This window comes from Myotis lucifugus, unplaced genomic scaffold, assembly GCF_000147115.1.
Source record: "Myotis lucifugus unplaced genomic scaffold, Myoluc2.0 scaffold_160, whole genome shotgun sequence".
NCBI lineage: Eukaryota > Metazoa > Chordata > Mammalia > Chiroptera > Vespertilionidae > Myotis > Myotis lucifugus.
The window spans coordinates 1,178,968-1,247,978 of record NW_005871208.1 but is presented as its reverse complement, the minus strand read 5'-3'; the positions used below and the strand labels follow the sequence as shown (position 1 = coordinate 1,247,978).

Below are 69,011 nucleotides of genomic sequence, written 5' to 3'. Positions count from 1 at the left end.
TCTCACATCCTCCAGGAAGTCGGGGTGACAGAGATAAAACAGGCAAAAATGAGAATGTGCTCCGCTGAAGATCACGTGCCATCACTCTCCTACTTCTCAAAGCGTGCCACTGTCCCTGCCTCCACTGATCTTCTGTCACTTGGGGCATTTCCTCAGGTCTTGGTCAGAAATCCTTAGGGATGGATGTGGGGAGGCCTCAAAACCTTTCTACTGACTCTATGACAATCTGGCTTCAAGCCTCAGCCTGTTGGCCAAGCATCTGTGGGCTGTGGTGTCCTTAGTGTCTCTTGTGTGGTGTCCAGCTTGTTTCCTCTCCACCTTTTCTACTTCTAACCAGTTCAGGTGACAGACATGTGGGCTGTTTTCTACTTGGGCTGCTTCAAACCCACTCAGCAGTTTCTAGGTGTGGTGTTGGATCCTCTGGGCTGGTGAGGTCCATTTTTATACGTTTTGGAGAATGCAGCTGCATCTGTTTTTGGAGGGTTTGGGGGCTCCCCTGCTGGGATAGGGCTATCACCTTGGCACTTTCCTCTGCTCACAAAAGACATTTCATGCCTCCTTGTTTCCCATACAGGAGATTGCTCAGATCCAATCCCACATCAGTGACACATCTGTCATCCTATCCATGGACAACAACCGGAATCTGGACCTAGACAGCATCATCAATGAGGTCCGCGCTCAGTATGAGGAGATCGCCCTGAAGAGCAAGGCTGAGGCTGAGGCCCTGTACCAGACCAAGGTGAGGCTGCACACCTTCCAGAGTCAAGGGTTCTAAGACCTCTGGTCCAGTCCCATGACCCACCATGGCCCACACACTAGTTGGGATCAAGACACTCTCCCTGACACTGGTGGAAGCCCAAAGGGAGGGGAAGACGAAGCTCTGCCCTTAGGATCAACTTAGAACATGACAGCCATGGGAGGACACACACAGCTGAGTGCAAACAAATGTGGCACAGAGTCATGAATGCAGGGGAGACAGAGGTTAGGGAACTAGAATCAGATGGGGCAAGTCAGGAACAACTTCTGCAGGCAGAGTTTTGAACTGCGTCTGGGAAGGAAGAAAACATGGGCAGTTAGCATCTCAAATCCCTTGTTAATTATAATAAATTAGGGGGTCTCTTTAGTGTGATCTGAGATTAGGTAACTCCTACCTTTTCATTCAATTCCAAGTCCAAGAATAAAGGGGGTGCTTGAGTCCCTTAGATCTTAACTCCTCTAATGGGTTGTGGGTGGGAAGATAATTCTTTAGATAATGTGGTTTCTCAGATCTAAATGGCAATTTCCTAATTGCTCCTTGCTATTTATCAGGCTCCTTCTCAAGGGAAATCCGAACTCTCTTTATCTTGTTTATCCCTCCTCCCACCCACTCCTTGCTACCCTGGGGACAGAAAGATTTGGCCTGCAGGGGTGGGAGGAAGGGAGGCTTTCAAAGACTGGTAGACACCACAGTCCAGGGCTTCTTGATAAAGGTTCCAACTCAGGTCCCTAGGCCCCAAATCCCTCTACTTTTCTGCTGCAAGCTAGGGTCAGGGGTGGCTGTGTGGTTTAATCACTCAGGAGACTGCATGGGTCAGAACTGGGGGAGTCAGTGCCTCTCTCCCAGCCAGAGTGTGGGAGGTTGTGCTCACATAGCCTTGCAGAGAAGCAAGAGAAGGCCACCTGTTCTGCCATAGTGTTTTTTTGTCCAAAGATTATCCCCAAAAATAAAACACAGGATCATAGAGAGAAGACCCTTGCCTTCCAGAGTCTCAGAAGAGGAATCCTGAATCTAGGGCCATGCTGGGGCCAGATATGAGAGAACTGGCAAGGCCAAGCACCCAGGGACAGAAACAAGCAATGCATAGACACTAGAGGTCTGAATGTCATATGTTTTTGTGTTTCCCTTCAGCCAAATTATGGGGTAGAAATGGAATACCCTCTGTTGACTATCCAATCGATGACATCAAATCCAGGAATAATCCCCAAAGAGTAGATGATCCAAAATTCATGACTAGTGTTAGATACAGTCATTCTATCGCCACCACTCATATACAAAATGTTCCTCCATGCCCAGCAAGATTGCCAGTAGCTTGGGGCCCAGCTGAACTGTGAAGGGAAGGAAGTCACAGGAAATATAGATGGGCAGCTCTTCAGCTCCCTCTTTGGTTCATTTACTCATTCATTCTTCCATCCATCAGACCTCTTTGAACACTAGCTAGGCTCTGTGCTAGGTACTAGGAATTCAGAAATAAATAATTTAAAAACAGGTGCCTGCCCTCTAGTCATTCTGAGTCTGATGGTAAAGATTTAGAAACTTGTGATCACAGTACTGTGTGGTAAGAGCTATGGACTGGTGTGGCAGGGACTATGGTGCACCCAACTAGGGATCAGGGAAGGCATCTGGGGGAAGTGATTCTGTGCTGACTGAGTTGGAGCCAGCTAGGGAACAAGAGAGAATGGATAGGAAAGGGTTTTCCAGGTGGAGGGAGAAGTTCATGCAAAGACTTAGAGCAGGGGTGGGCAAACTTTTTGACTCGAGGGCCACAATGGGTTCTTAAACTGGACCGGAGGGCCGGAACAAAAGCATGGATGGAGTGTTTGTGTGAACTAATATAAATTCAAAGTAAACATCATTACATAAAAGGGTACGGTCTTTTTTTTTTTTAGTTTTATTCATTTCAAACGGGCCAGATCCGGCCCGCGGGCCGTAGTTTGCCCACGGCTGACTTAGAGACTTGAGAGTATGTGGCATATTGAGGGAACATGGAACTATTTGGCACATGTGGAAAGCTAGGTAGGTGATGGGCAGAGGCTGTGAGAAATGAGTATGGAGAAGCTGGTGGATGCCAGATCTCAAAGCACCTTGATGCCATACTAGGAGTTTGAATATGACCTTGACTTTGAAGGGCTATAGGCAGAAGAGTACCATAATTGGAGTTGTGTGTTATAAAATTTCAGTGTGGAGAGTATGAGACTTCCAACAGTCCTTATGGCCAAATCTAACCATCAGTGAGAGCAACTGTGCTTAAGGAAAATAAACAAATCCAATTATTGAGTGGGAGGCTGATAGGCCTGGTGAAATTGGAGACCCCTACCCATTCCTGAGTCAAAATCCCTGCTTTGGCCCATCTCCCCCTAGTTCCAGGAGCTTCAGATGGCGGCTGGTCGGCATGGGGATGACCTCAAACACACCAAGAATGAGATCTCAGAGCTGACCCGGCTTATCCAAAGGCTGCGCTCGGAGATCGAGAGTGTGAAGAAGCAGGTGAAGGGGCCTTAGGGGCTCCTGGCTCACTCCCAAGGGAGGGGTGGACTACCCATCACATACACTCCCCCTTGCTTCCTCTCCTTCTCTTGGTTCTCCACCTCAGGACCCCACTCCTCAAATAGAACCCCTGTTCTCAACCCCCACACTTAGCTCCCAAATGAAGTCTGGGAACAATTGGAAGCATCTTTTCAGAAAGCCAAGAGTCTGAGGATACCACCTCTCACAGTCCCAGGTTGACAAGCCCCAACACCATGGGTGCAGCTTTGCTCTAGGATGTGGGCAAGGACAGAGGAGGGTCCAACCACTGTGAACAGATTGGGGGGGGCGTGAAGTGAGGCTCAGGGTGCCTTAGAACTCAGGGGGATGCTACCTCCTGGCCCTCAGTGCTCCAACCTGGAGACAGCCATCGCTGATGCCGAGCAGCGGGGTGACTGTGCCCTGAAGGATGCCCGGGTCAAGCTGGATGAGCTGGAGGCTGCCCTGCACCAGGCCAAGGAGGAGCTGGCCCGCATGCTGAGGGAGTACCAGGAGCTGATGAGCACAAAGCTGGCCTTGGACATAGAGATCGCCACCTACCGCAAGCTGCTGGAGGGCGAGGAGTGCAGGTGGGTGATGGGAGGGATCTTAGAGTGTTAGAGGGGGAAGAACTTTTGTAATCCTCTGACTCAGTTTCCCAGAGTGTGGGGTCAGGCTGATGGAGTGGCTGGAGATGCTTTTTAGGTTACCCACATATCCTCCAATAGCACAGGATCCGATGAGACAGAGATTTCATTTACAGTTTTTCTCATTCTAGTCTTCGGACTGGAGAAAATCTCTGCATGGTGCTATTACATCTCTGCCACTGCCCTGCCACTTGTAAATACCCCTATTAATAAAGAGAATAGACCCAGGGTCAGTCTCTGGGCAGACAACACACCTAGCCACAAATTTTTTAAAAATTGTTTAATTTTTATTATTTTGATTTTATTGCTACTGCTTTGTTCTTGTTTGGTCAGGTAGTAGGTACTGGTTGTCTATTTATCCTGGTGATATAACACTTCCTTTTAAGAGAAATGCATTTTTGTATAAAAAGCAGAGTCAGTGAAAATACTAGCTATATAACAGTATGAGTTGTACATGGTCATAGCAATACTTGGGAGGGTGGTACCTGAAGCACTGACATTTAAAAAACCCTGTTCTACCTCAGCACCATTTTACACAAAAGACTCAGAGAGGACAGGTTACTGGTCCTGAAATTATACAGTTAGTCCACCAGTGGCAAATCCTGATGCTATTTCCACATGTACTTATCCAGGCCTCCCAGGAATGAAAAAGTGGGCTAAGGAGAAACTTGGCAGGAGGGTCCCTGGAGCTGGTGTTGCTATGGGGGCTCCAAGGCTGCAAGTTCATAGTCTCTGAAGTGGGGAGAGTAGACTGAGGATGGAGAGGGAGGTGCTTAGAGATACGCAGGTGCAATGTGTGCCTGGACATGAGCTAGTCTGGCCGAGGCTTTCAGGCTGCGGTGAGGGTAGCACGGATTCCATGTGAGGGAGTCACCTGTGTTTTTCTCCCCGTGCAGGATGTCTGGAGAATACACCAACTCTGTGAGCATCTGTGAGTATTTCATGACTATGGGGGAATGCTTTTAGTCCATTAACAAGCACAAACTAAGTGGGTGCCTGTGACCGGGACCCCCATGGAACAGCCCAAGCTCCACTGTCATAATCACCTCCCAGCGGAGACCTGCTCCTTCTGTTCCCATCACTTCCTGACCTTTCACATTGGTCCCTGACCCCTCCCTCGACCCCAAAATCTCTCCCATGCTGGGATGAAACTCTCAGCATTTGCACATGATGGAAGCCTGGAAGCCTGGAAGCCGGGGGCAGAAAGAATCACACCTACTCACTGAGAGTGGAGATCAGGCATAGACACACTGTGCACACCAGCTCTAATGCTGGCCCTACAGGCTTCAGCTCCATCTCCTTCTAAGACAGGCCAGCAACACTCCCCTATATGAACCAATCAGGATATTCTTTGAAAAAATAAGACTGGATTCTAAAGTTAGATGTAAGACTTGCTTGGGCATCATCTGTCCTTCAGGGGAAGTCCTTGCTATTTCTGTTTGTTCAGAGAAGGAGAAGTTTCCTGATTTGGGGGTACTATGGGATCTGGGCTGCTTCTCCTGGTGCTTGAGCTGCTCGGGAATTGAGTGTGTGTCACTCAACTCAAGTCCACAGTTGATGTGAAGTATTTGCTTAAAGAGGAGACTGGGACTGTTAGTTGGGACCGGGAAGTTGGAGGGGACTCAGGGCCACTCCTGCCCTGGGACACACACTTATCACTTGTCCCTCCATCCTCCTCAGCAGTCATCAGCAGCTCCACGGCCGGGACCCCGGGCACAGGAGCCGGCTTCGGGTTCAGCGGGGCGGGTACCTATGGCTACCGACCCAGCTCTGTTGGCTACGGCATGCTGTCTGGAGGCTGTGTCACTGGCAGTGGGAACTGCAGCCCTCGAGGGGAGGCCAAAACCAGGCTGGGGAGTGCAAGTGAATTCAAGGATCCCTCTGGGAAGACCTCAGCTCTGAGTTCACCTACTAAGAAAACTACAAGATAAAGAGAAAGACAGTTGTCTGCCTCGCCCTGGTTTCCTCTGGACTCCCTTCTCCAGGAAACTCCTCTGTCACATTTTCTTTGCCACTGACATCTCCTCTCTTCCATCTCTCTGCCTTAGTCTTTCTTAATGTAGAATCGGGATTCTAGAATCTAGCCCATCCTCTGCCTCTGTACCAAGAGACCTCTTAACTGGGCCTCCCTTCCCTGAATCCTTCTCCTTGCAGTGGAAGGATTTTTTCTCAAAGGTAACCCCCATCCTCATACTGCCCCTTCCATGCCCTGGTTTAGGGAGTTATTTGGCCATGTGCTCCATGGGTACATATGATTGAAGGCCCACTGAGAGACCTGTCTCCTGTGAGAGCAACTCCAGCTCAGGGGAAACATCTGGTTATACATTGTACCTTGCATGGTCCCTGCAGATTTTACAGCTAGGAGTACCCCTGCAGGCTTCTCCCATCAAGGAAGGCATTTGTGCTGTTAATATGTGAGCTCTTGTCCTTGTTCAGACCTCGCCTCCATGTTTCCCGTGTCTCACCAATAAACTTATAAAACTCATGCAGGAACAGGATGCTTCTCTCTCCTAAGGGAATCCTCATCTCAGGCCTCATGGAGGTCAATGACCTGGAGCCTGGGGCATCTGAGGTCCAGTGTGTTCCAAAGAGTCCCAAAGTATCTTTAGATCTGAGTGAGAGAGATCCTTGCACAACTGCCAGATCTCACCATCACCTCTACTGAATTTTGTGATGCTCAGGATTCATCTCTGTTCCCCATCACCCCAGCAGATGCACCTTCTAAGTCATGCTTTCCTCAGACCAACGCTCCAGTGAATGGGTAATCTTTAAGACCATTTAGATTGTCAGCAAGGATAGGGAGCCAATACTTGTGGCAAGATTTCAAACTGGTCAAGAGGTAGCAGAAGGCCAGTTTCAGAAGCCTGGGCTCCAGTTATGTCATTCCAGAAAAGGCCAAAGGTAGATTTTCTTTAATGTAATAACCAATGTTCTCTTGGTCCTTGTTGCCGTTTCAGTGGGTTGAGTATGGATGTGAATGTATAAGTGTCTGAGTTGTGTTTAAACATAGGGCCATCTCTGTTACACACACCACTCAGCTTCTAAAACATTCTGTGCTCAGTACACTTCTCATGGGTCCCGGGCCATGCTGCTGCTGCTGCTGCCAGGATGCAACATGAACAAAAGGCAAGTGAGAGGCTGGACCACGTTCAGGCTGTGCTCACAGAGGCATCTGAACAGGATCACGGTGGGTCCAGAGGGAGTCCTAAACTTCAAGTCAATAGCTTTGAATTCAGATTCAGATTCTGCAAGTAACTGGGGATCATGAGCACAGCTTGCAATCAGTTGGAGCCTCATTTCTTTAGCTATAAAAATGGCGGAATAGTACCCCCAGATCATTGTAAGGCTAAAGTAAGACAATATGAGGATGTCTTGTGCAATGCCTGGTACAAAGTTCATGATTAATAAAGGTTAGTGGAAACAGAATCTTGTCCTCAATCTTTTTGGTTCAAAGACTTGACTTCAGAAAAGGGAACCTTGGAACACTGTTGGTGGGATTGTATATTGGTAAAATTAAAAACAGAGTTGCCATATGATCCAGCAATTCCACTTCTGGGTATTTATCCAAAGAAAACAAAAACACTAATTCGAAAAGATATATGCACACTTATGCTCATTGCAGCTGTACTAGTAATAGCCAAGACATGAAAACAACCTAGATGTCCATCAATGGTGAATGGATAAAGAAGATATGGTTGCCCTAACCGGTTTGGCTCAGTGGATAGAGCGTCGGCCTGAGGACTCAAAGGTCCCAGGTTCAATTCCTGTCAAGGGCATGTACCTTGGTTGCGCGCACATCCCCAGTGGGGAGTGTGCAGGAGGCAGCTGATCGGTGTTTCTCTCTCATTGATGTTTCTAACTCTCTATCCTTCTCCCTTCCTCTCTGTAAAAAATCAATAAAATATATTTTAAAAAAATAAAAATAAATAAAAAAAGAAGATATGGCACGTGCACATGTGCACACACACACAATGGAATATTATTCAGCAATAAAAAAGAATGAAATCTTGCCATTTGCAATAATATGGATGGACCTAGAGGGTATTATGCTGAATGAAATAAGTCAGAGAAAGACAAATACCATTATGACCTCACTTACATGTGAAACCTAACAAAATAAAACAATGAATAAACAAGACAGAAACAGACTCATAAAGAACAAGCTGATGGTTGCCAAAGGGGAGGGGTGGGGGGGGTGTGGGTATTAAAAAAAAAACACATGAGGGGAAGAAAGAACATGAATCAGCCACAAGCTGCATTGTAGATGTGCTACAGGTAAAAAAACAACAAAAAGCAAAATTTAACTTCATTAGCTCACTGAAAGAGGTATTTAGCTGCTAGCAAAGCAATTCATAAAATTCAAACTTTAAAGAGAACATATTATAAACTAGAGGCCCGGTGCACGAAATTCGTGCATAGGTAGGGTCCCTAGGCCTGGCCGACGATCAGGGCCAATTGGGGCCTTCCTTTCCCTGACTGCGGCTGCTGGCCAGGGCTTTCCTTCATTCTGCACTGCCCCCTGGTCAGTGCATGTCATAGTGAGCGGTCGAACACTCGGTCAGTCGAATTCCCAAGGAGACAATTTGCATATTAAGCTTTTATTATATAGGATAATATGCCAGTTGACTTATTGCCCAAAGGAGAACTGGTTGGCAGAATAACTAGTCTCAGGGAATACACTCTTGGAGCCAATGAAGAAATTGTGGTCAACTCAATGAATGTTACTGTCATCTATCATGTACATGGCATGAGTTAGTGCCGGGGATACAGTGATATATAAACTTGGTCCATGCCCTTAATGGAGACATAACTATAAGAAATGTAACTGTCACAGTGAGATATTGGCAACAAAAGAAGATACTGAAGCAGAGGAGAGTGGGGCTCTTCAGGGAGGTCCTGGACAGAGGAGGTCCATGTGCAGCGTTTTCAGAGGATAAAGTTTATTGTCTAGACCAGTGGTCAGCAAACTGCGGCTTGGCAAACCGTGGCTCACGAGCCACATGCAGCTCTTTGGCCCCTTCAGTGTGGCTCTTCCACAAAATACCGGCTCTTCCACAAAATACCAACTTCTGCGCATGGGCCACGAAGTTTCAATCGCACTGTACGTGCACGCCCGCACATGGTATTTTGTGGAAGAGCCACACTCAAGGGGCCAAAGAGATGCATGTGGCTCGCGAGCCATGGTTTGCTGACCACGGGCCTAGACTAAAGGAGGGAGTGGGCATTGTAGCCAAAAGCACTAGCATAGTGACAATAGGTCAGATTGCCGGGGTGTAAGGTGGAAGGTGAGGAGGGTTGGCAGGTGGAGAGGGAGGGTAGCACCTGGAGCTGGCTCCCCAGGAAGCAGCCACATAAGAGAGGCCCTTTCAAGTCTGCTGAGGAGCTGGGATCTTGTGTTGTAGAGCTTGTGGGAGAAGCTAACATCTTGGGTATCAGATGGACCCAGGTTTCAGTCCTCCTCTGCCACTTATGAACTGTGATTTAGGCAAGATATTTCTGCTTCACAAGCCTCAGTTTTCCCATCTATAAAAAGGGGTTAATAATAGTAGTTCGTCATAAAGTTGTCATGAGAATTAAATTTAATGAAAGAATATATGAAAATTATTTAATTCAGTGAATGGCACATAGTATACTATTAAACCACTAGAGGCCCGATGCATGAAGATTCGTGCAAGAATAGGCCTTCCTTCCCCTGGCTGCCAGCACCACCTTCTCTCCGGCCCGGAGCCACCTTTCCACCTTTGCTCCGGTTCGGAGCTGCCTTCTGCCTTCGTGCACTGCCCAGAGGCCCGGAGTGACTGGGCAGGGCGGAATGCCTGCGTCATCGCCATGGTGACGATGCAAGCATCCCAGCCCAACTGCCGCCATCTTTGTCATGAAGTGATGGTCAATTTGCATATTCCATCTTTATTAGATAGGATTGTTATTATCATCACTCTTCGTATTACTAGGATAGAGTATTCTTTCAACAGCTAAGTGAGAAGGGAAGTAGATAAGATCTAATAGTGATCAGAAGATTATGTGATGGACATGTATTAAGGATAAAAAGCATTGGCTACTAAGAGATATTTCTACCCTCCAACTTCTATGCTTCGATTCAGATGATTAACATTGACTGCCTCAATGACAAACCCTGAAATCTCATGGCTTAACTTGATATTTCTCACTCATAGTCCAAGGCAGGTTGGGGCAGCTCTCCTACATGGTTCTCCCAGTGGGTGTCTCAGGAACCTGGCTCTTCTCTCTTGTAGCCCCACTACATGGCCCACATGGCCTGCAAAGCTACAGCAACAGGGGAAAGAATAGAGGAGGCACATGGGCTAACTGCCTCACCCTAGAAGTTTCCTATATTTAAACACACAACATCTAAAAATATGAAGATCTAAGTATAATAAATATACTGTGGCTCTAGCTGGTTTGGCTCAGTGGATAGAGCGTCAGCCTGTGGACTGAAAGCTCCCAGGTTCTATTCTGGTCAAGGACACATTCCTGGGTTGTGGGCTCGATCCCCAGTAGCAGGTGTGCAGGAGGCAGTCGATCAATGATTCTCTCTCATCATTGGTGTTTTTATCTCCCTCTCCCTTTCTCTCTGAAATCAATAAAGAAATATATTTTTAAAAATATACTGTGTAGTCTGATCAATACCACTCACATTTAACTGGACCAAATCCCCCACTGAACTTCAAAGGAGGCTGGGAAACAAGGAGGAGAACAAGGACACTTGGTGAGCACCAACAGTTTTGGGCACAACCTTTTCCTGGGAAGATACCAACATCAGTTACCAGCCTGAGAATTCTTTCTCTTTGAGCAGAGCTGGGACGATGCTGGCACATGCTCTCAAGTCCAGGCAAACACCCTCCCTTTGGTTTTGATAGGGTATCCCTGGGCATATTGCCATAAACCAGATCAGACTGCACAGTATATTTATTACACTTAGATCTTCATGTTTTTAGATGTTGTAAGTATGTTTAAATATAGGAAACTTAAATTGATTTAATGGTGAAATGGAGATAACTTGCTCAGTGTTTCTTAAAGTATATATTCCCCTCTTTCTGATACTAAAACAGCCTTCCTTTATTTTCTTCTCTAGTTTTTTTAAAAACATAATTGATTTATAAATATACAGTGTTATATACTCATATTAGAGAGTGCAAAACTATTAAAGGTAGAAAAAAATAACCCTTATTCACACTCCCACTTCCAGTCCCTGTGTGTGGAAAACACTGACTTTGGCAGCACCCTTTGCATAGCAGAAAGCACTAAGCATGTTAATGAATCTAAAAAGTCTTGCAATAAGTCACTGGTTTAATGTTTTTCAACCCATCATGGAATCCACCCGTACACATTTCCCAAGAGCTAGAGTTCCAGGGCAAAAAAACCCAATATAACAAGCAATGCATTTGCAAACCCTCACTGACAGGGGTTTTCTCCATCTTACATGGCTGAGCTGTGGTGTCAGAGGGTTGCTTTCACCCAGAACGAGTGCAGAGGCGGTCACCAGGCCGAGGTCACACAGCAAGCTGCTGTCAGAGGCAGGTGCAGTGCGGAGCCCTCCTCTCAGACTCCAGCCACCTTTTGATCTGCCCACACATCTGATGCCTCTGGAACCTGGATGTGTCACTTCTTTCTCCTCATAATCTGTGAGGAAGGTGAGCCCAGGTTGAGGGTAGTGAGGAATTCCTGATTCATGCAGCCAGTCAACCTTTCATGGGAAGATAAGAAAAGGTCATCTTACCTGTTCCCTAATCCTGGGCAGAAGTGGGGAGGTCCTAGGCAGATGGCTGTCTCAGCTCCTTAGAAAGTTTCCAGAAAAAAGGAGACTTCAGAGGCTCCCTTTGACAGCCAATCTTATGTAAGCTTCCCCTGTTCCAATTTTAATCCACTTCTTACTTTTGTATTATCAATGACCAGAATTAATAAACCCTTCCGGCTTGCAGAAAAAAAAACTGGCTAAAATTATGGGTCAAGGGGGAAAAAATCTTATGAAATAATGGAAAACATAACCTTCAGCTTCTTAAAGGGCCTGCTGGTCACCCAGGCTTACTGCCATTGCTCCTCCACTCCTCAGACAGCACAGAAAGCCCATCCTCTTCCCCATGCAGGACACCCTAGACTCCTCTATCTGCTCATCTGTGGCTGGTGCCAACTCCATTATTCACCGATGCCCCTACAGCCTTGTTCTCCATGAGGTAAACACCTTGGTGGTTATTATGCTCTGTGATTGGTTCAGTAGAGGCTGAGTCAGCCAATTACCCCCAGGTACCTTCTGACTACTCCATGAGGGCCCTGCAGAGAGCCCAGGCTCCAAGGTCTAACAGAGGGCACAGCAATGAGCCTCGTCCTAAGTACCAATCTCTTTCACACTCATCCTGAGTGTCCCTGGTGCCAAAGCCTGGGATGAGCATGGGGGGAGCAGGGGAAGGGAGGATTAATCTAGGGACCTGTCAATCTGATGGGGGAACTGGGACACATACCGAGGACCAGACTGAGAATAGAATGATGAAGTAGAAACCTACCTGGGGCTGTTTCTGAGAGAAGAATTGAAGGCAACTTAGGTTGGAGAAAAGGAAATTGGGCCAGAATCAAAGAAGGATACTCCTATGCTTATATGGAATGAAGTTCTAGAATCTGGTTCTTAATTTCAGATCTGAAGAGTCTTCCTCTGCCCTTCTTGGCCTTGTTCTTAATAGGTGGTCATATTTTGATCCATAATCAGAGACACAAGGGCAGGAAATGTCCTGATCAGAGGTTCCTTGGATTGGATAAATATCCCTCTCCTCTTATTAAAGAACTCAGAACTACCTCCCCCCGCCCCCCCCCCCCCAAAAAACCAACAACCTCAGGAAAGACCATCTTCCTAAGCTTTCCCAGGCCATCTTCTTCCCACCCCCCAGCTAGTATCTCCCCACTCTTATTCCAGAAATGTTTTTCTGGAGAAACATGTTAGCTCTGAACCCAAGTCACCCCAGCACTTGTGACCAAGGCTGTCAGTGACCTAAGTCTCTCACTGTGTCCTGCCCCCGTCCCCCCCCAAGCAGACTGAGAGTTCCTTGCAGATGGGACGGAAGTCTCAACTCTCCCGGCTTCCTTCCCATACTCAGGGCGGAGCCATCCTCCTCCAGACCCCAAAGAAAGCAGCAGGGGACAGGCTAAAGATGATTCGCTGGAATATTCTTGACCCGGGTCATGTCCTGAAGCAGAACCGGCCTGGACGCCTGCTTCCCTGATCCTCTCTCTTCCCCCCACACATCCAGAGCCGCCAGACCCGCTGGAAGCTTCCACAGGAGATGTTGGCTGTGATAACCCCAGTAATTGGATGGCAGCAAGTGGCGATAAGGCAGCTAAATTATTATAATGCAGGAGGTGAGCAAAGCAAATGCAGGGTTCTGGGGCATTTTATGGGGGGTTTATGGGGGGTTCAGGGAGGAAGAGACAAAAATCTCAGATAGGGGATGGTAATTTCCTAAATGAAGAACCCAAGAGGCCCCCAATGACCTAAATAATGTTTCAGACCTACAAATTAGGCTGACTCCATCCAGCAGGCCCGCGCTATTTAAGGGGTGAGCCAGGATAGAAGGTCCAGTGCCCTCTGCTCCCTCTCCTGCCTCCTGCCGCCCCGCGCCCCACAGCACATCCTGCAACCATGAGCCGGCAGCTGCACTCTTTCCCCGGCAGCGAGCGCCTGGGCTTCAGTGGCTGCTCAGCAGTCATCTCAGGCAGGATGAGCAGCAGCTCCGCCTCCTTCAGGGCTGGCGTCAAGGGCACCACCGCCTTCGGCAGCAGGAGCCTCTTCAGCCTGGGGGGCGGCAGGCGCCTGGCTCTGAGCGCCTCCGCGGGGCGGAGCGGCGCCTTCGCGCTGAGCCACTGTTCGGGCACTGGCGGCCGCCTGGGGGGCTTTGTGGGCACGGTCTTTGGCAGCGCCGGGCTGGGCCCTGCGTGTCCCTCTGTGTGCCCGCCAGGTGGCATCCCCCAGGTCACCGTCAACAAGAGCCTCCTGGCCCCCCTCAACGTGGAGCTGGACCCCAAGATTCAGAAAGTGCGTGTCCAGGAGCGGGAGCAGATCAAGGCGCTGAACAACAAGTTCGCCTCTTTCATTGACAAGGTGGGTCCTGGGACACGTTCCTGCGTTGGTAACCGCTGTACACAGGGACGCTCCCTCTGCCACTGACAGCTGCGTGGGAACTTGGGCAAGTTAGCTAGTCCTCTGAGCCTCCCTTTCCTTATCTGTGAAGTGGGCACAGGAGTGGCTCTTACCCAGTAGGGTTGTGATGAGGATGATTGGTTGTCTTTCGAACAGTGGCAGGCATTCACTCCCCATAAACCAAAGCTTCATTCCTTCTTTGCGGGAGAAGACCCTGGGAAGGGGGTTGGTGTCTGGGGCAGGAGGAGAGTGGAATGGCCATCTGAGGGCTCTCAATGTCAGACAAGAGGGTGGGGACACACATTCAGGACAGGGTCACTAGTGGGACAGAGGCCAGTGGGTGTCACAGGACATGATGCTTGGTGAGTGGGGAAGGACTTGGAAGGTAAGAAGTGGGATACAGTTGTAAGCTAGGATGGTTTTTAGAGGAGACGTTTGAAAAGGCCCAGAAATTTGAAGGGTGAGCCTGAGGGAGAATATTTAGAAAGAGGGCATGTCAAGTTATATGTGTGTGTTCTGTATGTGTGTGGAGGGTACCCAGAAATCCGGGTGATAGGAAAGATATCTCTGGAGATTCTGAGCTAGTGACCCGAATGAATGGGGAGGAGATGGGGAATGGGCTTCTCTTCTCTCCAACTGGAGCAGAAGGTCTAGGGCGTGAGTGATGGGGACATAATACTAACAATCGCTGACACGCCTCAGTGCCTGGTGCTGTCCCAAGTGGTTCTTGTTTATCAACGTGCAAACCATGATTCTGTTATCCTTCTGCCACGCAGATGAGGAAACTCAGACAGAGGAAGGCTAAGAAAGCGCCCCAGTTGCTAGAACAGGCAGCAGTAGAGCCTGTCCCTCACCACTATGCTCGGGAAGAGGAAAGAAGTAGTTAGAGGAGAGAAGACAGGAGTAGAAAACACAGAGCTACCATCCCATTTTCTTCCTCCAAGTGTGTTCTTCCCTAGCATATTTCCTTCTCTCCCCCAAGCTAAAGAGATAGGTGAGAAGAGGAATGCTGGTGAGGAGCGGAGTGCCTGAGCTTATTTAGCCCCCAAAATGTGAAACCTTTGGTCGAGTAGGAAAGAAGCTTGTAAAGATGTCATAGCCCACTCTGAAAACCAAAGAAACAAGCCAATCAAGAGCCATTTAGGCTGTACAAGAGACAGAACATACTAACCATGGGAGTGACTTTCCAATGCCATCCCCCCGTCATTGTTTCTCTCCTGCCTCCCATTTCCTTCCACTCTGAAAACACCAGCATTTATAGCAAAAGAAGCTCCCTCAATCACATGATAACCATGGTGGCAGTTACAGCATTGCTTAAGAACACTTCCTGATTTCTCTTAGACTGGATCTTATTTCTTGTCCTAGAGACCCAGATAGGCATGATCCCCCCCGGACTGAATCTACTCTCTAATGAGACTTGCTCTTTCCTGCCCCACCCCCACACTAGAATGACTGCATCTGATTTCTGGAGCCCTCTCCCCACTTTTGAGAGTCAACAGCATGGGGATTCTGGGTCATGACCATCTTTGGGTTCCAGGTGCGGTTCCTGGAGCAGCAGAACCAGGTGTTGGAGACCAAGTGGAGCCTGCTACAGCAGCTGGATGTGAACAGCTGCAGAAAGAACCTGGAGCCCGTGTACGAGGGCTACATCAGCAGCCTGCGGAAGCAGCTGGAGACGCTGTCGGGGGACAGGGTGAGGCTGGACTCGGAGCTGAGGAACATGCAGGATTTGGTGGAGGACTACAAGAACAGGTGAGTGGAAAGGCAGAGGTTATGCCCCTGGAGGGTCTTGATTACAGATGAGGTTTTGATTTGGACCTTTTGTTGATCCTATTGCAATTTTCTTTCTCGTAAGGGAGGGAGAGAGATTCAGACAGGAGGACAACTATTTCATAACATAAGTTGTTAAAAAGAAGTTTTCAATTATCTTTTGAATAACACACATGAAATCTGAGATAAATAATATAATTTGTTTTCTGTGTTTTATCCAGTGTAATTAGAAAAATCTGGCAGTTTTAGAAAATATCGCATTCCCATTCACTAACATTACTACTTCAGGCCTCCAACAAGACTTTTCTTCCTGGCAGTCAGTGATTTGCCTTAGCAAGTAATAAAAGCTGAAAAGATGTGCTCATGTTAAAGTGTATGAAAAAAGCCATATTCTAGCATTAATTATTTTCTCCAACATTCTATGTTGTTTGCTCTCACAATTGTCCTATCATATATTCTTTGACAATAGTAAAGGATGAGATAGTGAGAACTTTAAGTGGAATGATCAATACTCTTACCTCCCCAATCCACAATATATCTGTATTAAGAACATCTCACCCCATACAAACACCTGTTCCCAAGACCTTGCTGCACCTGGAACAGGGTATGTATAGGAAACAGGTGGGATAAGGTTTTGTTTGGTGTCTGTGAGGTTTTGCATGCTGGGCTAGTGCACATTACTAAGGTGCCAGATGGAGGAGGGTCCATCTTTCTGCTGTCTCAGGGAGGGGCAGCTATGAAAGGGAGGTGGGACAGTGGGACCTGCATGACATCTCCCTCATAGATCTCCCCGGCAGATCTATCTTAGGGCAGACGGCATATGAACTAAGGAGCTAGAAATTGATTCCTTTAGCCTGTCCTTGTCACATTCCCATGAGGAAGGCTATGCATGCCCCAGGGGTACATGACCTCAGTTTGAAGACCACTGCCCCGCAGCTCTCAGCACAGAGGTGATCACTAACTGCTTAGTGAGCATTTGCAGAACTGAATTATCCAGTGGCTGTGCTCTCTCCTTTCTCTTGCTCCACGCAGGTACGAGGTGGAGATTAACAGACGCACAACTGCTGAGAATGAGTTTGTGATGCTCAAGAAGGTAAGGGGAGCAGGAAGGGATGGAGGAAGCCTAGAGGGCTCTCTGAGGACTTGGCTGAGGAAAAGGAACCTTAGTCCCTTGGGCAGGGATGACTGGGATTCTAATTTTCCTGCTCTTTTCACCAAGTCTTTTATATGCTGCACCCAGAATCCATCCGTTTGAAACCCCAGCATTTGTTACCCTTCTGGTGCACCATTGCACTGCATATTAGTTGGCTTGCTCTTAGGGATGGGGCCTCCCTGAGAAGCATGGGGTAGGGGAGTGGAGAGAGTAGGGAACCTGAGGCTTCTTATGGCAGGAAGGGAGGAAGAAAGGGAGGGAAGATGAGAGGGAGGTGGGTCAGCTGGCTGCTCTCTGTGTTCCCCAGGACGTGGATGCTGCCTACATGAACAAGGTTGAGCTCCAGGCCAAGGTGGACTCCTTGACAGATGAGATAAAATTCTTCAAGTGCCTCTACGAAGGGGTAAGGACCTCACTGACCTCCTTTGCGTGGTCTGCTCCTCTTACAAGTGGCTTCTGGCCCTTGGCCCAGATTGTTGTGTGGACCAAAGGCTGGCAGAGAAGCCTTTCAACTCGGTGCAGCTGAGGTCCTACTATGTGCTGAACTATGAGATGGGTTTTGCGGAAACCATGATGGAGAAAAAATTATTCTTGTCTTCCAGGAATTTGCAGTCTCAGAGATCTGAGCTGTGCTAAAGCATGAGGGGCCTAGAGAAGGGAAGGTCATTGGCAACTCCCTAGAGCACTCTGAGTTTAGACTTGATTGCATGGGTGGAGGGTGGATGTTGCTGCAGAGTGTGAAATAGGGGTGGGAGCAGTCCTGAGTCCATGGTGGAGAGGATGGTCCCACACAGGCTGAAAGCCCAATGCGTGCATCTCACACCCCGCAGACACTGGCACTGCTGGGCTCTGCTAAGGAAGGGCAGAAAGGGACAGCGACAGTTTTACCAGGGAGGATCAGGAGACATGCTCCCCTCAGGGGGAGCCTTTAACTGGCTCCACTCCCCTAATTGTTCCCAGGAGATCGCTCAGATCCAGTCGCACATCAGTGACACATCTGTCATCCTGTCCATGGACAACAACCGGGACCTGAACCTGGACAGCATCATTGACGAGGTCCGTGCCCAGTACGAGGAGATTGCCTTGAAGAGCAAGGCGGAGGCTGAGGCCCTGTACCAGACCAAGGTGTGCCCAGTGACCACAGGTGCTGCCCTCTCATTATGTGTGCATGTATGTGCATGCATGTGTATTTAGGCTGGGTGGAGACCTCCTTTGTCTTGCAGTTGGGACTGTGGAAATGCCTCCCTTTGGATCAGGGAGGCCAACTGCAGTTAAAAAATTATTGATTCCAGAGAGGAAGAGAGAGGGAGAGAGAGAAACATCAATGATGAGAGAGAATCATTGATCGGCTGCCTCCTACATGCCCCGAACTAGGGATTGAGCCTGCAACCCAGGCATGTGCCCTTGACCAGAATCAAACCCAGGATCCTTCAGTCTGCAGGCAGATGCTCTATCCACTGAGCCAAACTGGCTAGAGCCCAACTGCAGCCTTGGCATGAGTTGGGGACATATATGGAGCTTAGCCCTCCCCCTGCCATGACCCTTACTGACAGCAGAGGCCACACCAGCCACAGTTCTGACATGACTCTGATACCATTTCTGTGGATAATCCAGATGCCTTGGCTTTTCTTCCTGTCCCTAACTTTGTCAAAATAAGGACAGGAAATTTGAACTCCACCAAGGCTCTCACATTTGCGAGCCCAAGGATTCTGCTGATGGGGCAGGACCTTTCTATCCAGAAGGAAAGAGCTGTCTTTCTCCTGCTCCTCTCCTTCCCTTCTGCCATCTCTCTCCCCTCCTCCCTCTTTCGATTCGATTGTGTCTATGATGCTTGGATAATGAGAATGGCATGTGGCCCTCCCTCTCCATGCTGAACACCCTAAAAGGTGGATGCTCAACTGTCCTGTGTTCCTCTTCTCTTGCTCCCAACTTCAGATCCAGGAGCTGCAGGTCACAGCGGGTCAGCATGGGGACGACCTCAACCTCACCAAGGCTGAGATCTCAGAGCTCAACCGCCTGATCCAGAGGATCCGCTCAGAGATAGCGAGTGTGAAGAAGCAGGTGGGTTCTATGCAATGAGTCAGCTACAGGGTTAACTGAACATCAATATCTATATAGGACCAAATATGGAAAAGGTCCTTCCTTCAGGCATTTGTAATTCATCAGGAGAGAATAGTCTGAGCCAATATGGAAGGAGGAAGCATCCACCCAGTGTGCTGCACACCCCCTAAGTCCTGTAGGAGTCCCCAGGGGCTGGAGCTGCCTGAGGGGGTGGGATTACACAGGGATGGGAGGCAGAAAGGAGAGGGGAAGAGGTGCCTTCAAAGCTGGGCAGTGGGGTTTAGACCCAGTGCAGTAGATAGAAGGAAGGCATTGGGAGGTTTCATGTGATGAATCTGCTGGAGGAAGGAGAATCGGGCAGTGGATGTTAGAGAAGAGCAGGGATTAAAAGCCTCCCACCCTCGCCTTGGCTTAGGGCTCTGCTCTGGGTTTGCCTGCCCCACTTCTGAGATGGGACATGTTTTTTTCTGGTCGGGCAGCTGGGTCCTAGGTGTCTCCGCTGTGGCTGTTAGCCACTCACCCAAAAAGCAATGGGTGTTTGCCTACCTGAATTGGGGGCCTACCTGATAGAGGAGAGTGACACCAGATGGACAGCAGGCCAGAATTCCACATGGCCTTAGGGTCAGCTGCTGTCCTTGGGGTGAAACAAATGTGATTCCAGAGAAAGGGACACACCAGAAAGAGGCCAGACACTTAGATCCCACCAAAACCTTAGCCAAGAGACCAGAACACACACTCTTGACTAAAGGCTCCAGAAGCTCCCCATCCCGTGCCACCCTCACCTCCCCAGCTTTCACATGGATGCCTCTGAGCCCCACCTACAGCTTCTTTCTGCAAGTTACATTTCCACCCAACCGCAGGTGTCTGTCAGCTTGTAAAACCTGCCAGTTATCGTTTAAGGCGTTGCCGTGTAGCATGATTGCCTGCAAAATTTTGGAGGCCAGACTCTCAGTGTTTATTGGACAGACATTTTATTAATAGGAACTCTATTAGTCCTCAATTTTTTTTTCATGATTTACAGGATCTCCCAAGACAGCCTTTACACTGTGAGGCAACATTGAGGTCAGCTACCCAGAGACTATTCTGGGTTGGCATTAGAATCATATAGCCCATGTTACAGACCAGGAGGGAGAGGGCAGGGGCCACGTGCCAGGTGCCCACCTTCTTGGTGCCCTTTCCCTCCTCCATCCTGTGGTAGAGATGCTCCACCTTCACATGCCACAGCATGAGTTAGGGTGCACTGTGCCTGAAGTCGGGGAAGGACAGATTCTCCTCTAGTGATGTGCAAAGGTGGAGGAACCAGGACAACCTCAAAGCATTTACTGTCAGTCAGGACCCAGTGAAGGGAGGTAGTCTGAGCAGGATCTCAGATGAATTCATCTGCCCCTCAGTGCTCCAACCTGGAGACGGCCATCGCTGATGCCGAGCAGCGGGGCGACTGTGCCTTGAAGGACGCCCGGGCCAAGCTGGATGAGCTGGAAGCTGCCCTGAACCAGGCCAAGGAGGAGCTGGCCCGGATGCTGCGCGAGTACCAGGAGCTGATGAGCACAAAGCTGGCCCTGGATGTGGAGATCGCCACCTACCGCAAGCTGCTGGAGGGCGAGGAGTGCCGGTGAGGGCCAGATATCTTTTGTCTGGACCAGTTATCGCTTTGCATTAGTAGGAAGATTGAAAGCAAACAGTTTGGTTTTGTTCAGGTCCTACTGAGGTAAAATCTTATAGAAAATGGGCTTTAACATGCTGCGTAGAAAAGACAGCAAGAAGTTAGACAGCAAGAAGAACTGAGTTATAAAATATCCCAAAGAAGTGGGAGCAGAGGAAGTACTGATTCAGCAACGTTTGAGAAACAGAGCATCACTTGGCCCTTCGTGGTGCAGGATGACCTCCAAGAGTCATTCACTTTCAAGGTCACTCTAGCAAAGTTGGGGCCCAGTGAGGATGTGCGCTCCTTCCTCTTATTTGTCTAAGACCAAGGGCATAACTAGAAGGCAGTGGGGGCACAATTATCTTACATATCAGGTAATCTCAAATCCACTTTGATGGAGTGCTGACTCCTTGTGGCAGATTTTTCATCTTGGTTCTCCATTTCTGAAGAGGCCCCGCTGGGGTGTATGGGAAGAAAAGTCTGGGATGGGGTAGAAGGTGGGATGTTCTGAGAGGAGAGGCTCATTCACAGGAGACTCCCTGGAACCTTGGGGTGATGGTTTACTGAGGGTTTATCTGTTTTTCTTCTTCCTCTTCAGGATGTCTGGTGAATATCCAAATTCTGTGAGCATCTGTAAGTACCTACAGGCCCAGTCCTGCCCTTGGTCACCTACCACAAGTCTAAGTTCCTTTAATTCCATGACACCAAAGAGAAGTCAGAATACTAGAGTGGGTCAGGGCCGACTTAGGGGCACAAAAAGGGAGCTGGCTTTAGTCACCAACGAGAAGCAGTGGATGGAGAAAAAGAATAATATCATGAAATACAAGTATAGCCTTAGAAAATCAAATAATACTCAACAGTGTATAATCCAAGAGTCTGTTGTAAGAATAATGCTTAATGGCTACATTATATTTCTACTGATGCCAGACCCAAAAAAAAGCCCTGAATGACAGCAAGAGGTTATTGAGGGAAACCTGAAAGGGAAATGATGAAAAAGAAAGCTAAAATCTCCTCCAGATTTAAAAACTAGAGAAAGCGAGGGGAGGTGCTGTCTTATGACAGGCAGAAACACCCTGGCAGTCCCAGGCCTCCAGGAAGGCCTTTCTTCCTATGGCCCTTCCTGTGGGCAAATTCACTGGTAGAACCTGCAGAAGCTTAAAGTCGGATAGTGACTGAGTGACACACCTAACAGGAAAAGGCCAAGTGCATCAAAAAGGACAGTGCTGATGAAAATCTTCCAGTTCACTAAAAATGTACACAGAGAGAATCTGTCTCAATGTGAAGCCACCATAGGGAAGAGAACTAAGGGAGGGCCCCGGATGATGGGGCTGGGTTCTCCTCTCGCCCATTGCAGCTGTCATCAGCAACACGGGAGCCGGAGCTGGAGGGGCTGGCTTCAGCATGGGCTTCGGCGCCTCCAGCAGTTACAGCTACAAACCTGGGGCCGAACTCAAAACCAAAGGCAGCTGTGGCAGCGAGTTCAAGGATCCCCTCACCAAAGCCTCCAGCAGCAGCTGTGCAACCAAAAAGAAGGCCTCCAGATGAAGGGCAGAAAGCTGCAGACCCCATCCATCTCTTCTCCCTCCGACCCTTCCCAAGTCAGGAAGTGCTGCCCCTGTAACCACAATCCCAGTCCCCTCCCCTCTCTCTGTGGTCCTGGGCTGGGTGACACGCCTGTGCGGGAAGTCCAGTCATGGGTGCGCTCAGCAACCTCCTCCTGGACCACCTCTCACTGGGTCGCTGCCCCAAATGCAGAGACAAGACGCAGACTCAGCACGCTTCCTTGTGGCCAGTTGCCAGCCCCTCTACCCCCATGTGCTTTCCTTGAGACTTCATTGCCCAGGGCCTCTTTGCCCTCTGGTTGGAGTCGTGTCCAGTTCTCTGCCTCCCCTGCAATAAACGCTCAATGCTGTTTGATTCTCAGTGTCAATCTGTTGTCCAGGATGCCAACATCTGCATGGCCCCTTCTAACTTCTCTTGGTCTAACTCTTGCTTTCCTGAGTCCCTGACACTGAAGCCTGGCTTCTCCATCGGGTTCTCAAAAGCACCCAGTGTTCCACACAACTGCCTCTCGTTGCTGGAGTGGTCAGTCCTTCTTTTCCTTCACCTCCTCGCTCTCTGGCCAACCTACCTGCCAATGCTCCCCCACAATGGCCCTTCTTCCTGCCAAGTCTTTCCACCCTACAGTTTGAGGCCTGCATGTATATATAATCGTATGGATGTGTCTGTATCTATTATGTACACATAGTAGTGGCTCACTGCACAAATCCTTAGTGAGGCAGGCATTGCTCAGGCACTGGGAATACTACAATGAACACACGGGCGCAGACCCTGTCCTCAGAGAGCTCACAGTCTGGCATGCAGAGTAAAAATAAGCAACTAACATGGGAATAAATAATATGTGTCAGTAGTGATAACAACTATGAAGGAAAACTAATGGGGTAAGAAGGGTGCTCTTTTAGGTATGTGTGTATGTTTCTGCAACAGTGTTTGTTTTCTCAGAATCAGCACAGGTGACTTGAGCAAGGTGCTAAGGAGCAGAATTCTTAAGGGTGAGACCACCTTCCAAGGATGAGAGTGGCATTCAAGGTGCCCATGACCCCTTCTTCTCCCACATCATTCCTGTCCTTTTACTTCAGTCTTTCTCCAAGCAGGCCAGGACTTTCCATGCCCATGGGCCTTTGCAAATATGATTTTTCAATCACAGAAATCATGTCCCATTTTATTGAAAGCCTGCTCATCCTCTGTGGCCCAGTTGAAATGCCACCTCCCATGTTCCTGCATTTTCTGGTCCCTCCAGGTGGGTTCTATTAAGTCATCAAGCTTAAATGCAAGGGAACATTAGAGCTGCTGGCTCAACAGTTCTCCCCTGTCCCTTCATTTTATGGGAGGCAAACAGAGGCCTGATGGCTAAGTGCTTTTCCCAGGTTCACAGCCCTGCATGCCCACAGCACTGTCCTCAACTGTGTTAAGTTGGTGTTTATTTTCCTAGTGTCATGTTAGCTACACTCATGTCTGTTTCCACTCCACTCCCCCTCTCAGCCCCTTGTTCCGGGGTCCTCAAGTCTGGTGCACAGTCAGCACTCAATATACCTTCTCCGGGGAGAGAGTTCAAGGTACACGCACGTCCCGATGATTTGGCATGCAAATGATAAAACAGATTTGGGTTAAAAAAATTTGTGTTTCCTATGCATACACATGTGTAGAGTTTATGTAATTTATCAGCCAAACTTTTGTTCTGGACACATGCTGACCTGGATCCTCAGACAACAGGCATAAGCCAGTACCATCTCAGGCAGGTGGCCCCCTGGACCTACCACTGGCTGAGGATCATGTACCTGGGTTCAGATCCTGGCTCTTCCAATGGCTGCATGTGGCCTAGTGCAGGATTCTGTTCTTGTGAAAGAGGATTGATGCAAGCTGGTTCTTATTGCCAGATACTGTCTCAGCACCAATTCTCCTAAGCACGCTATGTCTGGAAACTTAATTAACTCTTCCAATAACCTGGTAGGCATTATTGCTATTGTAATAATTCCATCTCACTACCGAGGATACTGAGGCTCAGAGAGCTTACCGAACCCACCCGATGTTACATGGTTAGTAAATAGCAGAGTTGGGACTTGAACCCCAGTCCAATTCCATAGTCCACACTTCCAGCCACTACACCTCATTACCTATCAAAGTTCTTACCTTAGAGGAGAGTTGAGAATGTGAAAAGGGATAATGGAAAAAATAGTGCCTGGAACACAGTTTGCAGCCAATACATGTTAGTTGTTATAATAATACTTGTCATTGAAGCGTGTTTGTGAAGCCCTCTGTGTTTGCCGGCCACGCACTGGTTCACGACCAGTCGATCCACAGCAGGACTGTGCCCAGAGCCCTGGCTGAGATGGGCTAAGTGCAGGGCAGAGGGCGCTGGGTCTGTTCATTGACACACATCCCCATCCAGTCACCAACTGCTTATTTCCAAGCAGGTAAAATACAGGGTGTCCCAAAAATATATACACACTTTAACAGCTGAAAGCTCAATTGATGTTTCTTTCTCTACAGATTTAACCCATTGGAATTAATAATTATTCAAAGTGTGCATACATTTTTTGGGACACCCTGTAACTCCTTGGTGTCTGTATTTTGTGCATACACTGCCCTCTGCCATCAGATCTAAGTACTGCACCTTCTATCTGTGTGGCCCAGGGGGAGACTTCCCCACAGTAGAGAAGGTGTTGGATGAGCTGTCAGCAGAAAGAGAAGCTGTTTTGCTCCCTAGCCTGTCCAGGCTAGTCCCAGCCTCCATACTGCCCAGGCCCTGGCTCCTGGCACCCCTTCCTCTCCTCTGTGACCCCTCCTCTACCAGGAGGTGGCGAGGTTGGGGGGGGGCTGGTGCTGCTGCCATCTGAACCTCCTCACCTCTAGTCAGAGAACTCGGTACCTTCAGACAGCTCTTCCTCAATGGGCGCCTGAGAATATTGATCTTGGTGCTGATCCAGAGGTCCTGGGATGAGAACCCCCTTCCCTTACCTCATAACGTCCCGCCACCCCCCTCCTCCCCCCGCCTCTCTGAGTGCAAACCCTGCCCTGGTTGTATTGGGGTGGGAGGGCTTTGAACTCTCTCTCTCTCTCTCTCTCTCTCTCTCCACACACACACACACACTCTCTCTCTCTCTCTCTCTCTCTCCCTTTCTCTCTTTCTCAACAGATAATCCAGACATGGAGACACTGGCAAGGTTTAGCCAAGGGGTTACAGAGGAAGGAAGGGATCAGAGTTGAACACTGACAATCTGGGAAGGCTTCCTGGAGGAGGTGAGAGGGACACAAAATCACACTGTGTAAGAGAACATGCTTTGCACTGGGCTAGTCAAGGGTCTGAATCCCACTGTTGGTTCATTTCTTTTGCCACTTATAACCATGACTTGGGCAACTCAGTCTCCTTGCTCCTGTGTTCTCTCATTTGTAAAGTGAGAAAAATAAGAGTGTTTTCCTCACTGGATTGGTGTGAGGATGAAACAAGCTAAAATGTACCAAGCAAGCTGTCAAAAAGTGTTCACTCCATTTCTACACCCGAGGCTCCCCTGCCCTACTAGCTTCCTGCTTGATTCCAATCCCAGGCTAGCAGCTCTTCCCCCATCTCGTTCTTCTTGGCCCTTGCAGCCACATTCATTTTCAGAAGGTTCCCCTCCATGTCCACTGGTTCCTCTTAGCCCTCTCCTTTGGCCCTCTGTTGTGACATGGAGCGTCTGTCCGTGCTCCAGGCTGCCCCGCTGTTCCTCTTCCTTCCCCATGTTCACCAGTGTGCCCCGTGTCCACCGGCTCACACCCACAGACCGCCTGCGTCCTGGTGTGCATCACTCTCTGATCTGCAGGTTCATGTCACAACCAGTCTCCTGAACTGATAGCTGCATGTCACACCTTGTAGCCAGGCCACAAAGTCCCACCTGCCTCAGTGGGGGCCCCTGACACTGTGGAGATGGGGCTGGGGTGGGGCTGGGGTCAGTTCAGCCCCTGCCTCCAGCCTCTGGGCTCATCCTCTACCCTCTCTGTGTCTTTAGCCCCTCCCCTCATGACAAACTCATCCCTCCTCACTCAGTCTTTCCTAGTTCCCCTTTCCTAACACATTCAGTTATTTTTTATATTTCTTTCTTGACATCCTACTTCACGTATTTTCCTCCCAGTTTTTACCTTGCTGTGGCCATCCAGGCCCTGAGTGCTTCTGCCCTGCCTGGGTGTTTAAGTCCCCCTCCTAACCCTGTCCCCAGGGTCTAGCGGGCTCAGTTATAAAGTGGGCCCAGGAGAGAGTGATGGCCACTCCCCCACACCTGAGGCAGGTGCTCCTCCACCCCAGGCCCTGCCCACCCCTCCAGCAGCTTCTCCAAGGGATAGGGTGGGGGCAGGGATGACCTTCTCCCTCCTGTTTGGATAGGGCTGTGCACGGTGCTCTGATGGGAGATAGAGAGCATGTCATTAGTGATGACTGGCTTAATTGCCACCTGTGCGCAGCCCGCATGTTTGCTTTGGAAATGGGTAAAGGAAGAGGCGGATAAAGCTTCAAACTTCATAGTCACGATCAAAAGATTAAGGCATTTCCCCCAGCTGCTCTATTCTCTTTCAAAAAAAAAAAAAGAGTCATGCAATAAAGGGGTTTGGGGGGACCAGAAAATAACTTATAAACTTCTTCCAGAAGTGGTTGGTAGTAGAAGGGACTGAGGTAAGGAGTTGGATGAAATAATACAGAAGTGGGGGCCTGGTAGTATTTTGAAACAAGCAAATGGAAGAAAACGTGTCCTTCCTAGAGCAAGACCGCACTTGTCCGACATACCTCTGTGCATCTAGCTGAGAGGAGAGCTCCCTGTGATGACGAGGCAGATGGTGGGGGTGGGGATTGCAAAGAGCCCAGAGAGCTTGTCTTTTAAAAAAGAGGGAAGAAAGAGAATTAAAGACTGCTTGATTGACACTAAAGGACTAGGGGCCTGTGCAGTCATAGAGCCTAAGAAGGCAGGGTGGGGGAGGGAGTGAAAGGAGAAAGGAGCTCATGAGACACGGGCCAGGGCAAAAGGACACTCAGGCTGGGAAAAATGAAAAAGAGTCTGCAGGTCCCTGAGCCAGAGGGAAGCAGAGTAGGGCAGTTAACAGTGGACAGAGCCCAGAGTGGACACAGGGAGGAGCAGGGAGGCCACCACTTCCCCAGGGCTCAGAGAAGGAAGAGACCCAGGGGACTGGAAGACAGCACTCAGCCAGCCCTGGAGGAGTAGGGAACAACTGGGGCGTGGGGGGAGCCTGGAGACACTGATGGCCCTCCCCTTGAGAGCATAGAATTCTGGCCACAGGCTCCAGCTCACCTGTATGTCTTGAGCCTATCCTTGAGATTCAGGCAAGACAACCAGGCTGCCCCAGGGCCCTGGGGGCTGTGCACATGAGGGGCAAGTGGGGCCTGAAATTCAGCTGTGCACTCAGGCTAAGGGCTCATCTTTCTAACCGGCACAAAGGTGCCCGAGGGCCCTGCAGCCACTTGGTTAAACCGCTGTGACAGTTAAACTCTCTTGTGGCAGGAAGGCCGGGACATGCCCCTCCTGAGCTAGGCTGCAGCGGGCAGAAGCAGGATCCGGGGTGCTAATGCTGAGGAGTTGACGGGAAGGCCCTAGACTCAGAAAGAGGTGTTTGTGGAGAGACGCCAAGGAGTGCTGCTAGAAAGTTCTACGACCAGCTGTGCTGAGGGAACCACCACTAGGTGTCAGATCACTAAGCATCCTCTGATAAGTTTGAACAAGCAGAGGCTCACTGCACAATGTCTTGACACTAAGGTGGCACCGGTGGGGATTCAGAGCTCCGACTGCCCTCTGGGATTTCACTCAGCACAGTGCCTGCGTTTGATAAGTGAGAGTGAAACTGAATTTAAGTGGATGAGATCCAGCTACCTGTTTTCTTAATAATCTGGAGGATTCACGTTAACATGTGTGTGTAAGGATGGGCATGGGGAAGAGGGCCTAGAGGGATGAAGAGAGATGTAACTTCAATGACCCCTACAAACTACTGGGGAATCTGGGACTCTGTACTCTGCAATATAAGGGGTGATAGGGTGATTGGCCGCCCAGGTGGTAGCACTGGACAAGTCGCCAATCCTGGGGAGTTGGGCCAGGTGGTCAGTCTAGAGCCCTGGACTGCAGCGATGGCTCTGCCCTACTGCTTGGTGCACATCCCATTTGCTGTGGGACTCGATAGGCCAGGACTCGGAGAATTTCATGCCAGGAAGGTGTAGGGTGTTGGGAGGGGAGGTAAAGAATGGAAGAAAAGCTGATGAATCTACTGTTTATGCTAACTTTGGACGAGGATGGAAAAACAGGCGCCTTTCAAACTGGTTCAGACAGGCAGAGAGCTTTAGGTTTCTGCACTGAGCTCATTTTCAAATGATCAGATAACTCAGTTTCAAGTCCTTTCTGATTCCAACGTGCTGTGGTTTATCTCCAAATCTTGTCACCCCAAAGTTAGCCCCAAAACTTTTCAAGCTTCTTCCTCTTTCCATTAATGACCTTGATCTACAGAACACTGTTTCCCTAGACTATGCCTAAGAGTAGTCAAAAAACCAATGGGCGGAAAAATGACCTTCAGGATCCATTCTCCAGCCAAGCAGACATGACTTTGGATGTGTCCATTTGGGATTATTCGTGGCACTGCTTTCTATGTACCTCCAGGGTAGTGTGCTCGGCTGAGAGGGACTTTTACTCTCCAGGAATTCCCTTAACTCGTGGCAGGACACCGTGGAGCAAATGGATTTGGCTCCTTCAGGGTTCTCTAGGGTCCTGTCTCTCTCACAGTTCTCCTTGTGTAACATGGAATCTGTTCTTTAACCTAAAGCCCTGGCTCAGTGATGTTTCTTCCCCTCATGACCCTCCTACAATTCCACACAGTCTTCAGGGAGAAGGGAACTGTCTTAGCCAGCATCTTTCTCCCATTGACCACCCCTTCCCAAGTCAAACCTTCCCCTTCAGTCCACCTGGGCTGCTCATGGCCTCTCAGATGCAGTGCATGTGTCCAGTCAGGATCACCTTCCAGGTCTCAATGTATTTTGAGCCCAGTGTATTTTATTTTGATTTTTTAAAAAAAATCAGGATTTTAATAACAGCTTATCTAAGTCATTCAGTTAAGCACATTATTGAATACAGGCATGTGGAATTAAACTACAGCAAAACAAGAGCAAAACAACTCTCGTCGGTTTATATTTTTTCTCCTCCAGTTCAATTTCCATTTTTTAGGGGGGAAGGAGAAAGTCTTAGAAGTCTCCCACCCTCAGTGTCCAGCATTGAGTAGTCCACACAGTAGGCACTCAATTTTACATTCATTGAATAGGCCAATCTCTTCAGGCTTTGGGACATTCATTAGTCCAGTGAACTCAAAGACTGGGGTGTGGAGTGTGATGACTAATTAAAGGGTAGCCAACAAGGTGAAAATTGGGGCTGTCAGAGATCTGACTGTGCAGGCTAAAGAAAATCGCCTGCAATTACATTCCCTAGGAACCAGCTGGGAGGGGGGCCACCTGTGTGTGGCCACAGTCACAACACTGTTGTCTGGAAATCCTCTTCCCCTCCTCTTCTTTCTTCTGTGTCACAACTACCATCACCACTGTCATCATCACCACCACCACTATCACTGAGCTCTTACTTGCCAGCCCCTAGTACAGGACCTGGCATAGAGAGGCAGTGTGTGTGGAATGCACACTGAAAGGTGCCGGGACCCCAGCCCTAGTCCTGGCTCTCCCCAGCCCATCACCTTGGAACATGGATGGGCTTAGTTCATTCTCCAGCATTTTCCCAGGCACCCGAAACTCTATTTTTTAATCACCCTTAGTCTTCTCTAGCCTTGAAGATCTAGCTTTGAACTTTTCCTACTTTGTAAATGTTCTTCTTAGAAGGTCTTTAGTAAGAGGTCCAGCTCCCCTAGCAGACAGAGCTCACGGTCAGCCCCACAGTGGAGGCACAGACTTGGCCCAGGAGACTCAGCCCACCAGAACCATGTGTATTTCCCATAGGGAGCCCCTCAGGGGTGGCGACTGGAGGAGGGGTCTACAATAAAATAGCCCTGCTGAAAGTGACTCTTTTCCTTCCCCTGCCCATCCCTATTTTGGCTGACTCTCTCTCTGAACTAGATAAACACGGCCCAAGGAACTCAGAAGTCCATATCAGAAAGTCTTTGCATCTCTGACTAATCTCTATGACATTTTGTGATGATGGTGGTTAGGAGCAGGGACTGTGAAACCAGATACTCTTGAATTCCATCCCCAGCTCTGGTTTACTAGCTGAGTGACTTTGGGCAAGTTCCTGAACATCTCTAGGCCTCAGTTTCTTCAACTGTAAAGTGGAGTTAGTAAAATGAGAGTTAAATTAGAAACCCTTGTAGTGCTTGGCACAACGTCTGGCACGTGCAAAGTGAATAATAAATGTTGATTTTTGTTGTTACTACTGTCACTATGATCACAACTGATTGTATTGCTGCCACCATTGCTCCTCCTACTTCAATCCCCCCTGCCTGGGAGTGGCTACTCTGAGCCAGCCCCTGTGACAGGTACTGTTGGGGGTATAAAACTGTCCTTCTGGAGACCCCTAAAATGCCAATTACAATTAGCCACTCCTCCCCTGCACACCTCTAATCCCTGTTCACAATTCTTTCCTGTTATTCTGGAGCTTTGGACCCAGATTTAAGTTCTTTTTATGAATTCTGTTCATTGATCTTCAGGTTCCTTGGGAGCTGGAGCCATACATTAGTCATTCCCAGTCAAGGGACTCACTATAGTTTGTTGATATTCAGAACATCAGGCTCATACACAATCTGGTTTAGAAAAGTGCAAGAACCCACTTCAGTTATGCTCTCTCATGCTCTCTCATGCTAGGCCCTGCCAGGAAGATTGAGAGGCAGGGTCCCTGGAGAAGGAGATTCCACTACTGCCTCTGGGCTGAGAGGAGAATCCTCTGAGGCAGCCAGGCCTATAGGAATCCTGGTGCCCAGCTCACTGTCTCCCCCATTCCCTTCCCCAGCCAGAGCAGTTGTCTACTACCCTCTGGCTGATCCCAAAGGGTCCAGGCTCCCCAATTTAGTTATAGAAGTGGTTAGAGTCCTGCATTAGGGCTACCAGGTGCCTGTTTTTGAAATAATTTTTAGCATTTTTAACTTACAACTGCCCTTTCCCAGGACTACCTGAACTTTATTATAAAGGACTGGCTTTTCTGATCCAAGATTGAGTGGCTTCCTAAAGTGATCAGGAAACTGGCAAAACAGCCCACCCTGAACCCAGAAGTGGGCCTCAGGGTCTTCTGTACCTTGGGCACTGGGCGTGGAGTATTTCCCTAGGGAGTGTGAGGACAGATGTTACCCCCAGAGAAAGAAGAGCGAATGTCCCAGCTCCTGAGGCTGCGCTATGGCCCGACCTCCTAGGATGGAAGAGCTCACCCTGTCCAGGAGAAAAAATTCAGTGGAAGAACCACCAGTTCCCTGGCAAGGTTCTTACTATTGAAAAGGCAACATCCACTACCCAGGCCCTGCCCAGGACAGAAAGCCCCAGACAGCACCACTGCTGGGGGCCATACAGTCATTTCCACTATTTTCCTGGTGTCTGTTCCATTGCTGGACAGCTGTGGTCCTTAGAGTGGCCCCTGGGACTTCTTTCTTGGGTCCAGATCTTTGAAGACCCACCATGTCCTTTTCCAGTCTCTTCATCCTCAGCATGGACACCCCGGCTCCTCAATAAGACCAGATTATAAGGAGGTGGGGCCTCTGGGGAGGAACCTGGGGGTTTGGGATGAGCCCCCTTGGACAAAGCAGGCCTTTCCCCTGCTCCTTGGTAATAGATAAGCTAGAGGGAGGCAGCACAGGAAAAGTGAAGGTAGGAGATCTGTGAAGGGGATAACTCTGCAGGTCCCTAATTAGGAGCAGAGATAAACGTCTATTAGACCCCTCCAGTCTGCAAGGGCAGCATATTCCGCTCGCTATCAGAGGCGCTTTGTTGCAGCAAAGGGCTTGCGATCTCTGTTCCACAAATTGCCCATGGCCCCTGGCCCTTTAGCAGGAGGAAAGGATATGGTGGAGAGACGCCCTTTTCCGGTGTCCAGGGCTCGACAGGATAAAAGGAGCCAGAGCTGTGGGTGTCCCTTCGTGTTCTCTATCTGTTGGTGACTGCTGTTCTCCAGCTCTGTCAACTCCCTCTCTCCCATCATGAGTCGGCAACTGAGCATCAAGTCTGGTGGTGACAAGCGTGGTTTCAGTGGGTACTCGGCAGTGGTGCTGAGGAAGGCTGTGGGCAGTGTGGCTTCTCACCGCGGGGCTGGCAAAGGAGCTGGGGCCGGCTTTGGCAGTCGGAGCCTCTACAGTCTCAGAGGAGATCGGTGTAGTTCCCTCCACGTGGCTGGTGGTGATGTTCGGACCGGAGGTTACAGCTTCTGCCCTGGCTCTGGGTATGGAGGAGGCTGGGCCCCTGGCTTTGCTGGCAGCATGTTCGGTAGTGTTGCCCTGGGGCCTGTGTGCCCATCCATGTGCCTACCTGGGGGCATCCACCAGGTCACTGTCAACAAGAGCCTCCTAGCACCCCTCAATGTGGAGCTGGACCCCAAGATCCAGAAAGTACGTGCCCAGGAGCGAGAACAGATCAAGGCGCTGAACAATAAGTTTGCCTCCTTCATCGATAAGGTAGGTCTCATAGGAGGAGGATAAGACAGTCGAATAAGATATGAGTGGTTCCTGCTGCCTGGGAGTGGACAGGGCATTGCGAATGGAAAGGTGGCAGCTGGACCTCAAGAAGGACTCCCTGATCATAACAGAGAGAACAGGCCAGGAAGCTAGGTAGCACAAAGAAATAAATGAATGTATTGCTCTCTTTGGGGATTTTATAGAGAAGGGTGGGAAACTGGGTAAAGGGTAGCCATTTAGAAACCGTGAGAAAGAAGTGATGGTTTTCTGAAGGATGGTGGATGAACCTCCAGCTCTTTAAAGAAGACAAGGAGTTAACAGACTCAGTATTATTTAGGGGAAGGGCTCATGGTACAGAAGAAACATGTACAGACACAAGGAAGAGCATCTCCTGGGTGCTGGCTCAGGTGACAGAAGAAAGCTATGGACTCACCTTTTTCAGTGACTGATTTTGTCCAGAAGGCTGTGGAATGAGCATGCAAAGGGTCTATTTTATATGGAATTTCATGAGTAGAGTCAGGACTTGAGTCAAATGACTTTAGGAAAAATTTACATAACCTGGGGAGTCAATGGTGTAAGTCCATGGGACAGGATAGCATTTATTATGGTTGCAGGTGCGGTTCCTGGAACAGCAGAACCAGGTGCTGGAGACCAAGTGGGAGTTGTTGCAGCAGCTGGACCTGAGCAACTGTCAGAAGAACCTGGAGCCCATCCTGGAGGGCTACATCAGCACCCTACGGAAGCAGCTGGAGACATTGTTGGGGGACAGGGTGAGGCTGGACTCAGAGCTGAAGAGCATGCGGGTCCTGGTGGAGGACTACAAGAAGAGGTGAGCAGGTACCACCAAAGATCATGGGTCATGTTCCCAGAAGCTTCTGGGCTCAGCCAATTTTTGAGCCACTTTAGGAGGGAAGGGAGCAAGCACCAGGGTCAGGGCTCACACCCCTTCTCTGGTTGTGGGGGAAAGACCCTGTTTGATAACTTCCTATCTGGTTGATAGGAAAAGTTCCTATGCTCATTGATTCCCTGACTGGTTCAGTGGCCAGTTTGGGGAGCCTAATAGACACCTGAATATTTTCCAGCAAGTGGAATGTAGATGAGGTAACTCAGGGACATAGCACTGCCACCACCAGCTTCTTCACTGCTCACCTTTAGGAGAGCTTGTGGGGACTCTATATCCTGAGCACTTGCTCAATCAGAGGGAAGACAAGGCTACTTGGTTGTTGGGACTGAGGTTTCTGCTATTTTCTTTCCTGGCCCACAGGTATGAGGTGGAGATTAATCGGCGTACAGCAGCTGAGAATGAGTTTGTGGTGCTCAAGAAGGTAAGAGAGAGAGGAACCTAAGGACTCTGGTCTCTCTTACACCCCATCCTAACCAACTCTGCTCAGGACTTCAACCCAGGTCTCCTGGGGAGGGGCTGGTGCCTGAATGGGGATGGAGTCATACATAGTTCTGGTCTCCAGCAAATTGAAGAGACAGGGCATACATCCAGGAAATGGATAGAGTCAGTCAGGAGAGACTTCTGGTCTGGGAATTGGGAAACTTTGGTTCAGTTCAGCCTTCCTGTGTGACTTGAAGAAACTCACCCCACCTCCCTGGGCTTTGTTTTCTCCAGGTGTAGCAGAGAACGAGTAGGCCTCATTCTCCTTTTCCTATTCCCAAAGATTCAGTGAGTCTGAGAGAAAAGCAATATTGAGTGATTGTATTCATCAATGTGCTTTCCTTTGTGGGCAAAACACAGGAAATCAGATGGCTTTGGGGCAGGGACAAGACAGCTGATGGGAGGGGGGTTGTATTGACCAATGGCTTTGGTGCCTCTTGGCAGGATGCAGATGCAGCCTACATGGTCAAGGTGGAGCTCCAGGCCAAAGTGGACTCTCTGGAAAAGGACATCAAGTTCCTCAAGTGTCTGTACGATGCGGTAAGGACACTCCTCCCCTTCCCCATCCCACCTCTCTCCAGCTGAGAATATCACCTGGCTCTTCCAGGGAGATGCCAATAGGAGGGATTTAGGATAACCAGTATGAAGGCTGTTTTGATGGAAAAGTTCAAAACCCTGCACTGGGAGACCATGACAGTGTAGAATCGTGGTCCCCAGAGCCCATAGACACAGGAGACGATCTCATCTGAGCCTAGAAAGTGACCTTGCTCACAGGCAGAAAAAAAATGACCCCATGAAGTCCTGCTAAAGCAAAAATTCTTGTGTCTGTAAATCATAGGAAATGTCTCCCACTACCTGTTGCCTGTGTAGTGGAGGGGGGAGCCTTGGGAGGGTGCAGGGGGTGTCCTGCTCCTGTGAGCCTTCTCCCTCGGCTCCACAGACAGATCTCCATCAGGTACTTCCTGCCTCCACCTTAGTCCGTTCTTCCAGGGCTGCAGGCCTAGAGACTGATGAGCACAGGAGAGAAGTTGGGGGACCCTGACTCTGTCCTCACTTCTCAACTTAGGAGATAGCCCAGATCCAGACTCATGCCAGTGAGACGTCCATCATTCTGTCCATGGACAACAACCGGGACCTGAACTTGGACAGCATCATTGCTGAGGTCCGCGCCCAGTATGAAAAGATTGCCCTGAAGAGCAAGGCCGAGGCTGAGGCCTTGTACCAGAGCAAGGTGGGCACTGGGGTGGGGATCTCCCTTCTCCACCAGCCCCTTCTTTCTTGGGAAGGTACACTTCCACCAGTGAATGGGAGAAATATCTTTGGAGATGTGTTGAATGAAAAAGGGGTTATTACCAATGGCTTAACCACATTCTACCCAAAAAGAATCATTGGCAGAGACCATTATCAAAGATAATTTTAAAAAATGGCATGGATGGGCGTATCCAACAGAGGATAGGCAATCCTCTGGTGGAAGAAAAAAGTGAGGAGTTCTTGTTATAAAACAAAGGTATTTCCAGGAGGTAGAACATGTCATGGAGCAGAAGGAGAGTAACAGGTACAAAGCACAGTGTATATGGGTGAGCTGGGGTGGGCAGATATGAAGAAGAGGAAGCCTAGAGCTATTTTCTTTCATTTAAAACATAACTAATAGGATTTTTTTATTTGTCACATTAAAAGTCTGAATTTTAAATAGATCCTTGGAGGGGGAACTTACATCTATCAGCTCAATCAAGTTTAACACCTGGCTCATCCCCAATAGCTTTTCCAGAACTTCTGCCTTCACCATGAAGTTCCATAAGTTTTCACAATCCAAACTTGGGTTTCTTCAGAATTTGACTTTCTAACAAAGACATCATGGAGCGGATAAATAGATTGTCAAGTCTTTTCTGTCTTTTCCAATGCTATCTCAAATTAATTGACCCCTTCTTTTAAGTCTTTTGCACCTCTTGGGTCATGAATTCCATCATCTTCTTCCAGATTTGGTGGACCTGTCGATCCTGAGCATAATAGGTCTTCCTAATCTGATTGTTGTTTTTAGTAAAACCAACACAGAATAGATGAAGCAAACACTCACTGGTAGTCTTGACATCAACATGAGCTTCAATCATGGCCTGCCATTTATTGACCATAGAGCATATTTTGTCATGGGTAAGAGCCATTCCGTGGAAATTAGTCAGGCAGTTTTTGTCCTGAACATCCCAAGTAATTAGCTTCAATTTTCTAACTGCAGATCAGCTAGTGTCACTTCAAAAACATGACCCTTGACACCATCAGATGCGATTTGGGTTCCTTGAGTTCTTGTGACTAGAGTTCTTGTGACTAGTGTTTTCCCAATATTCTTATATTGAATATAGTACCAATTTTTCTTAGAAAATAGATCAACCACTTTCTTCTTGGCTCCCTTTTTGTTGCCTTGCACAAGGAGCTCATTCTTGTCAACCCCCGTGGTGGTGGCGTTCAGAGAGAAAAAAGGCCAGGAGCTCTTTTCTGATCAGTGAGGGAGGGCTTCCAAGAGGAGAGAGGAGAGTTCTAGGTGCCTTCTAAGTAAGAGGAGCTATGCTTTGGAGTAAAACCCTTGGGGCTGTCACTGAGAAGAGCCTTACCTGGACTCTCAGCACTCACTCCTGTCAGTTCTAGCACTCCTTTTCACAGTCATTAAAGCCCAAGAACAGCAAGGATACAGGTTCACTTTCTCCATCCATAGCCACATCAGCCCCTCTTCTCTGAAGAACTGGCCAAGGGAAGAGGGAAAGATTTGAGCTACAAGTCCTGCGCCCCAAATCACATCACCCCAAGGATATGTGCTGTCCTCGGCTTCCTGTCCACATGAAAGGGCTGCAGGACAATGTATGGTTCATGCGGGCAGGGACCTCTCTCCTATCCTGTTCATAGCTGTATCCCCAGTACCTGAACAGAACTAGCCTTTAAAAGATGCCTCTGAATAGAAGTACTAAATGAGTGGAAAGAGTCAGAGCTCTTCTTATATTTTGGAAGTGCTTAACAAATAATACGAACTGCCTCTTTCCTTTATCCAACCCAAGACTGTATGCAGGGTGATGAGAAGGGAGGTTAGACCCAGAAAACAGGTTCTGCTTAGAGAAGCAGGTGGACTTCTTGGTCAGAACCATCACCAAACAGCTAGAAGGATGCTCAGGTCCTGTCTCCATCACCTTCTGCTCTGGAGCCACCTCCCCTGGCTCGTTTCAGGGGTGGAAATGTTTACTCGGGACCCTTCTCCTACCTTGAATGGGTTGAGCAGTCCTGTCTTATCACCAACTTCCTATCTCTGGGAAACCAGATCCAGGAGCTGCAGCTGGCAGCCGGCCGGCACGGTGACGACCTTAAGAAGACCAAGAACGAGATGTCAGAGCTGAACCGGCTCGTGCAGAGGATCCGCTGTGAGACTGTCAACGTGAGGAAGCAGGTGGGCAGCAACCACACAGAGAACACCAGGGTCAATCTCACCCTCTGCGGTGGACAAATTGGAGCCCATCCTTCAGTAAAAAGCAAATCTCCCCCACCTGGGCTTAGGAGCTCCTCAGCCATCCACTGTCCCTCCTTCCCACCCACTGTCAGAGCAGGCACCTGCTCAGAATTGGGAGGAGCCTTGAGCTTATTTCATCTGACTCCTGGGCTGGAGAGGGAAGTGACTTATCCAGGATCCCCAACTTGTTATTTTTTAAAAAATTTTTTTATTGATTGCTATGTGTGTGTGTGTGTGTGTGTGTGTGTGTGTGTGTGTGAGAGAGAGAGAGAGAGAGAGAGAGAGAGAGAGAGAGAGAGAGAAACAATGATTTGCTGTTCTATTTATTTATGCATTCATTGGTTGATTCTTGTATGTGCCCTGACCGGGGATCAAATCTGCAACCTTGTCATATCAGGATGACACTCCAATCAACTGTGCTACCCAGCCAGGGCCCCAGATGGTTATTAATAGAGCCAGGATTAGAATCCAGGTTTTCTCCTTCCTTTCCCCTCTTTCTCAGATTCTTTCTGTGTGCAATGAACCTGGCCCATGTCCCCTTCAAGTGTGACCCTCTGAGGGCAGCCCCCATGCCTCTTCCTCCCACTAGACACTCAATACAGGTGGGATGTGCATTCAGGGCCCCTCAGGGTGGGACAGGTTCATGGTGGCTGAGTGAGACTGACAGCAGATGAAGCCCTCCGGGTCCCCTGCCCTATGCCGAAGTACCGTTTCTATTTCACCGGAGGGATTCTATCTTACCTGGAAGCAGCAAACCGTAAGCACTGTGTCAGTGGGAAGATGATTTTAAGGGGTGGCAAATCCTTCCTGTGTTCTCCCCAGAGAACCAGGTCAACTCTGCTAGTGACAGACTTGCCAAACTGAAAGACCAGAGCCCGCTCTCCTCCCCACACCTCACAACCTTCCACACCAGGCACAGGCTCCACGGACTGTTCCTCCTCCGTTAGCACCTGTCATCGCAGGGCTGCCAGGTGTTCATCAGAGCCCAGTTTCTGAGCCATGGGCCTAATTTCAGGCCAGACTTGGGGACCATCTAGACCAGAGGTTCTCAACCTGTGGGTCGAGACCCCTTTGGGGGTTGAATGACCCTTTCACAGGGGTCGCCTAAGACCATCGGAAAACACATATATAATTACATATTGTTTTGTGATTAATCATTATGCTTTAATTATGTTCAATTTGTTACAATGAAATTGGGGGTCACCACAACATGAGGAACTGTATTAAAGGGTCATGGCATTAGGAAGGTTGAGAACCACTGATAGACAGACCATCCTCACAGAGTGCTCACTCTTATTGCTAAATGGTAGAACGGGTTTCCGATGAAAGCTGTCCTACAGGCAGAAATCCTATCACAATGGCACCTGGTGTGCTATCTGATCCTTAAAGGCATCCTGGCTGGGTCTCAGCACAATTCTCTGGACCTGGCATACGTGGAACCTACAGCCATTGGTGGCTTCAACCCCAGCCGTTAGACAACTTTTCCAACATCGAAAAGTTTGCATTCCTGAAAGGCAACCACTCTGACAGCTTTTCACAACAACTTTAAATATCCATCTGCAACAGAAAGTAGGGGAGACCCAGCTTCTGATGTTGGCTCTGCAGCTATTCCCCTTTGTCACTTGGGCCTCATCTGTAAAGTGAGGGGGTTGTGCTACCTAACCTTTAAGATCTAAAAAGTATGTTGTGTTCTGAAGATCTCCCCATTCTTTGCCTTTCAGTGTGCCAACCTGGAGACGGCCATCGCCAATGCCGAGCAGAAGGGGGAGAGCGCCCTGAAGGATGCCCGGGCCAAGCTGGACGAGCTGGAGGCTGCCCTGCACCAGGGCAAGGAGGAGCTGGCCCGGATGCTGCGCGAGTACCAGGAGCTCATGAGCCTGAAGCTGGCCCTGGATATGGAGATCGCCACCTACCGCAAGCTGCTGGAGGGCGAGGAGTGCAGGTGAGGGGGCAAAGGTGCCAAGGGAGAAGGGGCTGTGGGTGGCTCTCCGCTAGAATGAGGGCCGTTTGGAAGCCTCCTGTAAGGGAAGGTCAGTTGGGAGTGCCATGAAACACAGGTGGTTGGTGGTGCTGTGGAAAGAGCCAGTGGGTTCAGAGAGACCCGGGTTTAATTGCTAGCTTTGCCACTTACAGCTGTTTGGTTCTGCTAAATCACTACTGTCCCCAGGTCTCTATTTTCTCATCTATAAAATGAGGATTATGAGCTGTATCTTATGGGTTGTTATAAGGATGAATTAAAACAATATACACATAAAAGCAGGAGCCCGCTAAGGCTTAGCTGAATCTAGACACACCCCCTGAAGTTTTCTCCTCTAACTTTCTGTCCTTCAGAATGTCCGGTGAGAATCCGTCCTCTGTGAGCATCTGTGAGTATCCCTGAGAGCTGGATTGGGTGGGGATTCTGGTTGGATGGGAAGGCGGGGACCCCAGGATAAGGTGATGCTCCTTCTCCACTCACTGTCTCCTCCTAGCTTGGAGTTTCTGGAAATGTCTTGTGAAGCTTCTCTGGCTTCAAAGGAAACCTAGTCCCCTTTTGTCCCATGGAAGCAGTGAATGAAGTAATGCCCACCCCCAGTCCTCCCTAGCTCTCCCCTGGGCATCATAACTGAGAGAAAGGGTCGAGAATATGGCCTTGGGAGCCAGTGCTCTGAGACTCTCCAGGAGGGCAGGGAGCATGTCTGTCCTGAGTGGCCCTCACCTCACACCATGCTGGGCTCACCAGAGGGTCTTGCTTCATCTTTGTGGTGTTTCTTAATGCTGAGGGTTGCTGTGGGACTAAGAGGGATGGCTCACCTGCTGACGGACTCCACTGAACTCCTTTCCTGCTCTTGGCTCTGCCTCCTCAGCCGTCATCAGCAATGCAGGCAGCTACCACCTCGGCTCCTCCGCCAGTACCACCCTTGGTGCCAGCAGTGCGGCAGGAAGCTCTGGCAGCACCTGGAGCGAGCAGACCAGGACCAGAGGGGCACCAGGGGCAGACCCCAAGGACTCTCAAGGCAAGAGCATCCCAGTCAGTGCCCCAGCCAAGAAAGACACTCGATGAGCCACACGGCCCCTTGCTTCAGCACCTCGGAGAAGAGATGCCCTTGCCCATGCCCTGCCTGAAGACACCTGCCAGACCCCAATCCTCTACCCCGAGGCCTAGAGCCCTGGCCCATCAAACCATGGCTTGTCTCACTGTCAAACCTCCCTGTTTCCTCAGGTCCTGTGTGCACTTTGTGACTTCTCGTTTTCTTTGCTGCCTTCAACTGGCAGGGCTCTTGGCTATAATTATCTTCTCGGTCTTAGCTATGATCATCCCTACAGAGAGAGGAGAGGAAGGAGAGGGAGAGGACGGAGGAGAGTCGGGAGGGAGGGGGAAAGGTCTTTGCAGAACCACTCCATTAAGCAGGAGAAAATGTGTATAGTCTCAGACAGCAGCTGTGCCCATAGTCACAGGGCCAAATGAAGAACTGGGGATCTTCTGCCACCCACTACCCACCCACTACCTTTATTATCAGTAATAGCTACTTCCACATGTCAAGAACCTACTACATGCCAAGCTCCCTACATGCTTTGCCTTTCATTCTCATCCCTCCTGCAAGATGCAGATGAGAAGGCTCATTCTCTGAGAGGCTGCAGAACTTGTCTCCATCACTCACTAAGTGCTGGGGTCTGGCGATGAGCCAGATCAGGCTGACCCCAGGGTCTGTGTTCTTTCCATGGCACAACACTGCCTGTTTAACAAAGGGAATGTCAAACTCATGACTCTTTCTTTCAAGGGCTGTGATTTATGTTTGGTCTTCTCTCTGGGCTGTGTCCTGCCGTAGTTTCTGACTCAGTTCTTCTTGCTATGAGTTGTGTTCGGCGAGGGAATCTTGATCTGTTTCTGGTGGTACCTCCCAGCCCAGAAGCCATGGCCTTTGATGTAAATATTTCTAAGAATGGCAACACCCAGTTCCTCCTTTGTATGAGTCATGACTCTGAATGTCTGCTGTATATTCAATAAATTGCCCTCGATTAATGTCAGAGCTGCACTCCTGCCAGTGTGTCAATCTCTCCAAATTGCCCACCCCATAATGATAGTGTACCCCACCTAGCACACGTGCACAAACCTTCTGGGAGGCTAGAGGCAGCACTGCTCACAATAGCTAAAGGTGGAAGCAGCCTGCTATAGTCTGAATGTTTATATCTTACCAAAAGTCACATGTTGAAATCCTAACCCATAAAGATGATGGTATTAAGAGGTGGGCCTTTGGGAGGTGCTTAGGTTATGAGAATGGAGTCCTCATGAATGGGATTAGTGTTCTGATAAAAGGGACCCTGCAGAGCTCCCTAGCCCTTTCCACCATGTGAGGACATAGTGAGATGCCACTGGCTATGAACCAGGAAGAGGGCCTGCTCCAGAGTGCAACTGTGTTGGCACCTTGATCTTGGACTTCCCAAACTACAGAACTGTGGGAAATAAATTTCTGTGTTTATAAGCCACCAGTCTATTGTATGTGTTATAGGAGCCTGAAAGGAATATGACACAGCTCCGATGTCCATCAACAAATGAATGGATAAAAAAAATTGTGGCATATTCATACAATGGAATATTATCTATATATATAAAAGCCTAAGAGACTGTTACTACAGAACAACTGGAATGACCAGTCGCTATGATGTGCACTGACCACTAGAGGGAAGATGCTCAATGCAGGAGCTGCCCCCAGCCTGCAGGGCCCGATTGCTGATGGGGCCTGCCGGCCAACCTCCCAGTTCCTCCCCCCAGCCAGCAGGCTCTGATTGCCTGATCAGGGCTGGGCCCCTGGGCTGGGATGGGAAAATGGGGGTGGGTGGCAGTGGAAGCGGGTGGCAAGGGAAGGAAGAGGCAGGGAGGTGGGAAACCTGATCAGCCCTGATTGCCGGCCAGGCCTAGGGACCCCACCTGTGCGTGAATTTCGTGCTCTGGGCCTCTAGTTTAGTCATAAAAAGGACTAACACACTGATACACGAGTGTGGATAAACCTTGAAAACATTATGCTAAGTGAAAGAAGTCAGACACAAAAGGTCACATATTGTATGAGTCCATTCATCTGAAATGTCCAGCATAAATAAATCCAGAGAGATTTGGTGGTTGGAGGGATCCAGATAGGAGGAATGAGAACTGACTGCAAATGCATACTGGATTTCCTTCTAGAATGAAAATATTTGGAACTAGGTAGAGGTTGTGATTGCACTACATTGTGAATATATTAATGCTACTGAAGTGTTTGCTTTAAAATGATTACTTTTAGCTCAGCCAGCATGGCTCAGTGGTTGAGCATCGACCTATGAACCAGGAGGCCATGATTCAATTCCTGGTCAGGGCACCTGCCTGCAGGTTGCAGGCTCAATCTCCAGTGGGGGACATGCAGGAGGCAGCCGATCAGTTATTCTCTCTCATTATTGATGTTTTCATCTCTCTCTTCCGCTCCCTTCCTCTCTGAAATCAATAAAAATATATTTTAAAAAATGAAATAAAATGTTACTTTTATATGAATCTTACCTAAATAAAAATAAATTGGGGAGAGGGCAGGTAACAGAGAAAAGGCCAGAGAAATGTTGCTCCCAGCTTTTCCTAGCAAATAGCAACCTGGAGTAAATACAGGGAGAACAGTTGCAGCCAGTAGGAGGATGAAGATCTTACCCTTCATTTGGTTGATCAAAGGGAAGTATGGGGAATTTGAGGACCTCTCACTTCCTTTATCCCCAATATGAGAGCACAGAGAGGTTGCTCAGTAAGTGGTGAATGAATTACTGATTGCAAAAGAAGATGGCAGTTATGAAGTGTGTACCCTGTCTCCTGGAACCTCACCCACTCTTTCTTGCCCCTCGTCCTTGTGCCTTTCCCCCTGCCTCCGACCCTCTCATTTTCTGATCTTTACAAATTTCTCTCCAGATTCCAAACTTGGTGTAGCTCAAGGCTTTAACTTATTCATCCATGTGCATTGGTAGAGAAAGTTTCATTGAAATGGATGCTCTGTGACCTTGAGAAGTCAGTTTGTCCATCCTTCTGCCCTTTAGAAGGATGTTCTTACACACTCAACTAGTCAGGAACTTTCCTGCTCTTATGAACTCAGAGATGTTGAATGAATGAATTTTATTCCCTTACTTGGTCACCAGCTGTGTTTCACCACATCCCTTCATGGCTATTATTGAAAATGAATATAGTGAAAATGAGACAATTGGCTCTTGCTTGTGTGCCACTACTGGAGAAGAATGGAAACGTGGAGGTCTGCAAGCAATAGCTAATTCAAGATGGGGCCCATTGTCAGGTGGGTGGTCCTCAGAAACCCGTGTACACATGCATAGACATGTGCTCATTGGCTCACAGGTTCATGTCTATGGAAGATATTGAAAATATTTAACAATTGGTATTCTGCTCATGTCCATGTTCAGGTCCACCCAATATGGATGTGTACCCACACATGTCCTCCAACATGTTGAGGCATATCTGTCAGCTGGGAGAAGTCAGAGTGGACCTGCAGGATGAGGGTCAGATGGGCAGACAGGGGAGGACTGCCCAAGAGGCTACTGCCTGAATTCCAGAGGGAGAGAGGATCAGGTGCAGCCTGGGCCATGGCAGTGATGATAGATACAGAGGAGCTGGGGCAACAGAGGACAGGTGACTTCCTGAGAGCGGGGAGCACCTAGGACAGTGGTGGTGAACCTATGACACGCGTGTCAGAGGTGACACGCGAACTCATTTTTTTGGTTGATTTTTCTTTGTTAAATGGCATTTAAATATATAAAATAAATATCAAAAATATAAATCTTTGTTTTACTATGGTTGCAAATATCAAAAAATTTCTATATGTGACAAGGCACCAGAGTTAAGTTAGGGTTTTTCAAAATGCTGACACTCCGAGCTCAAAAGGTTCGCCATCACTGACCTAGGAGGATGGGCGTGAGCACGCATCTCATGGCAGAGCCCATGTGGGACAGGAAGTGTGAGCTCAGTTTTCCACACTGTGGTGCAGATGTAGGAAGGACAGCAGGAAATCAGAACTGGAGCTTGTGGGAGGCTAGAGTTGGGCATGTGCACCTGGAATAGGGCAGGCACCTGCACTGGGCATTTGTACGTGAGGAAGCCAGGACGGTGTAGAGACTAAGAGTACACATTGCAGGCAGGCTGCCTGGTTGAATCCTGGCTCAGCTACTCACTAACTGTGCAACCTCGAGTAAGTTACCTAACTTCCTGTGCCTCAGTATCTTCATCTGTAAAATGGGGATAATAACAGTACCTGCCTCATAGGGCTGTTGCTAGAATTAAATGAGCTAATATAGGTGAAGTGCTCAGAGCAGTGCCTGGCAGAGCTCACACTGTGTGTTAGCTACTACTACTATTATCATCATCACCATTATTATTATTTACAAGTTGCCTGCCATCCTCCTTGGGGAGTAGGTGGAATAGGTATTAGTATCCCCCTTCTTAGAGATGTGGAAACAGAGTTGCGAGAACTTCCTTTGGTCACACGGCAGGCCCAGGACTTAGGTCTTCAGAGCCCTAAGGGTACACACTTTGCCGGAGGCTTGGAGTGAGGATGGAGGAAGGAGATGGTCAGCAAAGCTCAAAGGAGGTGCTTCCGGCCTCAGAGCTGAGTGAGGGGCCGGCTGCCTTGGAGGGCACCCCTGGCAGCCACACTGCAGGATGGGAGCAGAGCTGAGTGCCTGGTGGGGCGGCATTCCTCTGTCCCTTATATCCCAGCTCCTCTCGGGTGAGCTCACTTTTGGCCTTGCCAGCTGCCAACCTGCTGAACAGCTGACCTGCCCCTAGATGAGCGGCTCTGATTGTGGCCACGTCCCCCAGGGACTGTGCTCTCTCCAACTGGCTTGGGGCTGAGCACCCTGCCTGCCTGCAACTCCAGGAGGATGCAGGGACACGAGGAGGGGGCTTGTGGGTGTTCACATACAACATGCTCCTTTCCTGGATCTGCATGCTGAGGAGGGCTGGCAGGGCCTGAGCTGATGTCATCCAAATCACCCAGCTCATTCTCTCTAATTTTGGAGACAATTATTTCCTTAGAGCACTACCTGCTTCTCTCTCAGCACCTCCAGCCTCTCTCCACCCCCCCCCCCCCCCGCTCCTACCCACACAGCAGTTAGATTTTGCTTCCTTGAACATGTGTGGCTCAGACTCGGCCTGGCTCACAAGCCCTCAGTGGCCCCCTACCACTTGCCCTATCCCATGTACAGCTTGGGACCTAGGGTCCCTCCCCCCATGGTCACCCTTCACTCATATGATGACTTCAGCCCTGAGGGTCCTTTCTTCAATACCCTTTCTCCTGGCAGTCTGGGCCATTTTCACATTTCCTCTCTGCCCGTCCACCCAAGCCCTCTCCCTTTAAAGGACTCGAATTCAAACCCTTTCTTTTGGGCAGTCCTTTTGGACTCAGTGTCCTCAGGTCTTGCCTCTCTTCTGTGCATTCCCTTTTCTTCTCACTCAGCAATTACATCTTGGATTGGACTAAATGTTCTTGCCCAACACTTTCCAAGACCTTCTCTGGAGGCTTCTCAGACCCCAGAAGACTGAGGGGGGGGCAAGTAGGTCCCTACTGGGGCCAAGGATCACAACAAATGTGGCAAAGTGATCATCACCATAGAGGTAGAAATGAAATCACGAAGTTACAAATTGTGCGAACCAAATAAAACATTTTGCCTATGAAACCAAGAGACATACGAAATATAATTTATTTAATACACAATTTAAATTTTCCCTTGAATATCTGAGCTAGATGTTCCTGGTAGCTCGGACACACTCCCTTCCACTGTTTCACAAGGGAGTTAAACTGCAGCTCAGAGATTTCCATGCCTGGCCAAGCATGGCTCAGAATTTCATTCCCACCTAGAAAGTTGGGAGGTCCCCGGAAAGGCATGAAGGGAAATAAGCTAAAATACAGTAGATCACATCCTCCACCAGCCCAAGAGGTCTCCCAAAGCAAGGGGCTCTGTCTCATTCTGCCCCTGAGTCTCTCCAAATCTCAGTTAAGGCCTGGGAAGGGCCTTGGAAACCTCAGTGAACTGTGGCGCTGTCCCGGTTTCCTTCTGTCCCTCCCCCTTTCCCTCCAGCAAAAAAAATACAAGCAGCCCAGGAGCCCCACCTGGGCCCACCCTTCCTGTGGGTGGCCTAGAACTCTCCTCCTTCCTGTTCTATCATCATCCTCATCAACAACATTGGGTGTTTCATACCTAATAGCCAGGATCTGATTAATTCACGATAAGGTGTTAATGACTTGTTAATAGCTTGATGAGATGCTTTTCCCAGGAACACCGTATTTGGAGGGATGCAGAAACCAAGTGCTTTGAGGGCAGGGTACTTTGCATTGCCCCCCTCAGCACTTGGTAAGAGCTAGTAAATATTTGACAAGTGGATCAAGCCAAGAGACTTGGCTCAACAGAGGTTTATTGAAGGGAGAACCTAAGAGAGGGGGAGAGAGGGAAGGAGGGAGGGAGGGAAAAGTATACTAGATGGTCTTCGATCTGGAGAACCTCTACTTTCTTTACAAAGAAAAACTGAAATGACATGTGACACAGCCTTCAGAGGAACTTCATGGCAGCTGCCCACAGAGTCACTGTCTTTCCAGCACATACCAAGACCATGCTAAGGGCTGAGTTAGAGGAGGAGAGTGCAGACCTGGGCTATGCTGACCCGGGAAGACCCCTGGGAAGAGGGCAGGTGGGGGAGCAATAGAATGAGAGGTGGCAAAAGAGAGGGGGAAGGATGGATAGAAGATGGAGAGGAGCAATGAGGAGGGATGGAGAGAGAAGGTAGGAAATAGAAATTCTGATGGTTTCAATAAGAGCCATGAAGACAAAATGGTAGGGGAAAGGGATTCCAGGTCCCCTAAGCAAAGTGAGAGAGAACCCCACTCCAGCCTGGCTCCAAATTATCCTCCCTCCTGTGGCCACTGCCAGCCAAGAGTCACAGGGCCCAGCAGGGGTCTCTGGGCAAGGGCAATCTCCAGGGGAAGAAAAGGGGCCACAGCAGCAATGCAGTCACATGGGAGAACTAGGACCCATCCTAGAGCCAGGAACACAGCATAGAGGGGCAGCAGGCAGAATCTAGGACAGGGATCACAGGGACCACGGGACCATTTGGAGCAGGATGGCATCATGCTCGCTGGGTCACCTTCGGGAGGCCCGCACTGGGGGGCCCAACCCCCACCAGCCTGCATTCCTGGCTCCCATGGGTCTGGGGAGATGCAGCAGTTCAGTCTCACTTTGACAGCAGTTTCTTCTATTTGGACTCTAAACACATGCTCCTGTCCTACACATCAAAGGAAAGACAAATGATCAAATGGGACCCACCTCCCTCCACCAGGAGTCTTCCCTTGAAACCTCCAGGCTCTGAGCAAGCCTCTCTTTGTCCTCCCATTTCTCCTCTCAGTTGACTCCCTGAATTTCTCGGCCACCTTCCCCAGCTCCATCCTCCTTTCCTCTTCCTCTTTCTGTCTAGTGCTTGAAGGACTAGACATCAATGGTCTCTTGCCTTATTGCGGGAGTTTGAGAGAAGTAAAGTATGGACACCCTTTCTCTGGAGAACTTGCAGAAGCACATGGCCCCCCTGTGTCCATGGCTGACTCTGGCCTGGGCTGCTCATGTCCCATGCAGGGGGGAGGGTCACCCCACCCCCAATAGCCCAGCAGAAAGAGCTGCTGTCTCTGTGGGTTAGGAGAAGAGGCCATCGGTGGGTTGTGCCTCCAGGAGGTGTGGAGGAGGGGTGCATGCCTGAATGATCTGCCCCTTTCTGGGAAAGAGGAGGGCACCGCTACGGCTGGAGTCCCCAGATACTCTATCTACCCTGTGGCCTGTTCTGTCCAGAGCAGCCCACCTCCTCCCACCCTCCTGAGCCCCCAAGAGGAAGCCCACAACCCAGAGAATCAGGATAGGGATGAAGGGCCAGCGACATCCCCCTGGAGAGGCTGGGCCTGCGGCAAATTGCCCTATGACAACAGGTTAATTAGATAAGACCCAAATTACATGAGCAAGGCTTGCAAGCCCAGCACTTTGAAGGTTTCATGTTGTCTCAGAGGTGGGGAGGGCTTGGTCTCTAGCTCAGCATAGAGAAAATGACTTCTTGCTCCCAGGCACGCCAAACCCACGAATTAAGCTCTTCACTGCCCATCCACAAGCCCCAGTGCCAAGCACATATAAGGAAGGGCACCTGTCGGTCCTCGCAGCAACCTGTGGAACCCGTGTGGGATTTTGCCTTCCTCCCTCCTGAGTCTGAGTTCCGCCTCCACCAGCAGCATGAGCCGCCAGTTCACCTGCAAGTCGGGAGCTGCCACCAAGGGGGGCTTCAGCGGCTGCTCCGCTGTGCTCTCTGGGGGCAGCTCGCCCTCCTTCCGGGCAGGGGGCAAAGGGCTCAGCGGGGGCTTTGGGAGTCGGAGCCTCTACAGCCTGGGCGGCTCCCGGGGCATCTCCTTCAACATGGCCAGTGGCAGCGGGAAGAGTGGAGGTTATGGATTTGGCCGGGGCCGGGCCAGCGGTTTTGCTGGCAGCATGTTTGGCAGTGTGGTCTTGGGACCTGTGTGCCCAACTGTGTGCCCGCCTGGAGGCATCCACCAGGTCACTGTCAATGAGAGCCTCCTGGCCCCCCTCAATGTGGAGCTGGACCCCGAGATCCAGAAAGTGCGTGCCCAGGAGCGGGAGCAGATCAAGGTGCTGAACAACAAGTTTGCCTCCTTCATCGACAAGGTGGGTCTGCTAGGACCTGGGGAATCTGTAGGCAGTGTCTCTTCTTGGGATGTGAGCTTTTGTTACAGCATGAGAAACTGAAGTTAAGGATGAAGAGGGACTTACTGTGGACAAGACAGGTATTTTCTAACATCAGTGTGACTTGTGTACGGTTCCTTGTGTAGTCTTTTCCTAGAAAAGACAGAGGCAGGTCAATCTCTACTGGCAGGGGCTTATCAGGGCTAGTGGCAGGAGAGCCCAAGAGAATAATCCTGCTTCTTACTCTCAAGGGCTAGATTGGGACCATTGCTAAGCCTGGGTCTATGCAGATTGTGTGCAGAAAATGACCCCAGGGAGAAGGAATCTGCCCCAGAGTAACCAGGGAAGCTGGCCTCCCATCCATAGCCAGCTGATCTCGTGCACTAGTCATTTGACTGATGGCTCAGGAGCATCAGGGCTGGTCATTCCCGGTGGCTCTGCTCAGGGCATATGTTTCAGTCGGCTGAGGCCTTTCTCGAGGCAGAATAGTGCGCTGGGGAAGTCAGACCTGGCTTCCACCCTGCCCCATCACTTACCAGCTGTGTGCTTGGGGAAAGTTGTTTATCCTGTCGGTGCCTCTGTTTTCTCGTCTCTACAATGGAGATAATACTTACCTTTTGGGGTCATTGTCAGGTTTATAAAAGAAAATGCACGGGAAGATCTTGGCACAATGCCTGACACATACTAAATACTCCCAGTGGTTGCTATTGTTACTATCATTTTAATCTCCAGAGAGCTAGGGGAAGGAGAGCATCAAAGGGCTGGAAGAGACCTCAAGGGATCATCCAGTCTAGACAGGCCCCTGACTTTCGGTAGATAAGAGAGTATTGCTCCCATTTTATAAGTCAGCAAAAGCATGGAAATGAATGCCATGCCCAAGGTCATCTGAGGGAGAGAAGGTGAGGTTGGACACTCAGCCTCCTGCTTCCAAACCAAGTACTAGGGACTTGAGGGCCATGATGGCTACATCACAGTAACACACTAAGGACAGGTCAGCCCAGGACAAAGCCAGTGGTTGAGACGGTTAATAGCCACCAAAGCATAGCTGCACCCTCGAACCCCCAACTCCTTGCAACTCTCATCTCCTGCTCAAGGGAGGATTCCCTGCTGCCCCTTCTCACCTAAGGGGCCAATACCACTGCTGTGGCTTCTTACTTCTCTAAGTCATTTGGAAGATCAAGGTGGGGGATGGGGATGGGAGTGAACTGAACATTGGCTGGGCTGGTCAAATACCATTAAAGGATGAAGTCTGGAGAAATGGGAAGAAAGACAAACACAAAGACAGTCACTTCTATGAACAAAGGTGGTCTGACTGGGGTGAGAGGAAAGCAGGCTCAAAGGCCTGGGCAGCTCCCAAACCATTTTAGTCTCCAGAAGAATACAATCAGAGAAGGTAGTACACCCTCTCAGAGATCCAGGGGTGTCCAGTGTGTGGTCCAGATATGTATTGTGGTGTCCTAGGTGTAGGGCTTACTCTGTGGTTAATGCTTGGCCTTATGGATATACATGAAAAAGTCAGGACTGGTTAGACTCTAACAGTTAGACCAAACCAAATGCTGGCTGACCTGCTGGAGGCAAGCTGTTTGGTGGCTAACCCATCCCAACATTGAGTCCCAGACTGTTTCTCAAGGTCCTGTGTTTCTGACTTTAGGGATTCAACCTCATTTAAAGAGTAGTGCTCCTCCTCCCCACCCCAAACCAAATAAGAGAGGCATATGCAGATCCACCCCCTCTGGTTAGGGCCCTGGCCCAGTGTGGCCATGGTGGCAGCAGGAGCCCCTTCTGTCCATTGAGAAAATGGTTCTGAGGAGCAGGACAAGGGGAGGAGGAAGCAGCCGTGAGCCCAGTAGAGCTGGGGCCTCTCAGGAGTTTAGAATAACTGAAGCTCTTGGGCCACTGAGCCTCGCTGAGCTTGATGTGTTATAAAATGAACAGCGGACCAATCTTCAGAGAGGTCAACCTTCCCAAAGATGGACCCAGGCTGACTCTGTCCTGGCACCTTCAGGCACATCCCTGTCCTGGGCTGACTTGGCCACAGTGGGTTCTGAGCGACTGGATGCATGAGTTATGGGACCCATGTCTGGGTTTAGTCCTGGCCCTACCACTTATTAAACCATCAGATCTGGGAAAGAGACTAAACTTCTCTACGCCTCAGTTTCCTCTCCATTTAATACGGTTAAGGACTCGCCCACCTCATGCAGCTGTTGTGAGGGCTAGAGAGCTTTGCGCAGTGCCCTGTGAGCGACAGGTGTGACTGTTTCTGTGGGGGCTCAACAGTTTCTGGGCTTTGGGTTCCAGGTGCGGTTCCTGGAGCAGCAGAACCAGGTGCTGGAGACCAAGTGGGAGCTGCTACAGCAGCTGGACCTGAACAACTGCAAGAACAACCTGGAGCCCATCCTGGAGGGCTACATCAGCAACCTGCGGAAGCAGCTGGAGACGCTGTCGGGGGACAGGGTGAGGCTGGACTCAGAGCTGAGGAACGTGCGGGACGTGGTGGAGGACTACAAGAAGAGGTGAGCGAGAAGGGGCCCCCTGCAGCTCGACAGCTGCCCTGTCCCTCTGAACACATCCTGCCCTTGGGGCCCCGGCAGCTACCCCAGCTTAAAGTTTTTGGAGGTGGGGGGCAGTGTCATTGTCACATGTAGCAGAATCACCCTCCGGAACAAAACTCCAGAACTTGCTCTCTGTCCCTCCAGCCTCTGGCCTGACACTTGGGACAAATGTCCAGCTTAGTTAGTTGGACAGTGGTCAGAGGATTAACTCAGGCTCTAGGGTGAGGGAAACCTTGGGTAACCACTATGTTTCCCCAAGCTTCTGTGTCCTCATTGGTAAAAGGCGTTTAAGCCCATCAACCTCCCAGAACTGCTATGAAGAGTAACTCCAGAAACACTCCCATTCAAATGTCGAGGGAGCAGATTGCTTCTTGCTTCCTCTGAGATTTCCCACAGGACATTCACTCTACATGTTCTTTTTCATTTTTGAAGCTGAACCTTTAACAGTCTCCTTACAAACTTGGTTACCAGGTCTCCTCCCTCAGGAAGCCTTCCTTGCCTGGCTGGCCCCCCTGGCCCAGTACTCCACAGCCCCTCAGCACCTGTGCCCTCTGACAGGCACACTACTCCTCATTCAGGGTCTTCCCTGGGCAAATGAGGTTTCTCAGTGAGACGTATTAACCAACCCCGCCCTGGCATTTCCGCAGGTATGAGGAAGAAATCAACAGGCGGACAGCTGCAGAGAACGAGTTTGTGCTGCTCAAGAAGGTGAGGGGGAGGCAGGCCCTGAGTCCAGGCTGCCTGGAACCTGGAGATGCTGAGCCTGCAGTGTGCTCTGCTCTCAGAGGAAGTGAGCTGATTCAGAAACAGTGAGGTGAAGGCAGGGAACCGCGATGAAAAACTACTCAGAAGAGAGAACACAAAGGCAGGAGGAGGATGGCCTTCCTGATGTTTCCTATGGATGGGTCTGTCCATAGTGAAGAGCAGCCGAGGGTGACACACAGGTTCCCCCTGCAGCCTCAGGGTCTGCTCATACATCACAGAGATGACTGACAACAGCCTGGCTGGGGCCTCCTTCCTTTAGGGGTCCCCATCCCTGCTGATGGGGCAGAGTTTCAGGATGCTCCTTCCTCTCCTTTTCCATGGGCCCCTCAAGGAGAAGAGGGGGGGCCACTCACCTGTGCAGGGCACCCAGGCTGGGGCAGCTGTTGCCTCCTCGGGTGCACTGGCAGTGACCAGGGGATGGCTGGGGCATCTTTCAGGACGTGGACGCAGCTTATGCCAATAAGGTGGAGCTGCAGGCCAAAGTGGACTCCATGGACCAGGAGATCAAGTTCTTCAAGTGTCTCTTTGAAGCCGTAAGTCTGTCTCTCCACTCCACCCCTCTGAGGGCAGCCAGTGGGTAAAACTCTATTCTGGGGGCTGGGAGATCATGGAGCCCTCACTCTCAAGGAGTTTCCCCGGTTAGTCATTCACCTCCCACCTTGACCCTGAGAGGCTCCTCAATCTCCACCTCTGGGTGGGAAGGAAATGGACCCAGCCCTGGCTCCATGGTGTCAGGAATCTGGGGCCCAGAGGGAACTTGCCAAGCCCAGGGAGCAGCAGCCTCGGTTGGGAACCTCATGTTTGACATCACCAGGATTTGCTCACCTTCCTTGGGGAAGGTTTCGGCCTTTGACAGTCAAGTCCTGAGACTATCCTTGTTTCCCTGCAGGAGATCACTCAGATCCAGTCCCACATCAGTGACATGTCTGTCATCCTGTCCATGGACAACAACCGGGACCTGAACCTGGACAGCATCATAGACGAGGTTCGGGCCCAGTACGAGGAGATTGCCCACAAGAGCAAGGCCGAAGCCGAGGCCCTGTACCAGACCAAGGTGAGCTGGGCCTGAGAGGGCAGCCTCAGCAAGTATGAGGGCTGGGTCTGATCATTCCCAGAACAGAGGCAGTGTCCAGTCAAGTGTCCAGTGTGCCCTGCCCCGTGACATCACCAACCTGAGACATCAGGTGCTCCCACACCGTGTTTACCATGCTCATCCTTGGCTCTGTGCTCTGGGGTCCCCAGTTCCAGGAACTGCAGCTGGCAGCTGGTCGGCATGGGGACGATCTGAAAAACACCAAGAATGAAATCTCGGAGCTCACCCGGCTCATCCAGAGGATCCGCTCAGAGATTGAGAATGTGAAGAAGCAGGTGAGGGGTCAGGTTGCCTGTGGCTTGGGGCAGGTGGGCACAATTGGAGGGGAGATGAGTTGGCTGAGGATGGCAACTTCCCAAAATCTCCACCCATGAGGTCGCTGCCTCAAACATTTAGAGCAGACATCCCCGGGGTATCTCAGTACCTACTCAGCCAAGGACCTCTGGTTTGGAACCCCCTGCCCCAGGAAGCATTCTCTCATCCCACAGGCTGAGTGTGGTGCCAGGTGCCCTGTCCCCCTGTCCCAATCAATGTGCTCTCTTGGCACCGGTGCTTTGCCTGAACTTGTCACACTTCTGTAATTGCACCTGCCCATCTCTTCTTCCACTGGACTGAAGGAGGCAGGGAGCTGGCTGCTTTGTTCCCTATTGTTTTTCCAGCATCTAGTACGGTGCCTGACATATAGGCTGCAGCCACTGCTTTAGTAGATGGCAAGACAAGGTGCAGGTATATAATAACAATAGCCACAGTTCCTATAATTGTATCACATTAAATCCTCACAAAGGCTCAGATGAGGAAACTGAGGCTCAGAGAGGTTAAGTGGGTTACACAGCTGGTAAGCGGCAGAGCTGTGATCTGAACCAAGGTCTCCTGACTCCTAGTCCAATGCTCTTTCCACTCTCTGACAAGCTTTAACACTTAGTAGCTCTGAGACATTAGGCAAGTCACTTGTCCTCACTGTACAGGGTGTTATAAGGACTAGATAAGTTTAGGTGTATAAAAAGCAGATAAAGGGCTGAGTGTTGTGCCAGACAGATGGTAAGCACTTGGGAAATAGGAGTAGGTCCTGGAGAATCCTTCCCTGTCCCCTCACTGTGGCCCCACGTACCTGGTCAGGCACCGTCATTGTAGCTGTAATACCATATTCCAGTGATCTCTCTTCCCAGACTTTAAACAACTCAAGAGCAGAAAGCCAATGTGACTCTCACTCATTTTGTATCCTTGGCCAAGTAAATGTCTTTGCATTCACTGAAGTGGTGGTGAATTAGCCATCATCTCAGGAGGGCAGGAGTCACTCTATTTGTTATCACCACCAACGTCTAAACACAGGGGAGTGGAGATAGAGCTAAGGAAGGACTTGCTGATGCCAGAAGGGGCCCAGCCTAGAAGAGGAGCAAGAGGTGTGAAGGCTGGAGGTGGGCATCTCTGCTCGGAATCTCAAAGAATGAGTGGTATTTGCATGTAAGTACCTCCAATGACCCCTTTCAGTTTTCCAACATCTCCAATTCCCTATTTAGGCTTCCAACCTGGAGACGGCCATCGCCGATGCCGAGCAGCGAGGGGACAATGCCCTGAAAGATGCCCGGGCCAAGTTGGACGAGCTGGAGGCTGCCCTGCACCAGGGCAAGGAGGAGCTGGCCCGGATGCTGCGCGAGTACCAGGAGCTCATGAGCCTGAAGCTGGCCCTGGACATGGAGATCGCCACCTACCGCAAGCTGCTGGAGAGCGAGGAGTGCCGGTGAGGGGGGCGTGCTCGGCAGGAAAGGGTTTGGGGGGGACCTCAGGAGAAAGCCTAACACATCCTAACCCAGAAAAGATGAGTTCTTGGGGAGTGAAGGGGCGGTGATGACCGAATAGTTATAATAGTAGTAGTTATTAACAATCCCTACATGGGCGTGAGTATTTACTTCATACCAGGCACTGTGCTATGTGGATGAACTCATTCAACCCTCACAACCTCTCTGGGTGTACTCCCCCTGCTCCCTAACAAAAAAAACCCTCACTGCTATGTTAAGTCTTCTTGTTTCATGCTCCTTACCTGTCCAGGTACAAGATGAGCTTGTGGAAGATGTTCCATTCTGGTTTCCCCAATGTTCTTGGGAGACAGAAAGGCTCAGTGCCTAGGCCTGGCCCCTGGGAAGTGTGCATACCACCCCCACGTGTGCACCTCACACGAACTATTTTTTGACTGGGGTTGCTGCCTGGTTACCACAAATATTAAGGGACAGCTCCCCAACTTCTCAGGCTCTGCTTGTGCCAAAGAAGACCTGGAATTTCCATAGGTGCCCATAGGGCTTAGAAACCCACATCAGGCTAGTGGAGGCACTTGCTCTGAGGTTAATAGATCGTGGGTTGCATGATTGCGTGCTCTCATTTTATTTCTCTCCCTAACAGGATGTCAGGAGAATATCCTTCCCCTGTCAGCATCTGTAAGTACTTGTATGTTTGGACCTAAAATTGCAGAATCTGCAGACCGGAAAGGGGCTTAGTCACACCTGTGTGTTGATGAGCAATCTGAGACTCAGAGAGGGAAAACCTTTGCCTGAGATCACAGAGCCAGATAGCAGAGGCATGGTCAGAAACCAGGCCTCCTGACTCCCAGCCCAGGGTTCCTTCCTCCTTATCACTCCATCTACTGTTCCCAGGGGCTGGCAGCTAGGAACAGGGAGACATGCCACTGGGATGGGGAAACAAAGGACATGTTGCAAAAAATGAATATGGGTGTAGGTGAGGCTTGGGGAGCCACGTCTGCAAGTTGTGATCAGACCTAGGCTAGGGACTTAGAGCGGCTGGAATTAGTGAAGGGGGGCCTTGGAGGTCCAGCCGACAGTGCTAGATCTCTAGGTTTCTTTCTCAGTGGGGCTAAGAGTGTTAAACTAGAGCTTCTGGAAGAGTCCATCCGTGGGACAGTTAGCAGAGAGGGGAGGTTGGGGGATGGGAAATTTAGCGGAAAAGGTTAATAGAAAGGGCAGAGGGTAGTGTCCAGAGTGACAGGTGGATACATTGGTGCCGGGACCAAAAATATGGGCTTCTGAGAGTTAAGAAGCAGCCAGAGTGGATATAAGCTGGGCAAGCCAAGGGCAGGAAATGGGCGAAGCTGTCTCGGGAAATCCCCCCCCACCCCGGGACAGGGTCAGCTGTGATTAGAGCCCCCACCCAACCCACTGCTCCAAGAGGAGCCCCCAGCTCTGGCTGAGGGGTGCTGACCGGCTCTTCCCCTGCAGCCATCATCAGCAGCACCAGTGGCAGCAGTGGCTATGGCTTCCGGCCCAGCTCCGTCAGTGGCGGCTACGTGGCCAGCAGCGGCAGCTGTATCTCTGGAGTGTGCAGCGTCCGTGGCGGGGATGCCCGGAGCAGGGGCAGCACCAGTGACTACAAGGATACCCTGGGAAAGGGCTCCAGCCTGAGCGCCCCCTCCAAGAAAGCCAGTCGGTAGAGAGGGCTGCCATGCCCTCCTGCCACCCCTGTGTCCCCAGCAGGGGCTCTGGCTCCCACACGTGCTCTGCCCAGCCCACTGTCAGCCCCGCCCCCACCCTGCTGGCCCTGCTCTTGTACCCCAGGCTCTGGCCTTGGCCACCTCACTTCTCCCAACCTGAGTCTTCCGGAGCCTGGACAGGTGTGGACGACTAACCCTGTGAAATTCCTCCCTGCACACGCCTGGCATCCTTGGCTGTGGTCCCCCAGCCATGCTGTCAGCTCAGACCCTGGTTCCGGGCTCTGGCTCAGCCTCCAACTACTCTGTCTGGGCCCTGGATCTCAGACGAAGGCCCCTCTCACACTGGGACCTTTATCCCGGAACCTGACTACGCTAGGAGCTGTCTCTCTGTCCAAGAAAAGGAGGACTAAAGGACAAACAACCGAGAAGCCTAGTCCCCACCTAACCCGCTCAGACTCGCAACTCATTCTGAATGAAACCAAGCACAGTGCAGCGTCTCTCTTCACTCTCTGCGCCCAGAAGCAGAGAAGAGGAGGCCCGTTCACTTCTTTCTTCTCATAGGCCCTCCCACTGCATCCTCAATAAACAGCACAATCTGATGGTGGTCTCTCTGAGGATCGCTGTGTACATGGACTCCCCTAGGATGCTCACATGAGCAGGCCCCACACACTCCACAGACACATAGGGACGCACAGAACACATATCACACTAGGTTGATTTCCCTGTAGAGTGGAAACAGAAGCCCCTCCCAGAGCAGACATGGCAGGGGGGCTGCGAACACCACTGGGCTGGCTGCAGGGAGAGGAGCATGGCGCAGAGTCTGGAAGGAGGGGGAGGGTTTGTTGGAGAAGAAGGAGTCACATGGGAAGGGTGTGTGCCACCTGGTTTGTGCCCAATGGCAGAATTGGTCCTGCTCCTAACAGGGACCTGGCCTCTTTCTAAGAACTGGGTCTTCCCTGGAGGGAGGATGGGGGCTTGGCAGACAGGAATCTGCATCTGTTCAACCCTTTCCTCTCTGCTCAGAGGCCTGGCCTCCTGGGGGGTAGAGTGGGTGGGGGCCCCTCACTCTGAGCCTCTCTGCTGGAAAGTTAAGGCAGGAAACAAGTTTTTAGAACCTGAGGTTCAACTGGGGTGGAGTGAGCTGGGGGTCGGGCAGGCTGTGAATTTCAGTGACTGTAGTTGGCACCTCCTCAAACACCTGTTCACCCTGAAATCACTATGGTGGTGGCCAGTCCTGCCCTGTGGTGAGGAGGAAGGTGAGGAGGACAGGTGGCCAGATTCCCCAGTGGCCAGCACGAGCCCACAAACTTCAGCCGGGAAATCCTTGGGGCCCTAGGGGCTTCTGAAGAAGGAGGTGGAGAGATTGGAGAAAGGGCTGGGTGGGCTGGGTTGGCGGATAGAACTTCAGAGTGGTGGCTGGGGCTTATGGCAAGGTCACTGAGCCAGGCTCCAACCCCCGACCACCCGGAAGGTGACCTTCAGCCAGCATCTCCTGGCTGCTCTCAACCTGGAAGTAAACACCACTATTCTGCAGGTGCAGATGGAAGAAAGAGGGTAGATCAAGACTCAGTAACAAGTTTGCTTTCCTGGAGACAAGGGGAGGCCTGGTGCATGCGTGTGTGTGTGTGTGTGTGTGTGTGTGTGTGTGTTTTCAGAACCAGGTGGAGACACTGCCATATCCTCAGCAAACGATCCACACACACCTGCTGCCTCTGTCCCCTCTCTCCCTTTGCAGCAGTAGGGACTGAGGTGGGACAGCAGAAGGAACTTTCCAGTCAGAGGCTTAGAAGAAATGCTGGATTCACAGGTGTGGGGATGAAGGCTGCTGCTCTGGAGGCTGCTGGTTCATCCCCAGGTCCAAGGAGGGAGTGGAGAACTCTCCCGCATCTCTTTGTGCCCGGGGCTTACAGGGGTCTCCTAGGTGGGCAGGGTTTTCCTGTCCCAAGTCTGTTCTCGAGCAGCAGATGGAGGTGTTGGAGACAGTGGGACTTCCTGCTCTCAGTTTGACAGGTTCCAGATTGAAACTTCATGGCCCATGCGCAGAAGTCGGTATTTTGTGGAAGAGCCGGTATTTTGTGGAAGAGCCACACTCAAGGGGCCAAAGAGCCACATGTGGCTCGTGATCCGCGGTTTGCCGAGCCGCAGTTTGCCGACCACTGCCCTCGGGAAAGAGGCAAATGATAACGACCAGCAGGAAGGGTGGGTGGCTACTATGCTAGATGCAGCAACGTGGTCATTTGATTGTGATTACCAAGAGCAGAGGCTCTATACCCAGGCTGAAAAATAACCTGGGAACTTTACAGCTTTCTCATGTCTGAGCCCCTTCCCTACACCAATTAAGGCAGGCCACTGGGGTGGGGTCCAAGCATTCCCTGGTGTCTTGAAAGTTAGCGAGGAGATTCTGGCAAGCAGCCAGAGCAGAGCACCACTGGCCAAGAGCGTGAACTTGAGGATCCTGTGGCTGTGTCCACATCCATGGGGAAGGACGGCAGGACCAGTCAGCTATGCCTGCCCTGGCCACCCTGGAGGGAGTGGTGACACACATTGCCTCCCTCTTGGTGCCTACCGGCGCTTTACAGTTTACCAGGTACCTGCACACCCACTGAGCACAGCACTGGGGGTGAGGGAACACTGCTATTGCCATTTCACAGATAAAACATTGAGACTCAGATCCCCTGCCTCCCTACAACCACCCTGGGATGGAGACGATCCCAAAGGTACCCTGTCCATTGCCTGCCCTTTAGGGTGCTGGGTGGAGAGTGGGTGCAGGGACAGGAGTCTGTCCTTGGCGGTGCCGCCCCGCCTGCGTCTCCCGCTGGGTGGGTTCCAGGAGGAACTCGACTGTAGAGTGATGTGGAAGGGGGCTCAGGGCTGCTGTGACTCCTCGCTCGGCCCTGATACCCTGATGTGGGGCCCTCTGTGCTGCACAGCAGGATCTGCTCTATCTATTTCACCACTGGAGGAGCTGAGACCCAGGCAGGGGCAGGGGTCTCTTCTAAGGTCACCTGGATTGTCAGGGGCAGAGCCAGGCTCAGACCCCAAAGTTCTGTGGCACTGCTCAGCATGGGCGAGGAGGTCGTGTCCCCGAGGTGAGCAGGTTGGGTAGTCTCAGGAGCAGAGGGAATGCTGAACACATTTTTATCTTGATCAGTGGCACTCAGTGGGGTGGGAAGGGAGTGCAGGTGGGGCCTGAGGCAGCAGGGGAGGGGAGGCAGGGCAGCTGTCTGGGAAGCCAGAGAGTGTATCATGCGCAGCTACTTGGCTCATTCCCACTCAATCCTTGCTCCGTGAAGCCCAGGAGGAGCAGGCTGTCTGGAGACATTCAAGGGAGGAAATGGAGTTTAAGTTCGCACTACAGTGGGGATGATGCCCATGGCCATTCTTCCCCTCAGGGTGTGGAGGACTTCAGCAGGAGGGTGGAGTTGGAGGCCCAGAGGAGGAGCTGTGCAGGGGACCAGCTTCTCAGGAGCATCACTGGGGCTGCCCTGGGTGAGTTACAGCTGGGCCCGTCCTGGTCTCTCCCAGACAGCGCAGGTCTTTGGGGCCCTTGAGTTGTGCACAGCCTGGTTTCCTCTGCTGCCCAGCTGCTTCCTTCTTCCCCCAGGACCACATGCAGAGGCTGAGCCTCATGCCCAGTTCCCACACACCTATGCTGAAGCCAAGCCTCAGGAAGGGTCCCGAACAGAGCCCAGCCCAGGCCTCTGACTCCAAACCCATGGCTCCTGCATGCCACTACTTGCCATTACAATGCCTGCTGGAGCCCCACACCCAGCTAACATGAGGACCAGAAGGGCAAAGCCTGCTCGCAAGCATCTGAAGCACGAAGTGCCACCCTAATCAGGGAGCTCCCCGTGCTGCTGTGTCAGGAAAGTGGCCTGTTGGCCTGGGGCTGAGCTTCCCATGGTCCTTCAGGAGGGGATAGACTGCAGACCGAGGCCCAAGACACATCCATGTTCCTACCCATGGCAACAAGCCGCTCCTGGATTGGCTGCATCATCATGAGAGGCACACGCATGAGAACATGACCCAGAGGCAGGAGGCCTAGGCCAGGTCCTAGAAGACCAGAGTCTCTGCTGGGCTTCCTCTGCCTCCTGCAATCTAGGCTGGAAAGACACCAGGCGGGAAGATTAATAAAATCAATAAAATCTGGGCAGGAAAATTCACTGAAATGAGATCTCCCTTGACCTGAGTGAGTTGCTATGGGATTTGGGATTGGGGTGTATTCCTGGGGTGCTAACTGTAGGTACCGAGTCCCTGTAGCCATGGTTGGGTGAAAGTAAGAGATGAGAAGTGAAACTGAGGACGAAAGTGAAGTGGGACACCTTGCACTGAAGAACTGATTGGTGTAAACTAAAATCAGGATGGAATGGGCCGCTTTAAGCGATAGGGTGCTCATCATTGCTGGAGGTGTTCAAGAACAGACTCAACAGCTCTTAAGGGGTATTACAGGGGACTCAAGAGTTGCAAGGGTGGTTTGACCACTAGACCAACACTTCTCAAATTATTATTTGCATATCCCACTTCTGAAGATCTTATTATAATGCACCTTATGCTTCAGTAGGTCCACATTGGTACCCAAGGGTCCACTCAAGGGGGCTGAGGCCTCTTGGCCGTGACTAAGGCTCAACTCCTTTCTTCGTCTCCATTTCCCTCTCCCAGCTCCAGGCCCAGGTACCATCCGGGGTCTGAAGGGAAGGAATGGAAACGGCTGTTTATGGGGCACCTCCTGTGGACCAGAGACTCCCTGCATTGGGCACGTCACCCATGGCACCTCCCCTGTGCCACCTCTCTGAGGAGGATGTTGTTATTCCTAAGACAGAAACATACTAAACCCAGGACCAAAGAGCCAGTGCATGGAGCCAGGATTCCATGAGGTCGTTTTCTCCAAAGCCCACACTCTTTCCACGTTGCCACCCTGCTTCTGGGTCTGGGAACCACCTGTCTCTGCCCACCCAGCTGCTGTGCCTTTCCACCCTGCCCTGACATCCTGAGGGCTCTCTGCCCATTATCTGTCGGAACTTCCACCCATCATATTCCGTCATCTGAAGGCTGAAGTCTCCGATTCCTGGGCGCTGGGCTGTGTTCCCTTTCCCCGTGGTTGCCATGTAACCCATCTCAGGTTTCCCTACCAGAGGCTACCTGCAGAGACTATGGCCCTGTTGTCACCGTTCAGTCATAGAAGCCTCTCCTCTTAGTGGTGGGGGCATCAGGACAGCACCTAATGGACAGCACGGTTCTTTCTCTCGACATTGGTGTGGTGGCCAGTCCAGCCACGCCTGCAGCCACCTTTGAGTCTTTGCTTCTCATGAGGACCTCCCGAGGAGACCCCAGAGCCCTCATGTGTCACAACCTGGCCTTAGAAAAGTTCTGTTTTCTGCCTGACTGTCACTCCTACAGCTACACGGAACCTGGACTCCCTGCTGAGTATGTGTTACCTTGCCTAGTGATAAAGACTGTTTCTTACCTGCCTCATTCACCCATCGGCCTTCTCAGGGGTGGAGGTTCTCAGGTTATGTAGCCTGACCCCAGTTCTCTAAGCGCCCTCATTCAACGGTGGCCTTGTCACAACACCAGCTCTATGAGAGAAGATGTTTTTCAAGTCCAAGTCTCTTCCTTTCTCTGCCTTAGCAATTTCTTGTTCCTCCCATTTAGTCTGGAATGTAAGCACTGCCCATGGCCAGTGCTGGTGGAAGAGGGAGAAAAAGCCACCTAAAACCAAAGGCAAGGCCACACAACATCATTCAGAAGCCTAGATGACCCAGGGATTCAATACCAGTAGAAAACACGTGTCTTCTAGGAACTAGTGTTTTCTGGTTTGAATAGAATTTTAATGGTCCTGGAAAACAGCCAAATCAAGAGAGAGGTTGCCATGGCAAATAAATAAATAAAAGGTGGATGAATCATGGCTTTGACTGCCTGAGGAATGGATGGGACAAGTGTGGATTGTGGGAAGATTCTTGTTGACTTTCTCCCCCAGTCCAGAAGGTAGAGTATCAGGGAAAGGGGCTGCATAAAAGCTAAGGCAGGTTTGAAATAGAGGGTTGGTAAGGACACCACACCCTCTTAAGCCAGAAATATGGGGTATTCCTTCTGCCACCCTCAGCTGGCAAGTCAGCCCAGGCCCAGTGCTCTCTGAGATCCCTTCGTCCATGGTCAGGAGGAATGGAGGGCATCTTCCCAACTTGGTGGGAGGTAGGTGGGCACCACCTTTTGAGCATCCTTTATATTTCCTCAGCAGCATAGGTGCCCCAGGATAAATGCCCCAGCTGGGAGAGGTGTGCGGTGAGCACTGAGCAAGCCCAGGACTCTGGGCCCATAGGGTGGGATGTGGAGAGGATTTCAAATCAGTTGTCAGGGCTTCCAGTCTTCTATTTTTTTTAAAGGACATTAGAAAAGCAACAATTTCCAGCTACTGCCTTCATCATTTTATCAAGGAAGGGCACAAAGGAAAGATACTCTGTCAGAATAAGTTTGGTCCTTTAGATTAAAATACTTAGCCACACTTATTTTCCTCCATTCGCTCCAGATTAGTGCATAGTTCCTGTCTCAGCATTTACTGTGCAACCTCTTTGTATCTGTGTCCTCATTTACACAATGAGAATAAAACCACTAGTCAATTGCTTACCATTTAGAAAATCACTGAAAGGGATAGTGAAGGGGAAACCTGCAGAAAAATGGCATGAACTGCGGAATGAAGGCTTGATGGGGATCCTGCAGAGGCAATGCCATGTGGGGTGAAGAGTGAGGACTCTGATCCCAGACTCCATCCGGCAGGGCTGTGCCTTACAGCAAGTTCATTATCCTGTTCGTTTCCTTTTCTGCAAAAATGGGAATAATAACAATAATAATAACTACCTCCTGGCATTGCTGTGGTTGAGACATAACATGCTGGGAACATAATAAATGTTAGCTATTATTACATTGTCATCATTGTTATTACTGTTATTAGAGACAATGAGAACTACCTAGGAAACCGCGAGTAATTTTTAGAGATTCACTGGAGACTCTGATCCTAATTTGATTTCCCAGCAGCAAGAGTGCTTGTCACCTCCTTTCTTCATCTTCTATCCCAGACTGAAGTATTTGAGCTCATGTTTTGAAAACGTTGCCTCCTCCAGGGAGCTCCCCCAGGTCTTCTGAGCCCACCACGGCTTCCTTCTCAGTCTCTCCCAACCGTAATGGAGCTTGTGCCCTATACTTTTTTCCTGAACCAAACCCCCGGAATCTCCTAAAGCCATGCCTTGCCCCTGACATGTATGTGTTGCTAAGTTTGTGGTTTACTTTAAACAGGAGTGCTAGTTTGATTCCCCAAGTGCCCAGCCTTTCAGTAGTCTCAGTCGAAGAGTAGTTTCCTCCAGGGGACCCTGGTAGGCAGAGCCTGGGAAGTGCCTTGTTTTCTGGTGCAGCATTCAGGACAGAACTGCCCCCAGGCTGCCGAGGGGTTTTCGATGAGGGTGGGTACAAGAAACCTACAGAGCTGTGTCCCCAGCGCTCTGAACACCGCTCACCCCCACCACACTCCTCTCTGTGCTCACTCACCACCCTGTCTCACTGCAGACCTATCCTCCATGGGGCTGGGAAGGATCACCTGACAGCCCGGAGGGCCAGGTGTGCCAGTAGTCACCGCCAAAACTGTCTTTTAGCTGCAAGGGTCTCAGGGCAAGAGCAGGCAGGCAGGGCTCTGGCTCAGTGCCACGCCCGGGAGTAGAATTTCCATGGCTCCGTGATTGACTTTTCAGGGCTGCCGTCTGGAAACTGGGGTTTGAGCCAGGATGGGTGAGAGGAGAAATGGACTGAAGAGCAGGGAGGAGAGGAGGTGGAGGGGCCTCTTTCTACATCTCTGAGCTTTGCAGCTTTGGAAAGTGAAGAATGGAGAGGGACAGTCTGTCTGTGTCCCCAAGGCCAGGGCCTGGGGAGTGCCCTGGGGTAGCAGGAAGGTTGGAGACAGTGTGTGCTGGTAAATGCTTAGTAAGCAGCTCTCTGAAAAAAAAGTGTATATTCATTATAAACACACACATATACATATGCAAAGATGTAAATATGTATACACACATATTACATATTTATATGTATGTACATAAGTTTATTATAAGTTGTACTGATATATACATAGCTCACAATTTACAAAGTATAATAAAATATTCACGACTCTTTGTTGTAAACCCTGTAACACCACTGAGTCTCATAAAATGCTTTTGGCCGAGCTTTGCTAAGCTCGTATACCCATAATCAGCTCATGGTTACACCTGACAAACAAGTCCAGCTCCACCTCGCTCGCTGGTCCATATTTCCGTCCCAACAATTAAGCTGGAATTGAAACAGTGAAGATGGACGTTGGAACTTCACTCGTCCCGCAGTGAAGTGAGTGGCCACCTCTTTGCTAAATCAAATGGCAGTTTTTAAATACTGGACAAGTATTTTGTCAGTTTTTTTACCTGTTCACAATATAATGGCTACAGACACACATACTTTTAAGTATAATCCTCGTAACATTTTCTCCATCACTTAATTAAATCTAGACCTGTTATCAATATGAAACTATTAATGATATACTTTTCATGCTAAGTCTTTGAAATCCAGTGTGTATTTTACATTTACAACATATCTAAATTTGAACTGCCCACATTTCAAGTGCTCAGTAGCCACACGGGGCTGGTGGCAACCATGATTGAAAGTGTGGTTCTGGGCAATAAACAAAACAATAAATGAAGATCTGATTGGCAGTGTTTGGTGATTCCTTTGGTGTAAATGCTCCTACAATAATAATTTTGAGTTACCAACAAGATGTCATTGATTAGATTTGCAAAGAGATGTGCAATGGGGCATGATCACATAGCATTTCCACCATAGAGACTCAATAGATGTAAATAACCTCAAGAGCTTAGACAAGTAGGCTGGGGATGAGTGAAGACTGAGGAGGGAATTCTGGGGTCTTAGCTGGTCTGAAGGGGAGTGTGGATCCAGATGTGCTTGCCCTTGTAGCCCTGAAGATTCTTTCTCTGTGGGGAGAGAGCAGCTGGAAGGGGCCAGAGCAGGGCCTGCTAAAGTGGGACCAGAGCAGTGGCCCTTGTGACTAAGTGTAAGGGTGTTCCTGGATACAGGACCCACATTTTGGACACAGGTTAGAGCAGAACTAGGCACTGAGGCCAAGCTCTAGTTCAAAGGTCAGGAGGATGGAGCAGCCAGAGGGGTAGTGCTGAGCCCATCAAGGAGATTGGAAATAAGTACAGAGAGAAGCGTGGAAGGTGGGAATAATGATAATAACTATTGTCTATTGAGTGTGTCCTGTATGCCAGAAGATGGGCTAGGTTAATTTTTCAAGTTAATATTTCTAATTAAACCCTCATCAACAACTCCATTAGCACCCCCATTCTATATAAGTAAGGAAACTTAGAGCCAGCGAGACTATGAAACGTGCTTAATGTCACCAGCCAGAAGTCTGGTGGGGTCAGCAGCCCCACACTCTCCCACCCTGACAGTGTGCTGGAGAAGGGGGAGAGGGAACATCACTGTGCCCTCTTGTGTCTGCTCCAGGGCTCCGCTCTGTCTTCAGGAGCCAGATATGAGGCACTGGTGTTGGCAGAGGTGTCCCAGAGAGTAATGACAACAGAGAAGTTGGAGATTGTGTGGGACCAACGATATGGGTCTGGGAGGACAAAGGGTAGACTGGGCAGGACTTTCAGACAAGGTCAAGGTCAAGGCCACCTAAGTGTCCGAATGCCCATGTGGTCAGGGCCATCATTAGGGGGTAGCCATTGTGGCCATGAACCTGGTGCAGTGGTGACAGGGCAACTCCTCAAGGTGAGAAACTTTTCAGAAATTTCTCCTAGGTCCTTCATTTGGTCAGTGAGAGTGGTTTCCAACATCTCTAAATAGGTGCTGCCTATTACAGGGGAGGGAGGGTTGGGTGACGCTTTCCTGACACACTCCTGGGCCGAACCACCCTACAGCCCCAGTTGTTTTGTCTGCCTGGTCAGAAGCTGCCGCTTGCTACACTCACCCTCTAGGGCTGTAATTTGGCTTTCTAAGTGCTCATTTGTGGTTTGCAGACACTTGATGATATAATTACAGAAATGGACTCGCCACCTCCCTGACTCTGGGTCAGGTGTACTTGTTGGTCAATGTGCTGCTGTACATTCTGAGGATGAAAGAAGCTCAGGTATTGCCCTTGCCCTGCCCCTTGCCCCTCCTAAGTGCCACGGAGGGGGCTCTGTTTCATGGGAAATGAGGTCTAAGAGCAGAGAGCAAGATCTGGTCTTGCAGCTGGAGAATAGATGCCAAGAGCCAGGAACCAGAATCTCTATTCCTATTCCCCAGGGCCCTGGAAGAGGTCTATGAGGAAGGAGTCTGGGCAGGGGCTTGAGGAGGGGGACAGGTGAGCAGGGAGAGGCCCTGGAACACAGCTCACTCCCTGCAGACGTGTTAAAGCTGTGTTTCCCAAAGCAGAGCCGACCAGCACTGCTGGTACACAAACTCATCCCAGGCTCTATCGCAGCTGCTTTACAGTCCTGGTGTTTTACGGATGTGCATCAGAAAAGATGGCATTCAGTAGTTAACAAAGTTGTCTTATAATAATAAATATATTGGATAAACTCACAAGCCGATTTAAATGAAAAATATTAAAGAAAATAATAATATAGGTGGCTTGTGGATTTGGGCAAAATCATGAGGGTGGCACTTGAATGACTGTTGTTTGGGAAATATTTAAGGGGTTGTAACCATATTAGAGAGGAGCAAAGAGGCACTGGCTGGAGAGGCCAGATGCCTACATGGGGTTGGGCAGGCCTTGAGGCCTGCAGCCAGCTCCGGAGGGCTGTGAGAAGGGAGGTGGGACAAGCTGTTGCAGTGTGGCTTGCTGGGGGTATACCCACATATTCTCCCTGAGGGTCAGTGTCCTCTGAGTTAGAGAAGGGGTGTGACTAAGAAATGACCCCAAACAGAGAAAATTTTTCCAAGGAGTAAGAGAAATTGATCCTGTTTTTCAGAAATCCATAGAACAGAACCACAACTGAGAAGCCAATGTTGGAAGGATGCCGATTTCAACTCACGATGAGGAAGAACTTGCTTCTAATGAGAACTGTCTGAAAATGGGCTGGTGGGTCTGAGGAGAGGAGAGCTGCCCTCTCTGACCTGCAGTGGGGCTGGGGGATGGCGCCCTCTCTGGTTCCTCCCAGCAAGTGCAGGGTGACCTTCCAATGAGGGAAGGCAGAAGGGAGACAACTTCTGAACACCTATTGTGTTTGGAGACAGGCTGCCACCAGGGGACTGGGGGCCAGTGCTCCCAGGGCCCAGCCATCTGCCCCAGGGAAGATGCTTAATAGTCCAGTTGAAGGCCTATTCCAGGTGCTGGAAGTGGGGTGAAGGAGAGCAGGGAGAGTGAGGCTCTGTGAAAGGTGAAAGAAGGTGCTCCTTCCCTCAGCCCTCAGGGGATCTGTGGATGCAGACCCTGCCTCAGACATGTCAGGATTCTTGTTCATGGAAAACCACCACAGCCTGGATCTGAGCATATCAGAGTGAAGAATGTGGCCCACCTGCTGCCAGCCCGAGGCTCAACTGGAATCCTGGAACCAGGACGAGGCAGGTAATTGATGGTGCTGGAGGCCTTGGAAGATGCCTGTCCCACTGACTCAGAAGGTGGCGCCCAATTGGGTAATCTGAACCCATTGTTAGGAGGTTAGAACATCCATGCTGAATTGGTTTCCTCAGGGAGCGAACCCAAAATATCACTTACTCTG

The 69,011-nt window shown here is 50.2% G+C and overlaps 4 protein-coding genes and 1 pseudogene across 5 annotated transcripts in view; 4 read left to right on the top strand and 1 right to left on the bottom strand.

Annotated features, from left to right (window-relative positions):
- LOC102435973 (keratin, type II cytoskeletal 73) overlaps positions 1 to 5,840 on the top strand; it is a 9,877-nt gene extending 4,037 nt beyond the window's left edge. The window contains exons 5-9 of the mRNA XM_006095699.1: positions 575 to 739; positions 3,119 to 3,244; positions 3,632 to 3,852; positions 4,806 to 4,840; positions 5,590 to 5,840. Coding sequence (XP_006095761.1) covers positions 575 to 739; positions 3,119 to 3,244; positions 3,632 to 3,852; positions 4,806 to 4,840; positions 5,590 to 5,840 — 798 coding nt within the window. The remainder of the gene's footprint in view (positions 1 to 574; positions 740 to 3,118; positions 3,245 to 3,631; positions 3,853 to 4,805; positions 4,841 to 5,589) is intronic.
- A 7,712-nt stretch (positions 5,841 to 13,552) lies between these two features.
- Positions 13,553 to 22,584, top strand: LOC102435446 (keratin, type II cytoskeletal 72). 2 transcript variants are annotated; one of them, XM_006095697.3, is made up of 9 exons: positions 13,553 to 14,011; positions 15,588 to 15,802; positions 16,853 to 16,913; positions 17,281 to 17,376; positions 17,934 to 18,098; positions 18,909 to 19,034; positions 20,426 to 20,646; positions 21,278 to 21,312; positions 22,034 to 22,584. In XM_006095697.3, exons 1-9 carry the CDS (start codon positions 13,553 to 13,555, stop codon positions 22,222 to 22,224), a joined length of 1,569 nt encoding a protein of 522 aa, XP_006095759.1. In that variant the 3' UTR covers positions 22,225 to 22,584. The 2 variants fall into 2 exon arrangements, with proteins under 2 accessions (XP_006095759.1, XP_023615444.1); XM_023759676.1 differs by lacking the exon at positions 18,909 to 19,034.
- A 9,789-nt stretch (positions 22,585 to 32,373) lies between these two features.
- On the top strand, positions 32,374 to 40,755 carry KRT74 (keratin 74). The gene is made up of 9 exons (XM_006095696.1): positions 32,374 to 32,844; positions 33,459 to 33,673; positions 34,109 to 34,169; positions 34,673 to 34,768; positions 35,295 to 35,459; positions 37,527 to 37,652; positions 39,434 to 39,654; positions 40,044 to 40,078; positions 40,559 to 40,755. The coding sequence occupies exons 1-9, from the start codon at positions 32,374 to 32,376 to the stop codon at positions 40,753 to 40,755; spliced, it is 1,587 nt and encodes a 528-aa protein (XP_006095758.1).
- Positions 35,914 to 36,884, bottom strand: LOC102440204 (annotated as a pseudogene).
- Positions 40,756 to 48,901: 8,146 nt separating the features above from the next.
- KRT71 (keratin 71) lies at positions 48,902 to 57,756 on the top strand. Its single transcript, XM_006095695.3, has 9 exons — positions 48,902 to 49,412; positions 51,729 to 51,943; positions 52,630 to 52,690; positions 53,185 to 53,280; positions 53,637 to 53,801; positions 53,990 to 54,115; positions 55,358 to 55,578; positions 56,235 to 56,269; positions 57,065 to 57,756. Exons 1-9 carry the CDS (start codon positions 48,966 to 48,968, stop codon positions 57,274 to 57,276), a joined length of 1,578 nt encoding a protein of 525 aa, XP_006095757.1. The 5' UTR covers positions 48,902 to 48,965; the 3' UTR covers positions 57,277 to 57,756.
- The last annotated feature ends 11,255 nt before the right edge of the window (positions 57,757 to 69,011 follow it).

Bases quoted from the DNA above. Each gene is read 5' to 3' on its own strand.
- LOC102435446 (XM_006095697.3), top strand. From the start codon at position 13,553: ATGAGCCGGCAGCTGCACTCTTTCCCCGGCAGCGAGCGCCTGGGCTTC. The intron at 16,914-17,280 runs GTAAGGGGAGCA...TGTGTTCCCCAG, and splicing joins AGTTTGTGATGCTCAAGAAG to GACGTGGATGCTGCCTACAT. The intron at 19,035-20,425 runs GTGGGTTCTATG...TCTGCCCCTCAG, and splicing joins TAGCGAGTGTGAAGAAGCAG to TGCTCCAACCTGGAGACGGC.
- KRT74 (XM_006095696.1), top strand. From the start codon at position 32,374: ATGAGTCGGCAACTGAGCATCAAGTCTGGTGGTGACAAGCGTGGTTTC. The intron at 34,769-35,294 runs GTAAGGACACTC...TTCTCAACTTAG, and splicing joins TCAAGTGTCTGTACGATGCG to GAGATAGCCCAGATCCAGAC. The intron at 40,079-40,558 runs GTGAGTATCCCT...CTGCCTCCTCAG, and splicing joins TCCGTCCTCTGTGAGCATCT to CCGTCATCAGCAATGCAGGC.
- KRT71 (XM_006095695.3), top strand. From the start codon at position 48,966: ATGAGCCGCCAGTTCACCTGCAAGTCGGGAGCTGCCACCAAGGGGGGC. The intron at 55,579-56,234 runs GTGAGGGGGGCG...TCTCCCTAACAG, and splicing joins CTGGAGAGCGAGGAGTGCCG to GATGTCAGGAGAATATCCTT. The intron at 56,270-57,064 runs GTAAGTACTTGT...CTTCCCCTGCAG, and splicing joins TCCTTCCCCTGTCAGCATCT to CCATCATCAGCAGCACCAGT.